The sequence below is a fragment of the Toxotes jaculatrix genome, chromosome 13, assembly GCF_017976425.1.
Source record: "Toxotes jaculatrix isolate fToxJac2 chromosome 13, fToxJac2.pri, whole genome shotgun sequence".
Lineage (NCBI taxonomy): Eukaryota > Metazoa > Chordata > Actinopteri > Toxotidae > Toxotes > Toxotes jaculatrix.
This window is the reverse complement of record NC_054406.1, coordinates 897,529-958,476: the sequence shown is the minus strand read 5'-3', so window position 1 is coordinate 958,476 and position 60,948 is coordinate 897,529. Positions and strand designations below refer to the sequence as shown.

The 60,948-nt window shown below is 44.5% G+C and overlaps 8 protein-coding genes across 12 annotated transcripts; 4 read left to right on the top strand and 4 right to left on the bottom strand.

The window, feature by feature from the left end:
- Positions 1 to 6,174: 6,174 nt before the first annotated feature.
- Positions 6,175 to 16,129, top strand: LOC121191596. 4 transcript variants are annotated; one of them, XM_041052814.1, is made up of 14 exons: positions 6,175 to 6,298; positions 6,602 to 6,709; positions 7,036 to 7,101; positions 7,236 to 7,283; positions 7,547 to 7,608; positions 7,839 to 7,896; positions 8,126 to 9,838; positions 10,510 to 10,543; positions 11,424 to 11,675; positions 14,132 to 14,401; positions 14,579 to 14,653; positions 14,959 to 15,003; positions 15,089 to 15,202; positions 15,462 to 16,129. In XM_041052814.1, the coding sequence occupies exons 8-14, from the start codon at positions 10,510 to 10,512 to the stop codon at positions 15,680 to 15,682; spliced, it is 1,011 nt and encodes a 336-aa protein (XP_040908748.1). In that variant the 5' UTR covers positions 6,175 to 6,298; positions 6,602 to 6,709; positions 7,036 to 7,101; positions 7,236 to 7,283; positions 7,547 to 7,608; positions 7,839 to 7,896; positions 8,126 to 9,838; the 3' UTR covers positions 15,683 to 16,129. The 4 variants fall into 4 exon arrangements, with proteins under 4 accessions (XP_040908748.1, XP_040908747.1, XP_040908746.1 ...); XM_041052813.1 differs by lacking the exons at positions 6,175 to 6,298; positions 6,602 to 6,709; positions 7,036 to 7,101; ... (2 more) ...; positions 7,839 to 7,896; positions 8,126 to 9,838 and having other exon boundaries at positions 10,384 to 10,543; XM_041052812.1 differs by lacking the exons at positions 6,175 to 6,298; positions 6,602 to 6,709; positions 7,036 to 7,101; ... (3 more) ...; positions 8,126 to 9,838; positions 10,510 to 10,543 and having other exon boundaries at positions 10,551 to 11,675; positions 15,465 to 16,129.
- An 11-nt stretch (positions 16,130 to 16,140) lies between these two features.
- Positions 16,141 to 22,111, bottom strand: LOC121191600. The gene is made up of 5 exons (XM_041052820.1): positions 21,966 to 22,111; positions 21,134 to 21,496; positions 20,489 to 20,611; positions 16,762 to 16,823; positions 16,141 to 16,564 (listed from the first exon to the last, which is right to left on the bottom strand). The coding sequence occupies exons 1-5, from the start codon at positions 21,997 to 21,999 to the stop codon at positions 16,418 to 16,420; spliced, it is 729 nt and encodes a 242-aa protein (XP_040908754.1). The 5' UTR covers positions 22,000 to 22,111; the 3' UTR covers positions 16,141 to 16,417.
- On the top strand, positions 16,568 to 19,782 carry LOC121191599. The gene is made up of 2 exons (XM_041052819.1): positions 16,568 to 17,605; positions 18,315 to 19,782. The coding sequence occupies exons 1-2, from the start codon at positions 17,276 to 17,278 to the stop codon at positions 18,819 to 18,821; spliced, it is 837 nt and encodes a 278-aa protein (XP_040908753.1). The 5' UTR covers positions 16,568 to 17,275; the 3' UTR covers positions 18,822 to 19,782.
- Positions 22,112 to 22,551: 440 nt separating the features above from the next.
- Positions 22,552 to 27,715, top strand: lgals17 (galectin 17). The gene is made up of 7 exons (XM_041052818.1): positions 22,552 to 22,657; positions 23,961 to 24,004; positions 24,992 to 25,357; positions 25,499 to 25,589; positions 25,803 to 25,981; positions 26,087 to 26,140; positions 26,333 to 27,715. The coding sequence occupies exons 1-7, from the start codon at positions 22,632 to 22,634 to the stop codon at positions 26,413 to 26,415; spliced, it is 843 nt and encodes a 280-aa protein (XP_040908752.1). The 5' UTR covers positions 22,552 to 22,631; the 3' UTR covers positions 26,416 to 27,715.
- A 354-nt stretch (positions 27,716 to 28,069) lies between these two features.
- On the bottom strand, positions 28,070 to 37,456 carry vps52 (VPS52 subunit of GARP complex). The gene is made up of 20 exons (XM_041052809.1): positions 37,144 to 37,456; positions 36,060 to 36,141; positions 35,794 to 35,846; positions 35,344 to 35,419; positions 35,104 to 35,171; positions 34,616 to 34,791; positions 34,376 to 34,526; positions 34,063 to 34,163; positions 33,677 to 33,809; positions 33,452 to 33,509; positions 32,409 to 32,542; positions 31,675 to 31,830; positions 31,409 to 31,527; positions 31,086 to 31,209; positions 30,841 to 30,936; positions 30,482 to 30,589; positions 30,176 to 30,241; positions 29,837 to 29,948; positions 29,064 to 29,182; positions 28,070 to 28,505 (listed from the first exon to the last, which is right to left on the bottom strand). The coding sequence occupies exons 1-20, from the start codon at positions 37,237 to 37,239 to the stop codon at positions 28,359 to 28,361; spliced, it is 2,175 nt and encodes a 724-aa protein (XP_040908743.1). The 5' UTR covers positions 37,240 to 37,456; the 3' UTR covers positions 28,070 to 28,358.
- Positions 37,457 to 37,519: 63 nt separating this feature from the next.
- On the top strand, positions 37,520 to 41,267 carry rps18 (ribosomal protein S18). The gene is made up of 6 exons (XM_041052822.1): positions 37,520 to 37,579; positions 38,390 to 38,488; positions 38,705 to 38,791; positions 39,484 to 39,585; positions 40,558 to 40,649; positions 41,146 to 41,267. Exons 1-6 carry the CDS (start codon positions 37,577 to 37,579, stop codon positions 41,219 to 41,221), a joined length of 459 nt encoding a protein of 152 aa, XP_040908756.1. The 5' UTR covers positions 37,520 to 37,576; the 3' UTR covers positions 41,222 to 41,267.
- Positions 41,268 to 42,469: 1,202 nt separating this feature from the next.
- LOC121191597 (E3 ubiquitin-protein ligase RING2-A-like) lies at positions 42,470 to 47,501 on the bottom strand. 2 transcript variants are annotated; one of them, XM_041052815.1, is made up of 7 exons: positions 47,230 to 47,501; positions 46,128 to 46,229; positions 45,597 to 45,757; positions 45,007 to 45,231; positions 44,319 to 44,639; positions 43,779 to 44,022; positions 42,470 to 43,151 (listed from the first exon to the last, which is right to left on the bottom strand). In XM_041052815.1, the coding sequence occupies exons 2-7, from the start codon at positions 46,203 to 46,205 to the stop codon at positions 42,993 to 42,995; spliced, it is 1,188 nt and encodes a 395-aa protein (XP_040908749.1). In that variant the 5' UTR covers positions 46,206 to 46,229; positions 47,230 to 47,501; the 3' UTR covers positions 42,470 to 42,992. The 2 variants fall into 2 exon arrangements, with proteins under 2 accessions (XP_040908749.1, XP_040908751.1); XM_041052817.1 differs by having other exon boundaries at positions 45,016 to 45,231.
- Positions 47,502 to 48,788: 1,287 nt separating this feature from the next.
- Positions 48,789 to 54,756, bottom strand: LOC121191593 (ice-structuring glycoprotein-like). Its single transcript, XM_041052807.1, has 3 exons — positions 54,674 to 54,756; positions 53,655 to 53,733; positions 48,789 to 53,561 (listed from the first exon to the last, which is right to left on the bottom strand). Exons 2-3 carry the CDS (start codon positions 53,692 to 53,694, stop codon positions 49,105 to 49,107), a joined length of 4,497 nt encoding a protein of 1,498 aa, XP_040908741.1. The 5' UTR covers positions 53,695 to 53,733; positions 54,674 to 54,756; the 3' UTR covers positions 48,789 to 49,104.
- Between the last annotated feature and the right edge of the window lie 6,192 nt (positions 54,757 to 60,948).

The window sequence follows — 60,948 nt, the reverse complement described above, 5'->3', positions numbered from 1 at the left end:
CAACATGTTGGGGTAAAAACATAACGGGGCAACATGATAATAACTGTGGACTGAAAATAGTTTTTCTGGCATTTTGTTTCAACTTTGAGCCAAATTTGGATAAAAACTTTACTGGTGACTTTCTTCTGTTAATGTTAACAATGCTGGAAAACACAATCTTACTCACTCTGTGTGTTTGCTGTGCACAGGAACAGGAAGACTCACTGTCTCTGAGAGGAAACGCATCACTCTGAAATGTCATCCCGACAACAGAGGATCTGACGTGTCCACATGGAGCAGAGACTTTGGAGGGAAAAGTGAGACTGTCCTCCGTCAAAAGAAGAAGGGAGAGAACCAAAAGGAGGAGTTTCGTGTTCTGATTGAGCAGAAGGCGTTGACGATAACAGATCTGCAGCTTGGCGACTCTGGACTGTACTACTGTGATGGGAAACCAGTTGTGTATCTGAATGTGACCAAAGATGAGAGATCTGACAGAGGTGAGAAAAGACACGGGAGGCAGAGGAGACGCTTCAAATCCAAAAACAGGGTCTGTAAAGGAGATAACACAAAGATAACACGTCTGCTGTGACTGGCAATTGATGGTTTTTGATGATGACTCTTTACTTCTCATCCAGACGCTCCTTCAGCTTTTCCCGACCAGTGGCCAGTGCTTCTTCGTTTCGTCATTGCTTTGCTCTTCTCAGTTGTCATCGTCAGCCTTGCTACTGGCACCTGGAGACGAAGTGAAAGACGTTCAAACTGACAACAGTTTACTGTCTCTAAATGTTATTTATATAAAATGATATGTATATAATGCTGTATATCATGTGAAAATACTGTATGTTATTTTGTCATTGTATCACGGTGTGTTTTTGTTAAAGGAATAGTTCCACATTTTCAGAATTTTTTTTCTTTAAAGATAATAAAAATGTCTGTGTCCAAATAAAGAGTTTCATGTTAAACACCTCAGTCCTGTTTGCAAATGGACGTGTGCACCAAACATCTGGACTGAGCTGAAACTGTGAAACACATTCAGGTTTTAGAGCAGTCTCTCTAAAACAAACACACACACACACACACACACGATAAGACGTGCAGTGCTGCATGAATGACCACATGGTGGCGCTGTGGCTAAAACAAATCACTTGCTCTTAGTCTGAATTTAACCAGACACGTTAAATGTAAGAAAGTGATTTTTGAAACCACGCTGAATGTTCCTCATTCTAACCAAAGCACACAGAGAGTTTACAGTTTTACATGTGCAGTAACCACACTGACAGAGCTGCCTTTGTCTGCGTCACCTGACGTCTCAGTCCACTGTCCCCTGTCTTCCTGCTCTGTTTTGTCCCCATCATCAGCTCCTCAGGGAAACATCCGGCTCTTTAGCTGCTGCCCTGTAGAGCTGAGCATTATAGTACTTAACATGCTGTGTATGGAGTTATAATCACCCTTCAGCAGTACAATTTCACAACAATACTTTTCTGACCACAATACTTTAACACTTTTACACTGTGACTGTGTGTACAGTGAAGACCTGTCCCAGGTGAGACACCTGCTCTATATTTTATCATTAACAGAGACCCAACGTTCCCTGTAAGCACAGCTCCCTCCACAATCAAAACTGTCTCAAAGCGCTTTACAGAGAGTCTGACCCCAGATCAGCACCTGCGACACTTGCACAAGCGACAGTGGCAAGAAAAAAACTCCCTTTTAACAGGAAGAGAGCGTGAGCAGAACCTGGCTCAAGGTTTTGTTTTTTAAACAAAATAAAAAATATCTGCGGGTGATGCGTGACAAGTGCAATTTGTTGTGTTTCCGTTGCATGACACACTTTTCTCGCTCTCCCCACACCAGTCACTTCACTCATTTTCACACCCTTCCCCACTTCTGCTTCGGAGCCCAGTTGATAAACAGAGTCAGGCTATTTCTGCTCAGTTGATTTTTCTTGTTCCTATTTTAAACGGCTTTGTTTCCTGGATAGAGAAGGTGCTGCATTCTGTTAGAACAGCGGTGCAAAACTATGACCTTAGAACTACGTGCAACACAAACAGCAGCTTGCACGTCACGTCCATTTTGTTAAAGCAAGCTCACATTTCTTTGTCGATTGTACTAAATTCAGGCACCGAACCTTCCTCAGTCTGAAGGTCAGAGGTTCAAACAAGGTCACACTCACAAAAAGAGCCAACTGAGGCGCTGCCACTGGATCTAAGAATAAACAGCCCGCTACTCACTACCAAACACCACAAAACCAAACCAGCATTACAGCATTTACCAAATACCTCCCCCTCCTGGGCAGGTTTCTTCAAATGTCTCCGTGAGAATCCTACAGACCTCCACACAATCCTCCGCACACAGATACACAACCAAAAACTCCAAAGGCAAAACAACAACGTGGTGAGACTCCATGAAAACAACTGAACAAACAGCAACAACCACAAACGAGCTAACAAAAGAGATGAGCACTACACTAAAACAAAGAGCATTTCCATACACACAAACACACACAAGCATCAAACACTGCGCCACTGACCCAAACCACCCAGAGAAAACATGGTGTTAAAACAACTAACTCAGGAAACAACCAGGACACTGACTCCACACTGCAACAGACACAAAGCCACAACACAACAGCAAATACACTCCCAGGCTGAGAGGCACCTGACTGAGGAGTGATGAGGCAGCACCTGGGCAGAGCTGCACCGCAGACAGGAGAGAGAACAGGACACACACACAGCTGTGACGGTTTATCACAGGATATGACCTTTAGATATTAAAGGAGGAGCCAGAGTTAGTGTAGTATGTGATGATCAATAATGTTTGGTTCACTGTGCATCATTTTAAGTTTGTTCAGCTTGTGTCCCTGCTGCTGGGTAAACAGGTCAATGTCACTTTATGAGTTTTCTTTTTGAAAATTATAAGTTACGTTCACTGAACTTGAGCAGAGGACCTCAGTAAACCGAAGGTATTAAGCTGAATCGACCGCTCAGCCACAGACACGACACGAAGGACTCACAGCTGCAGCTGCAGGAGACATTTTGTACCAGAGTCCAAACAAAGACCATCTGGCTTTGTTAAATTCAGATGTAGGAACTGAATTCAGTAATAACCTCCACTGTGGCTGCCACTGCTTTCACTCTCAGGACTCTTAGCATGCTGGTTTTGTTTCTTCAGAAACTAAGGTCAGAGAACACACCCAAATACACACACACACACACACACGCACATGCACACACACACACATTTAAAGAGTCCACAGTCCCGTTAGCGTCTCTCTGTGGTTGTATGGAGGGACAGTGGTTCCTCGAGCTTAATGTTAATGTCACCGTGCTAACATGCTCGTAGTGAGAATGCTAAGATGTTGACATGTAGCAGGTCACCGGGTCAGTTTCATGTGTTAACATGCTAACACAGCTTTCCAGCACATTTTTCACATGCAGAAAAAAAAAACTTTAAATGGAGGCTGATAAAGTGGAAGTCATCACTCACCAAGTGTGAGCGGGGGATCTTCTAATAGAATCTCTAATCTAAACTCTAATCTTCTAATCTGTTGACGCTTTTTTTTGTCTGTGTGTAGTTACCATCTGTAAAGTGAAGACAGCCGGGGCGAAGCCTCTGTGTTCAAACCATTAGTCTAGATACATAATTATAAGTACTACACGTCTGAGACGAGGCTCACACAAAATGTGGTGGTTTTGCTTATCATTATATTTAGCAGATCTGTTGTCTGGTCTCAGGCTTCAGTTTTTACCATTTGATGTGGGTTGTTGAACTTTGGTGACAGAGTTTCTCTTGAAAAACGAGGATTTAATGGGTATTTATGAAAGTTAAATTTAATTTGGTGGAGCAGAGGATGGTTTGTTGTGAGTTTGTTTCAGCTGATAACGGCACAGGACAGAGAAGACGTCTGGTGTCCTTCTGGTGTCCTTTTAACTGAATTTTCCACGGTGGTAAAACCATGAAAATTCACTGGTACCAGCTTCTTAAATGTTTTACTTTTAAACTCAACTTGTTTTTGACTGTTGGTCAGACAAAGCAATTTGCATATGTTAACCTGGGCTTTAAGGAATAATATTTTTTACTATTTTCAAATGTTTTATACACTGAACTGAATCAATGGGAGCAGTAACTCTCACAGCAGCGAGAGTTGCTGCTGATTATGAACACGTTATCGCCTCGTGCTGGTGCTGCGTGTGTTGGAACTGAAATATGATCAATACTGTTTCTTCTAACAGGAGGAAACATCAGCATCCATCAAACACAGACATGGAAATGAGCTGGTAGAACAGTCTTCGCTCATCGTTCTTCCTTGTGTGACTTTTGAATGTTTTTTTTGTTCACGGCCAGAAACAGAAAAAGTCAGTGTGGGTTATTTTAAGAGCAACACATGTAAACACCCAGACTGCTGAGTTCCTGTTCTCAGCTCAGAAAGAGACGGTGGTTTGTTCTGACACTTCAGTCTGTATCAGGATGAGGTCGAACATCTACCGCTGCCTCTTAGCCTTCGTTCTGGGCTCTAATGCCACAGCAGGTAAGGACTTTTTAATAGAATTATATATATAATCCTATAAAATCCTCCTTTTAATCTGTTCTGTAATGTTTGGAGCACATTTATCTACTGTTATAAGATTTTCACATGAAATTTGAAGTTCGAGCCTCAGGAAGTGTGCTGATGGTGTGAGTCTAGAGCAAAGTTAAAACCTTCAGGTCGAGTCATTTTTCTTTGTACCAACAAACATGTCTGTGTGTAGGGTTCATGGAAATACCCAGGTCCTAAAACTGAACTGTAAAAATGAAATACATGATTTATGATTTCCCTGGTCTGACACTGGGAGGACAAAATGGGAAAAGAACAGCTTTAAAACAATGTCAGTGGGAAATGTCATGTCAAACTGTACATACATGTGAGCTAAATCTTTTTTATACACTAATATCTTTTTACTATAATACTTTATTTTGTGGACAGACTATCTAAACAGAAAATTCATATGATTTCTTGATATGTAACTTGATATGTAACTTGATATGTAACAGGATGATGCAACCCTGATTATAATGTAAAAACACATAATAACATCATATTTGATGTGCTCTGCTTTTATTAACCCACCTTCAAGATATGATTTGCTCTATTTCTATTCAGATGGAAAAAAATGTTTGTTTTGCAGAAATAATCCGTAAAGTGTTTGAGGAGAAACAGCAGGTCACTCTGCCGTGTCCTCGGCCTGATCGTAACGTGACATGGAGCAGAAAGGTTAATGGAAGGAGACCTGACATACTTACAAATGATGGTGACAACGACAAAAGATACAACGACCCACACAAACGGTTCAGTTCATTATCTGATAAATCACTGACCTTTAGCAAAGCTAATGTCTCAGACTCTGGAACATATTTCTGTAACAGTGAAGCTGTGGAGCTGACGGTGAACCCATCAGGTAACATCAAACTTCATTAATGCTCTGATTTCTGTTTCAGAATCAAGTAGATTTAATTTTAAGTAGATTTTTCAAATATGTTTTTATTTTATCTCGTGGGTCCAGACGACAAGACATCACATTACCAACAAACCAACACATTAAGCAGCTTCACAGCTTTGTACCTGAATGTGACCAAAGGTGAGAGATCTGAGAGGAGAGAGACCAGACGTCAGTGACACAGATGTGTGAAGGGAGGAAAGGCAGAGTGCTTTATGAAAGAGCGTTAGATGTTCACTCTCATATCTGTCCGACAAATACAAACCTACATCCAGCAGCTGGGACGCTTAGCTTAGCATAAAGACTGGAAAAGGGGGGAAAGAGCTAGCTGCACAGTGCTAGCCTCGCTCTGTGAAAAAGGTAACAAGACTGAGTTCAGACAGAACCTGAAGCACATCGTGTTGGTGCTTCTTTTACATCCACAGTAAACAGACAGATGGATTTAACTCAAATTCACCAGGAGCAGCACGAACACACTGAGCGTTTACATGAGTATCCTCACATCAGGTCAAGAATTCAGGTTATGTATTCTGTATTTTGTAAACATCATACCCTGGTTTCAGGATCAACGTCAACAACAACAACAGCAACAACAACAACAACCTCAACAAATCCACCAACAACATCAGCGTCAACAACAACAACAACCTCAACAAATCCACCAACAACATCAGCGTCAACAACAACAACAACCTCAACAAATCCACCAACAACATCAGCGTCAACAACAACACCAACAACAACAACCTCAACAAATCCACCAACAACAACAACACCAACAACGTCAACAACAACGTCAATAGTTCCAACAAAAAATCCCACTACACAGACAAGTTCACACCCAGGTATGACAGAGAAACAAAGCTGAATATTGTTCAAACTTATAACAAATATAACACAAGCATCAGTTCTCAGACACAGACACAGCATCTGGTGCAGGTATTTATATTGAAATGCTGTGTTTCATGGGACAACACTCTAGAATAGAATAGAATAGAATAGAATAGAATAGAATAGAATAGAATAGAATAGAATAGAATAGCGGTGTAAGAAAACTCAGCTCTGTTTGTAAATTACATGTTATTTGTTATAGCCAAAGACATGAAAGACATTAGCTGTTATTAATTCTTACTTTTGTCTTTCATCAGCAAACAAGCAAATGCTTCCTGGTTTGGTGATTGGAACAGTCGTCGTCCTCCTCCTCCTCCTCCTCGTCTTCGTCTGCTTTCTTTGGAGACGTAGGTCTAAGAGACGAGGTGAATAAAACCTGACCTGGAAATGTCTCTGAAACCCCATCAACAGAAACAATCAAAGAGAACTGTGGATAATTCAGCTGTAGAGAGACGTGACTGTAAAAGTTTGACAGTTGAGAAATATTCAGTCGTTCTCTGGTGGCACGATGGGAATAAAATCTGTCACAGTGAAATTCACAGCTAGCTGGCGAGCTAACCCGCTAACACGCTACTCAGTCACATGAGCTCTCCCAGTTCCTTTCTTTTTGCTTTGCACTGGGTTGCTGCCTTTGTCCTGGGGTTTCATTTGGCTGCTAATATTGTGACACTTACAATCTTTTATCTTGTAGGAACTGAAGAGAAAGCACCAGTGTATGAGGAGATACAGGTCAGCTCAGTGTGTCAGCCTTCAAATGGTGAGAAACAAGGAGTTCATTTCATTTTTCTGATAGAAACGGATCTAAAATCACATTTTAGAAATTAAACTGTAGCTGTTCCTGCTTAGAGCTTAAATATCAGGTTTAGTCTTTTTTGCTTCTTCTTTGTGCAGAAAGCTCCAAAGGAATTACAAATACATACTGCATGGTGACTTTTCCAGGTAAGGACCTGTCCACCTGTGTTTTATGGCTTTAGCACCATAGATAAAGAAAAAAGTTAAATATCTCATAATTATTTCACAATGTTTCACAACAGATCTTAAATTTTCTTCTTGTAATTAACAACCATTTTGAATGTTTTGTCTGAATCAAGGCTGCAGGTTTTACGTCGCTCCTCCATAGCTTTCTAAAACGTGGTGCGAAAATATCTGAAAATCTGAGTTTGTTGTTGTTTCTAAATGCTGGTTGCTAAATGTTTTTACAGGCAGATCAAACCAGGAACACATTCAACCATCCATGAACTTCAGACAACAGCAAACAACACTGGTGAGTTTACAGTTTAACAGTCTGGACGGGTACAAGCACTTCAGTGACCAGGTTACAGTAACGTACCCGTCACCCACCTCTGTCAGAGAAGGAGCCATGCTTATGGTGTTCTGCATGTATACACAGATTTACTGTAACCTTGGTAACTACAGTGCACGTACATGCAATGACTGAAGCAGTGAGTGAGTGTGAGTATTCAGTATGTTCATTATTTAAATGTCTTTTTGCAGCCTGTTGAGTGTCCGTACTCCCTGATCGTCAGCACTTCACTTGATGGAGATAATAAAGGTAAATTAAATCATTAGCTCCTCACTGTGACAAACCTTAGTCACCTTACTGAAGAAGTCTCCACAGTGTTTCCCTGCGAGCGCGACGCCTGCCTGTACCGATCATTTCACAACAACAGAAACAGGGAAACATGTTGCAGCGTCACTCTGATATTCAGCTGTTGTGAGAGGAGGAGAGAAGCTCCAGCCTTTCACTGGGTTTTAACCAAGTCCTGTTTCTTGATCCGCAGGTTCGTCGCAGCTGACTGACAACACGTATTACTCACTGGAGTAATACGCTGGAAACAACAGCGACCAATATGTATAGTTTTACCCTCCTACACCTGTTTGACCTAAACCACCTGTGATTAGGTGAAAACTTGCTGAGTTGTCTAAAGGATTTTTACACTGATAAAAACTGACACAGATTTTTTTATGTGCCGTTTGTTATTCTTTTTTTTTTTTTTAACAAATAATTAAAGAGCTAAATGACCAAAACTTCTTATTTTAATCTATGATGCTTCATGACTCTAAATGTATTTAAGTTAGACATAAATGTGATGATAGCAGCGTCTGTCGCCAGCTGCTGAGAACAGACTCACACTGTAAGTGTTTGCAGAAATAAGCTGAGCAGTTTATGTAAATTCAAGCAGAGGAAGGACAGATGAGGACAGATGAGGACAGGCGATGACTCTACAGCCTCCTTACCTACTTCTTATAATATTAACTAATACTAATGAAATAAGAACCACATTATGAGATTATCAGAATAATGCGGTGCCACTATAGTTTGCACAGGAGCTTGTCAGTGAACACCAGACACACATTAAAGCAGTGGGCGTTTTTGTTGGCTGTGTCATTTCTCAACAGAGGTGTCACAATAAAAAGGTTTCCTGTTGCAGTTTGGTTAAGCTGAGCAGCTTTTAGAGTTTTAGAGTCACTTAGTTCCGGTTTATTTCTTATTTCTTCTGCTGAGGCAACATGCTGTTTGCGCACTTTGATCTCCACGCTATTATCGAACATGTGCTCAGATGTCGTGTTCGACATTTTGGATCATGAATCGTTTCATTGTCCGGATGACAGAGAACAGCTGCCCGTTGGCCTCCGGTCCGGGCTGTGACCTGATGATCTGTAGCTGTGAGCTACTTCATCTCACCTGCCGTTTAAATGAACAATACCGTGTTTATACTGGTGATTTTCATAATGCGCCTGCATGTTCCAGTTTGATCTACTGGTACCTGTTCCACTGTGAGTGGGAGAGTCCGACGCTCCAGCCTCTCCCTCCTCTCTTGTGTTCCCGGTGTTTCACCTCCGTAGTGTTTCTCGTGTGTCCGTTGTCTGTTTTCCTGTCCTCGTGAGTCTGGGCCTGGGCGTGGCTGACCTACTTCGGGATTCCCGCCAGTTCTCCTGCTCGCCTGTACCCGGTCCATCAGTCAACCACGCCCCTTACCTGCAGTTAACCAGCCGGATTGTCGCTAAACTCCTGTGGTAACGTGTGACTGGTTAAAGTCCTGCTCTGTCTCAGGTTCACCTGCACCTGTCTCTCAGTGCCGCTGCCCTGGTTCACCTGGATCACCTGGTTTGCTGCTCCCTTACTTCACCTCACCTGTTTCCTCTGTTGCCTTTATTTATCTGAGCTGATCATTTCAATAATCAAACTATATAAATGACTCAGCACATTTTAAACAACACCTCAAAAACACAAGGTGAATAAAAGACAATGAAACAGTTTCACTCAGGAGTTCGGTGCATTGTGGACCGGGTGCTAGTCGCCCACGCGACCTGGGCCCGGACCCAGAAAAGCGGCAGACGATGACACGACATTATCTTATGTTAAAGCACGAACATCTTCAGGTGTAAAGCTGAGTTCTGTGGTCTCACTCTCACTCTCTGAACAGGATGTGGTGGGATCTCAGCAGTCTCTGCCGAGTCACGCTCTGGATTTCTGTTGAAACCCACACAAGGTGAGAAATGAGAGAATTGCTCATCATCTCTTTATTTTAAAACCTGCCCTTTAATTATCTGATCCTCTGACCTGCAGTGACACCTGGTCTGAATCAGTCTGAGCACTTGTGTAGTTGTTTTTGTTTTTATTTTTGTTCCATGTGTGCTGGACAAACAAAATGTGCTGCTGTTTTTTTTTCCTTGTACAAGATGTTTATTTATTGTTGTGAACAAAATTTTAATTGAAGGAAACAAAGTAGTTTCCTGTGAAAACGTTGTGATAGATGTTTTTTTTTCTCCCTTCTCCGCTGTGATGGGACTCATCATAAAACACGCAGGTTTATCACATGAAGTGAAATCACGGTGATCTGAAATGGATTCAGATCAAATCTCCAGAAGTTCAGTTTCATTTCTAATCATTTCACACCATCTGAAACGTTTACAGCCATGGTGAAGCCAACATCAGTCAAACAGCGTGAACACAAATCTCCAGTTTCGGGGACAGTGACGTTTTTTTTTCTCCACAGATTTAGAGTAGAAGGAAGAGGAAGAAGGGATGGGAGGAAGGGATGAGTGGAAAACTGTCTCACACACTCGCTCAGATCAGAAGCTGCTCTGCAGTTTAGTGTTTTTCTTCATTTTTCTGAAGATGCTCAGTTTCATGATCCTCTCTAATGTTTGCTTTCTCCAGATGTTTGTGGTCTGCTGTGATCAGAGCCCCACAGGTACGAGTCTGTTTACACTTTAATGTCTGTGTTCGGTTTTAAACATGCAGTAGCATTTGCACAGGATCTTAAACATCAACTCTTAAAAACTTCATAATATTTTATTATTGTTAGTATCATTGTTGAAGTTTGTGTCAGTCACACTTTGCTTCCACTAATGCTGCATGATAAGATTATTTATTTAACACTGTGGAAGAATGGTCACATGAACATTTGGTGATTAGCGAGTCTCATTAAAACCATTTTATATTTGATGGAAACTGTTTTACTTAAATATTGATGTAGACATTAGATTTGATTTTGTGTTAATTATTTATGGTAAAATACTATTTCTTTGTGCCGTAGCTTCCTGGAAAACAAAGTGTTTTTTGTGTCTCAGACGCCAAAGAAAGGGAGGGAAAAGCACCTGAGGAGGAAATTCTGAGCCACTTCTATGTTTGAATAAATGCAGCAGTTCTAATATTAACTGAACGAGCTGAAATGTAAATACACAAACTTACACACAGGCAGTTTTCCTGGCAGTAAACATGTAAATAACTTTCAACATTAATCAAATTTCCACATGAATGTTTGCGGTTGTTGTTACTGAGTGAGACCAGATGACACTGAGCCTGTTTCCATGAGATAAAACCGCCCGTCAGCAGGATGAGTGACACGGCTCTGCATCTACAGCAGCAGCTGCTAAACATAGCAGCAACAGCCCCGACGCTGTGGGATGTGTGTGTTAAACACGCATCAGGGAACAAGACTCATAATCATGTACACACACGTTACTCTGAAACTGGAAACTTAACAGAAACCTTCAAGAGAGGAAACATTCTGAAATACACAGATGAGATCAGTGAGAACCAGGACTTAGATCTGTCATCTCTCTCCTCAGTGGTCCGGTTTTCAGTCCCAGAGGATCACCACGTCTGTCTGCAGTGTGACTCTGACACGTCTCATGTGATCTGGACTCGTCAGGACAGGCAGGTCCTGGTGACCAAACAGGGCAGCCACGAGACCAACGAGGACCGCCACCGCTACCTCCTGCTGTCTGACGGAGGCCTCTGCCTCCTGCAGCTCGAGGACTCTGATAACGGGGAGTATCGCTGTAACCAGCGGCTGGTGGCCGAGGTCCAGGTGTTGACAGGTACGCTGGAGGAGGAGCTTTGAGTGGTGCATTGTGGGAATGAGAAGACACCTGGTTCAGATTGTTGGAATGTGTCTTTTACGAAGTCTGGGGCTCCTACATTGTTCTCACAAATCCACAAGCCCTGCTAATTTGGAGTCGTCTGTCCGTCATGCACAGGGCCACACTCACACGCTCACAGGGCCACGCTCACAGGGCCACGCTCACACACTCACAGGGCCACGCTCACACACTCACAGGGCCACACTCACACGCTCACAGGGCCACGCTCACAGGGCCACGCTCACACACTCACAGGGCCACGCTCACACACTCACAGGGCCACGCTCACAGGGCCACGCTCACACACTCACAGGGCCACGCTCACAGGGCCACGCTCACACACTCACAGGGCCACACTCACAGGGCCACGCTCACAGGGCCACACTCACAGACTCACAGGGCCACGCTCACAGGGCCACGCTCACAGACTCACAGGGCCACACTCACAGGGCCACGCTCACACACTCACAGGGCCACGCTCACAGACTCACAGGGCCACGCTCACAGGGCCACGCTCACACACTCACAGGGCCACGCTCACAGGGCCACGCTCACACACTCACAGGGCCACGCTCACAGACTCACAGGGCCACGCTCACACACTCATAGGGCCACACTCACAGGGCCACGCTCACACACTCACAGGGCCACACTCACAGGGCCACGCTCACAGACTCACAGGGCCACACTCACAGACTCATAGGGCCACGCTCACAGGGCCACGCTCACAGGGCCACGCTCACAGACTCACAGGGCCACGCTCACAGACTCACAGGGCCACGCTCACACACTCATAGGGCCACGCTCACAGGGCCACGCTCACAGGGCCACGCTCACACACTCATAGGGCCACGCTCACACACTCATAGGGCCACGCTCACAGGGCCACGCTCACACACTCACAGGGCCACACTCACAGGGCCACGCTCACAGACTCACAGGGCCACGCTCACAGACTCACAGGGCCACGCTCACACACTCATAGGGCCACACTCACAGGGCCACGCTCACACACTCACAGGGCCACACTCACAGGGCCACGCTCACAGGGCCACGCTCACACACTCACAGGGCCACGCTCACACACTCACAGGGCCACGCTCACACACTCACAGGGCCACGCTCACAGGGCCACGCTCACACACTCATAGGGCCACACTCACAGGGCCACGCTCACACACTCACAGGGCCACGCTCACACACTCACAGGGCCACGCTCACAGGGCCACGCTCACAGGGCCACGCTCACACACTCACAGGGCCACGCTCACAGGGCCACGCTCACAGGGCCACGCTCACAGACTCACAGGGCCACGCTCACAGACTCACAGGGCCACACTCACAGGGCCACACTCACAGGGCCACGCTCACAGACTCACAGGGCCACGCTCACAGACTCACAGGGCCACGCTCACAGGGCCACGCTCACAGGGCCACGCTCACAGACTCACAGGGCCACGCTCACAGGGCCACGCTCACAGGGCCACGCTCACAGACTCACAGGGCCACGCTCACAGACTCACAGGGCCACGCTCACAGGGCCACGCTCACACACTCACAGGGCCACACTCACAGGGCCACGCTCACAGACTCACAGGGCCACGCTCACAGACTCACAGGGCCACGTTCACACACTCATAGGGCCACGCTCACAGGGCCACGCTCACACACTCACAGGGCCACACTCACACACTCATAGGGCCACGCTCACAGGGCCACGCTCACACACTCACAGGGCCACGCTCACACACTCACAGGGCCACGCTCACACACTCATAGGGCCACACTCACAGGGCCACGCTCAAACACTCACAGGGCCACGCTCACACGCTCACAGGGCCACGCTCACACACTCACAGGGCCACGCTCAGTGAGTTTGGAGCTGAGAACCACAGAGAAGAGAAGTGAGAAAGTTTGTCAGATTTGATGACACTAAGAAAACTACAGTAACTGTTTTGTAATTTAGAGGCTTCGTTTAGGAAAGAACCTCGTGGAGCACAGTGAAGGATGACCTGTTTTGGCATCATCGCACACTGTAACATAACTTTGACAAACATAAATCAAGGTGACTAAATAATGAGGGTAATGAATCAACTATGTGCAGAAACCTTCCTGCAAGCTGGTTCCTATCGACCCACCGCTGACTGCTGACCATCCAGAGGAAGTCTGAGCGAGGTTGTGAAATAACTTTTACATGACAAATTTCTTCTGCATTTATTTTTTGCGTGGGAAAGAGGATGTTGCTGCTTGGACACATCAGGGTGTGACTGATCTGAAAACTGATCTCCCACAGTCCATGACGAAGGGGAATCAGGAATCATGACAGAGAGGTAGCTGTGTACATGAGGAGGAAAAACCCTTCCACTGTGTGGTCTACTACTGACTGACCAGCCTCTGTCTCTCCATCTCTTCAGGTCATGACTTCCTGGTGTCTGCAGGTCGGACCCTGCTCCTTCCCTGCAGCCAGTCCTCCAAACCCAAACAGAGGTGGTTTCACCGGAGGACAGGAGGGAGGCGGGAGGCCATCTTCACCCGCTTCAGAAACGGTACGGAGAAACCAGAGAGGGAGGGGGGCCGGCTCAGCTTCAAGAACAATGCCCTGCAGATCCAGGACCTGCAGCCAGAGGACGCTGGGGAGTATCAGTGTAACGGGGAGCTGCGGGGCAGAGTCTCCGTCCTCACAGGTGTGTACGAAAAGTGCTATACGAATAAAGATTCAAGTTTTTCACTGCTTTTATTTTGTTGTTTGCATTTTACACCAGGAATTTTATTTGTTCAGACTCAGAGTTACTGATAATTGATATCCTTAGTTCCTGTGAATGTTTACTTTCAATCATTAAATACACTAAATGTTCTCTCAGTGAACCCGGAGCTGACCAGCATCCAGGCATCCAGCAGCACCAACATCTGTCCAACATCTGCTGCAGTGAGAACAGGTGAGATTTTCTGTTTGACACTACAGCTGCACAAGCACAGTCACACTGCATTTAACCTTACACTGCTCTTACATTCACATTCAGATGTGATGTGGTGAAAGCAGCTTTGTCGCTGATCCAGCCATCGGCCTTTTTGACCTTTGATTAACTTCTTTTAGCTGAAGTTGAACATTTTTTTCACTTCTACCTTTAAAATTCCATTTTTTGTACCTAAAATCTCAAACTGTGGAAAAATCTGAGGGTTTTCACACCATGTGACTCCAGTTTGAACATTTACTTTATGTTGCTCCTGTTCTGTTTGTCAGATGTGGTTGAAATAAACAAAAAGGAGAAGAAGAGAACTGAGAACGGTAGGTCAGACAGCACCTACATACGCTTCAGCTGAGGTTTTCACAGACGTGTGTGTGTGTTGATCCAGTGTCGTCTCTGTCTCAGCTCTGTTGATGGTTGCCGTCGTTGGTTTGGGGTTAGTGATCGTCCTCATGAGCGCCATCTGTGTTTTACTGACCAGCATGAAGTGCAGGAGGAAGAAGAAGAACGGATACGCAGGTTTGTGGTCTGGTCTGATCGGAAAAAGCCACAGGTGTTATTTCCTTGTTGGGTTTATTTCATCTCTGAAGGTAAATTGTAAAAGCTTCAATGACAAAAGCGTAAAAATAAACTGTAAAGAAAAAAAACCTCATCTTTGAATCCGGACCTGCAGGAACCTGAGGATTTCTGAACCTTAACTAAAATCAGTAGCAGCCTAAAATTAAATCCTGTATCGTTCAGGCTCTCTGAGTCTTTACTTCACCTGTTTTCTCTGCAGCAGCACAGAGACATGAAGACACAGAGCTGCAGCCGTGGAAGACGTCCAGCGGACCAGCAGAGTCTGAGGCGTTAGAGAGTCCGTCCCCACTGGAGGAGACGATCCACTACGCCTCTCTGGGCCGACAGAACTGGAAGGAGAGACCCTGCAGGACTCCACCGGACCAAGACCAGCACCATGTTATCTACTCTTGTGTCATCACCAGACCTGAGGAGAAATAGATTCTGAACACAGAGATTTGAATTTGCTCTAAGTCCAAACGCATCATTACTCTCAGCTGCTTTGCCTTGTTAGCTGCTTCCAACACTCTGGGTGAGGTGTTGTGTTGCTGTGGTGTTGACTTTGTTACACAAGTACAGATCCTTCATCGGCTCAAGAAAGATTTCTAATCTAATCAAACTGATCGATCCTTCTGTTATGAAACTGACTGATGATGATGTGTTTGCATACAAAAGAAAAGACTCCACATAAGGAGAACACAGTAAATATCAGTTTATTGAAAAGAAAAGCCACTGATTGGTAAATATGCAGGACAAACACAGTAACAAGTGATGCACGTCACAGGTGTGTCATCAGTGTTTGGTGAGCAGAGACAGTATTTCACTCTTCACTCATCTCAGACTATAATACTTTAAATGTATTATAGTCTGAGATGATAAATAAAATATTTCCCATTATAAATTCATGCACTTATCATCCACACTGGTTTTCACTGATCTCATTCACACTTTGGTCAGAGTGACTGTGACACAGGTGTTAAATGACACTCTGCTTGGACTGTGCCGTCACTCAAGACTCAAGGTCAGGAGTTTAAAACCTATGATGCAGAATATAAAATGGTATAATCAGAATGAGAGACTGTAATTCACTTCCTCACCAGCAGGTGGTGGTGAAACTCATCATTCACTGAAACCTCTATTAAAAAAAACATGATACCAAAACAACAAAAATCCTCTTCATCTGTGGTCACGTGATCTGTCTGGGATCTTGCGAGTGGCCACCGTTGAGTATGTAACATCCTCTTTGACCAATCCTAATCCTCTTTGGCCAGGGGGGCGGGGCTTGTCTGCATGCCTCAGACTGGAATATTGTAAAGATGAGTCCTGCAGAGACAGAGAACAGATCCTGCTGCAGTTAACAGAAATATATAAATGTTTCTGTGACTGATCTGACTCAAACACACACTGACACACTGAAGTTTAACAGCATGACTGACGAGTGAGAAATAACAGAACTGGGCTGTTTTAGTGTCTAATTCCAATCAACCAGACCAAGATCAGACATGGGACCATCTACTGACCTCTGTGATCCTCAGACTGGATTCACCTCTCCCTGAATTACAGCAGCAAACAGCTGGTTTACCTGAAGACAAAGGAAAGGGAGGTAGAGCGTGAGGACGGCTCAGGCGGGGTCAGTGGTTAAACTTTAACAGCAGGAATTCAGACAAGACGAGGAGAAGACTTTACCCACAGAAAACAACACTTTTAAATCCACACACAGCACAGCACAGGGCAAACAGCCAAAGCAGAAATCCAGCCCTCATTCCAGACCGGCTTCTGACTTCTGGTAACTGCGTCAAACTCAGCGTAAGTGAAACCATGAAAGTGAAACTATAAGAGTGAAACTAGGGCGAGTTGTTTGTGCCAGAGCAGCAGACACAGAGTGAGCTCTGCCGGTTCCTTTTCCAGCTTCTCCTCAAGAAAAATCCTCTGCAATCTCAGAGAAAACACAAAGACTGTTCTTCACATTCTTCTGTCTCTAAGGGAAGAGCAGATTTTCTTATTTCCTGCCTTCTCCCTCCTCTCAGCAGCAGCATGCCAGACACTAATCTGTGCTTGGAGGCCCTGTCGGCTCTTTCCGGCTGTAACGTGGAGCCGACCAGCGGACCCTCCCAGCTCACCCCGCAGGACTTTGTCAACATCGTGGCCCTCAAGGAGTTTTACAAGCAGGAAGGGTATAAGGAACTGGAATACCCCAGTTTAGGCACCCTGTCCCTGCAGGACATAGGCGACGAGGACCTGTACAGCTCCCCCCCAGCACTGACTGAGGGCCCCGGGCCGGAGGAGAGCCTCAGGACCACGGTGAAGATCAACCCTCAGGACTTTTTCCATCCTCAGTACGACTACGACTTCACCAACATCAAGGTGAGACACCTGAGATCATGTGACATGGCCTGAGCACAGACTGAGGTTTCTGTTTCACTAGTGGAGCTATTAACTGTTGTTAACAGCCATTGCTCTGTTGCTCTTATTGTCTTTTGTTTGGGCAAAATGTCAAATATGAGACAAAACAGGACAGTGAATATGATTAAATAAGTGAATATCATGTTGCATATCAGGCCCTTAGTGTGACTGTGATTTATTGTATTATATTTATCAATAAGTAAATGTCCAGCTGATTAAATTACACACAGTGAGTATGGAGTTTTCTGGGCTCACTGGATAATCGAAGCTTTCAGAACAGTCCCTGCTGCTCGTGATTTACGTCTGACAAAAAGATTTTCAGTACCTGTGCCAGTGTCACACCTGGGCTTCCTCTCTTCCTCTACACCTGTTCTCACTAAACTCAGTTTTATATTTCAGTGAATAAGTCAAACTTCCACAGATCAGTGTTTTGTTTAGTCTTCATTTTTAGTTCAATAACACGTGAAGAATCCACCCAGGTGCCATACTCAGGGCCCAGGGCCCTGGGCCAGTCCTGATTCCAAGCCTTGATTCCCCAGCACCGTGTGTGGGACTGGGACTGGGTCTAGGACAGGGTCTGGGACTGGGACTGGGTCTGGGTCTGGGTCTAGTCAAGAATGGTCCAATACTAGCCTATTTTGCTGACTGTTGACCCTCTGTTGACCTCCAGGACGGAAACAAGAAGTTCCTGCGTGGTAATGAGCAGTACGTCCGGCCCTGTGGGTGGAACCGCGTCGCCCTCCGAGTCATGCAGAGATACGACAGCGGGGACGACTGGCTCGGGATGGGTAAAGATGCCTGGCCCGTCTCCTACCACGGACACAACATGGACGGCTCCCTCGGCGTCATCCTGATCCACGGAGGGAGCCCTGACAACGACCAGTTTCTGGACGCCGCCGCCGCCAGTCTGGTCGCCGGTGAGACGAGGGGTAGAGGGGTGTACTCCACACCGGACATCAAGATGGCGGAGAAGTACTGCAAGAGCTTCAAGTCCAAAGTGGATGGGAAGACGTACAAAGTGGTTCTTCAGAACCGTATCAACCCCGAGAAGAGGAAGAAGTGCCAGAGAGAAGACATCTGGTTGGTCTACGTCCCCGAAGGCCGCAACGACGTCCAGGTGAGGGCCATCGTCCAGGAGTCCATCCGTCCGTACGGGCTGCTGCTGAAGCAGGCGTGAGCCGAACGCGGACGGGAACTACGCCAACAGAACGTGCTCTTGAATATCAACAAAAAAACCTCACAAAAATGACTTCAGTCTTTTCCACTGACATCAGGTGAAAGTGAATTCTAAAAGATGGGATTGATGGGAGTTCATCTGTGAACACTGAACACAGTGTGCCACAGTCTACATGTTGTGTTCAACCGTCAGACAAACGGTGCAAACAACAAAGCAACATGTTAAAGCCAATCACACTGCTCCACTGGAGCCTGACGCCCTCTGCATCTGGGAGGCTGATTTTGCTGCCATCTACTGTCATATACTGATATTTCATTTCTTCCTTGTAAACAAATAGTTCCATACAAAGCTGATGATGAATTATTCTAGTTTTTATCAATTCAGTAAAAAAAATCTGTTCTGATTTTTTACTTGATTTTTTTTCCGGTGAACTGGACTGACCATAGACACCAGGTGAACCAGGTGTGCTTTGAAAACACAAAGTGGTTTTAATATTTTAGCATTACAGATTTCCACTGAGGGTTAAGCTGAGTAAGATTTGATTAGATTTTATTATTACACCTCATTGAAAATGTTGTGTGGTGTCTGATGTCTTTCACTGTCTGACGTCTTTCACTGTCTGATGTCTTTCACTGTCTGACGTCTTTCACTGTCTGATGTCTTTCACTGTCTGACGTCTTTCACTGTCTGATGTCTTTCACTGTCTGACGTCTTTCACTGTCTGATGTCTTTCACTGTCTGACGTCTTTCACTGTCTGATGTCTTTCACTGTCTGACGTCTTTCACAGCAGCATTGCTCAGTGTTTTTCCAACATGTTTCTTTGTCTCTTGTATCTTTTCTTTTCGTAGTCCTCACATCCACTGGGACTACAGTTCAATATGTATAACATGTTTTGCACTGGGTGTAATCACCACTGCACGTTTTCTTTGTGTCTGGATGAATAATTAAACACTGTTTTCAGACTCTGGTGTGTAGAAGCTCATTGTTGTATTATTTTAGTATTTTTCGAGCTGATATACGAAACTATCCAGATGCTGCGTCACAGTTCCTGACTAATCTTCATTCTCATTGTCACAAAATCCTTTTGTGCTCAGTGAAGGTTAAAGCAGTGGAACAGACAAAACAAAAACTTCACCAATCTACAAACGTTTTCCTTGTCTTTGGTTTTCATTAACTCGTCCATTCAAAGCGTTCTCCTTTCAGAGAGCCGAGATTCTTTCACAGATGAAGGTGATCATTTTTTTTTTTTTTTTGCCTCAGTTCACTTGAATGGTTGCACAACCTGAGCTGGTCAAACTTGTTTTTGTACTTTAAAATGCATGTTTATATTTTAAGCTTGATTTTGTCAACTCTCTTCAGAATTTAAACAAATAAAATATTTCTCTCTCAAATTTACTGAGGTAAAAAGTAGAATTAAATGAAAACACTTGTACTTTCAGGTACATTCCACCACTGTGAGGTTCAGCGGCGACACTGACACACACATACAGAAGCTCAACCTCAAACACCACAAACACAGGAAACTGGACTCTCATCTTAACACTGTCGTAGCACCGAAATGTCTTCTCTTAACAAACATGTCCTCACTTTTCATAAATGTCCTCTCTCTCAGTGTCAAAACGTTTGATTCTCACAAAGAAAGAAGAAGACAACAGCAACCACACACCTGAGCACAGGTAGAGTCCAAAGCTGAAGACGGAGATGAGGACGAATAAAGGTGTGAAAATGCAGATTCCTAGACCCCAACATGGCTGCCTCATTTTGTCTCTGGCTGACTTCCCATCAGCTCCTGGGAACACAAAAAAAGCAGGACTCAGTTGGTATTTTGACCCTTTGATTGACCTGTAGGAGTCTGTACGTGTATAAATCACAGCTGCTATATTCCACAGGTTTAAACATCGTGACTGAGAGTGAGAGAAGTGAGGCAGAGATACTGTGAGGGGAGAGTGACAGATTCGCAGGGTTAGCGTGTTCACAGGAAGAGGCTTCTGAAAGCTCTGACTTCACGAGAAATGGGGGAGGCCATGGAAAATCATTTTCAGCAGATGATGAGCTGATATATTGTAATTTTAGTTGTATGGACTTTTCACACAGACGTGATCCACAGATTTTTAGATTCAGTGTGACTTACACTTCCTGAGGATATGTAAACGTCCATAAAGCTGTTTAAAAGAAAAAAGGTGCAACACTGCAGAACCTGAATTACTGAGAATCACCAAGTGATCCAGTGACAGATGTTAAACAGAAACTGCTGATATGAAATTTGGTGAAATGCAGCTGGAAAAGGAGTAAAAGTCTTTAACCATCTCACCGTTCACAGCCAGAAGACTTCCTCTGCCAACACATCCAAGCCCTGCACACAACCCTGTGCAGAAATACAGCCCCGCATCGTCCTCCTCCACCTCCATGATCTCCAGGCTGACTGCGCCTCTCTCCACATCTCCCAGGGTGTTGAAGTGACTGCTGTTTGCAGACTGAAAGTCGACAGTGTCTGTTCCTAATTTACCCGGTTTAACTGTCAGCAGAGGCAGCAACTGGTCTGAACGCAGCAGGTACCAGGTGATCTGGGCGCTGGACGTCAGGTTACAGGTCAGTGTGACGTTCTGACCCACCTGGACCACCCGGGCAGAGCGGAGGACAGGTGAGGCAGAAGACTGGCAACATCCTGTAACACCTGAGTGAGTGCACAGGTGAGGAGACAGGTGAGACTGGCATCATCAGGCTGATGCTAAGAGAGAGGTCTGTGGGATTTACTTGGTTAAATACTGGTTAAATTAAAAATTCATTTCAAAACCACAGAGACTTGGGCGTGTCCTCTGTGAACAGTCACAGGTGTTCGGCTCACGTCCTCAGACCAGCTGGTTTTCTTTCAGTTTGCTTAGTTTTGCATTCTGTGTAAATTTCACCGCAGCCGCAAGAATGATGAGCATCACGAGTGAAGTTCATAAACAAAGCAGACATCATGACTGACACAAGCCTCTGATTTAAGCCGTCTTATCTCAAAAGTCCTTGAATTTCTCCACAGCTGACCTTAAAAGACACTGAGACACGCTTGAATTCGATTTCCAAAGAGAGTGTGTGAAGCCTGGAGCCCCTGCCTGCATCTAGATGATCACATAAATATAAAATATGCATTAACTTACAAAGGAAAGTGAGGATCCATGTGAGACCTGCCATAACTGAGATAACTGAGTGAAAACACTGTCCAGGTGACCGAGCTGCAGACTGAAGAGGGAGGAAGTTTGGGACTTTATTAAAGAGTTAGAAAGCAGAACTTTCAGACCACCAGACTCAGCAACACTCAGCAACCAGTGCCCCCCCCCCCCCTCCTCCCATCCTCCTGAAACTCCGTTAGGTTTCGTTTCTGCGGAGCTCTGTCGCTTCAAAATAAAAGAACCACAAAATTCCCCGGGGTTTGAGACAACGTTGATTTCTGTTTGCAGTTTAAAAAAAAAAAGAGTGCACCAGAACTGTAAAGTTAATTAATTGCCGATATTAATTGCAATTACTTGAACTTGTGTATTTTTTTAAAGACTGAACAGAAATAGAAAACGCCTGACAGCTGAGTCCAGCAGCCTGTTGCAGGTCAGTAGCTTTATGATATTTAGATTTATATACTTCGACCTTTTTTTTATTGGTATTGTTTCACACTGTTTCTACCTGCGCTTTTATTTTGACATCTCTTGCAGGAAATCGAAACTTAAAACTCTAAATAAATTGTGCTCACAGCTGAGAGTCAACACACCCTAACGACCGCACAGAGGAGGAAAGAGAAGAGGACTGAACTAAGTGTCCGAGCAGCCCACAGCATGGGAACAATCAACAAACGACACTGGTAAGAAACATTAGGCTTTATTTTGAAAGTCAAAGCCTCCCGCGCTGTGAGTCTTTGTGATTTGATCGCACAATAATCACACACCGCTTTTATTTTTGACGTGGCAGCGGATGAGTTTACAGGCTGCAGCAGCGGAAAGATGTGCATGAAACAGCATGATTCGGTGCGGCTTTACTGACCGTCAGTGCGGCTTCACTGACCGTCAGTGCGGCTTCACTGACCGTCAGTGCGGCGGGAGTCGCTCAGCGTGCAGCACCGTGCACGCTGCAAGCCGCGGAGCGCGCACAGAGCAGAGCGCGCACAGAGCCAGAGCGCGCACAGAGCCGCAGCCTGCAGCTCTTTCGTTTCCAGCAAAATCATCGTGCGTTTCTGTTCCTGTACGGTCTGTGATCGAAACGAAACTTTGACCAACACGTCTCAGTGACTCAGTGTCAGCTCTGTTCATTGGCTCAGCCTCAGAATACATTCATTATATAGAATACATTTACTGAAGTATGAGATTTAGTTTTTTTTTTTGCTTTACTGGAGCATTTTCACATCATCCAGCTTTATATCGTACTGCTCCACATCGCAGAGGGAAATATTTTACTTTTTATAAGAAGATTTTGGAAATTAGTGCTGCAGCAAAGTTTTTTCCTTGTCTGTTAATATGATCATCGTTTTCTCAATAAATTAACCAGTTGTTCTACAACACTTCTAAACATGAAAGTGAAAAACGCCCAGAACATCTGATATAATAAAAAAAAAGAGATTAGCAGCAAATTCTCAGAGAAACCAGACATTTCATTTAAAAGTTATGAAGAATAAATTATTAGATTTTTATTTAAATCGTTTCTGATTAAATATCAAATCGTTTCACCTCTATCATAATCACTATGTTATATTGCTTTACTTGAAACTGCCAGTGAGTTCAGCCCAGTTTAAGTTTTACTTTTCCATAAAATGAGAGAATTTGGCAGAATTCTTAAATTGGCCCCCGGGGGACAAACAAAGTTCTCTCTCTCTGAATCTGAAGCCGGGCTGGAGCAGTGAAATGCAGCATGTGTTGGATATGTATTGGGATTATAGCTCTATAACATACATGTTTATGTGTCTGCTGATATGTGTTTTAATGACCTCATGGTGAATTGAGTGAATAAGTTTTAATCAGATTCTTTCCTCTGTGGCGTCCTAATTAAATTCCTTTAATACTGTGTCGGGTTATCTGTCAGCCAGGTTTGAGAAGATTACCTGTGAGCAGGTGTGTGTATCATAAAACCTCCAGTCAAACATTTATCGTTGCTTTTTCTCCCGTGTCTTCCAGGTTTTTCGTTCATCTCCAGTGTCTCCTGATTGGCAGTTTAGTTGGTGAGTATCAGCCTGTGATGAACAGGGTTACTGTGGTTTAAGGTTTCTAACAGATTTATATTAATGTCTGAAACCTCACTGCGCCTCCATCACAAGCTGTAATTTAACTGCGCCCGATGCAGCTGCTGTTCTGCAGAAGTCGCCACCAGAGGTCGTCGTACCTGAGCGTTCGCTGAGGCTAAAGGTCATAAAATGAAGCATAAGCAGCTCAGATGAAACCTGTCCTCGTGTCTGATCCTATAACTGTCCAAAATGTCCAGTTGTGTAATTTCATATAAAAGACGTCACAGCTGAATTAGTTAATTTGTGATTCCAGAGAAAATCTGGAATCATAACTGAAAGACCTGAGGTCAGTAGGTTAGCAGGTAACGCAGGCAGCTGCGACACCTGTCAGTCGCTGGTTCCACTGAGGCTGTCAGTCACACATCAAGTCTTAAATCAAATCATTTGAGACCCGTGTCCACTGCAGTTACACCGTACGGAGTCAGAGTTATTATCAGGACAAAATCTGATTTTAAACTGCTCGTGAACGTCAGCATTTAATGATCTGATCCCTGAACTGGAAAATCAGAAATCTGAAACCAGATTACTTCATTTCCGTTTGTTTGAGAATAATGAACAGGTGCACTCCTCTGCAGAGTTCTTTTGAATCACCTGTGTGTAAGTAAACCAGGTGTAAGCAGCATTTTACTGCTGTAGCTGAAGGCAAGGAGCTGCTTTATCTGCTGCTAGACACAGTTAGCTACTTTAGTCCAGTGGTTCGCAATCTATGGGTCGGGCTCCAACAAAGGGTCACAGGATAAATCTGAGGGGTCATGATGATTAATGGGCAAAGAAAGAAGAAGAACTGGATCATGTGACCTCTTTGGGCCTCAAACAGCTTTTTTTTTTTGTTTTAAATAAAAATGGGAATTTTGTGTTTTGTGTTAAAAATTGTGCTGTATTTTATAAATTTAAATATTTGGCATACCTGCTTTTTTCTCCCAGACTCCTCCTCCCTGTCCTCCGTCTCGTACTTCCAGATTGTCACCTCCACTGTGGGGAGTCAAGTGGTTCTTCCCTGCAGATGGAAGAAACACCTGGGGGAGGAGGGCCCGTCCAGCTTCCACATCCAGTGGACCTCCTTGGCAGACACCGTGTTCGAGCAGTGGGGAGTGGAGAAGTGGCAGGCGGAGGAGTTTGAGGGCCGGGTGGAGGTTCCCGAGGAGAAGCTCACGTCCGGGGATTGTTCTCTGATCATCAGCGATGTTCAGATCAGAGACACGGGGAGATATGAGAGCTTCATGGTGGTGGACGGCGTGAGATCCAAAAAAACCAGGGTCTTCATTCAGGGCGTCAAGCTGTCTGTGTTCGGTTAGTTTGGGTTTCATCGCTCTGTTCGTCTTCCTTCTTGTTTCTAATGTCGAGTTTCGTTCTTTCATTTCATCTCTGCCCTTCTCTTAGATTTTTGTCCTGCTGCCATGTTGTTTTAAGAAAGTTTTGTTTTCCTCTCAGACCACAAATCCCTGCAGTCTCAGGGTCCAGGTGAGGACTTGGTTCTGGATCTCCACACCCCTCACTCTGTGAGAGTGGTCTTCCAGGGCAGGTGAGGTGTTTTTCCAAAGGGAAAAAAAAAGATGATGGTGGAATCTTTTGTTTTCCATGTACCATGAACAGTTTCACAGTGGGTGCAGCTCTGAGACGTGTCCTGTAATTACCGTTCATCAGACTGTTTGTCTCAGAGCTCTGAGTCATTAACAGAGTCAGACACTTTATTATGCTGCATCACGAGGATTTCTGACAGATGTGTGCTCCACAGGAACAGCTCCGAGTGGTCGGACCTGTGGGTGAGGGAGGGTGAGAACAGTCGGCGTCTGGAGAAACATCCACTGAAAGAGCAGCTGACGATGAAGAACCTGCAGAGCTCAGATGAAGGAACGTACAAAGTTCTGGATGAGCAGGGCCTCGCTGTGAGCACCGTGCAGCTCTCTGTGGAAAGTGAGCAGCTTTCTTTGCCTCCTGGTGAAAGACTGACAAGTTTCATACATAGTTTTGGTCCCGATTCTTTAAAGATGAAACTGATGTAACTCGTCTGTTCCACAGAAAGCTCCACAGCTCTCAGATTCCGCCAGGTTTCAGAAGATGACATGATTACAGGTGAGAAAATAATATCAACATTTTAATAATAATAATAATATTTAGATTCTGGCAAATGAATAGAATATACTTTATTAATCCCTTTGGGAGGTCCCTTGGGGAAATTTGGGTAAATGAAGCAGAGCTAAAGAAGATTCCCATAAAGGGAAAAGTCTGACCTGGAATAACCCTCTGTCTTCCTGCGCTCTCCAGGTGACGCTGCCAGAAGCAGCTGCTCAGCTCAGCTCGTCCTCTCGGTTCTCGTCCTGAGTTTCCAGATTCCTCATCTGCTCTGAGAGGATCTCTGCTCAGGAGCAGCCCTGTGTGATTCAATGTCCTCATTTACTGTCATTGGGTTTCTGAACTGTAAATTAAGCCTGAATGATGTTTCAGATGAGCCAGGACACTGTGTGTTCGAGTGAAGAGGACGAAGACGGTGATGAGGACTTTGTGTTTTAGTCTACAACTGTGAGTCAAAAGTTTAAGACCACTCGATTTTATCAGGAGACACTGAAGCATGAGTCTTTTTTTCTAACAACAGAATGAGAACTTAACATTTTCATACATTTACAGCCTTGTTCTCTCTACATGTTCTGTGACACAGCTGTCAGCACATAGCACACAGACAGAATCTATAAGGTAATCACTGGTTCTGCAGTTGTAAATGTTAATTATCAGTTTATAGTTGTTTTTTTTTTTAGCTTGAAGGCGTCCTGCAGCCCTTTTCCAAAAGACATGACTGTCCACTATTTGTTGACCAGGCAAAATGCAAACCAGCAACTCTAAAGACGGAGAAGTCGACATTTTCTCAGTTTGACATCGAAGCTTAAAAACATTTAGTGTTTGGTGAATCTGACGATAACTAGTGTCAAACTGACGTGTATTTATTTTGTAGTTGTAGGTCTTTGTGAACGATGATGCACTAACACTGTGAATTAAGTGAACATCAATAATAATTATTCTAATTATCCATCAAAGTCAACTTTCGGTTTTCTTTTCTGTCACTTGACGTTAGTGTCGTGTGGTAATCGTAGCTTTGAGCAGCTCTCTCTGCTGTCGTGTGCTTTCCTCATGTTTAATCAACCAAAATATTGTTTGATTTAGAAAATGATCTTCAGATTAATCCACAAGTAAACGAACGTAAACAACTAGAAAGTAAAAACACAGGAAGTCCTGCATCCAAGTCAAAAGTACAAGGTAATGAGACTTTTTCATTATTTGTCTGGACAAATAAATAAATAATCAGTTCATTAGGAAAATGATCTTCAGATTCATTAACACGTTAGTTGGAGTCCTGGTTTATAAAATCTTTTCAGATTTTGCACATAAGCAGCCTGAGTCTGAAGAAAATGAGTCTAAACATTGATGGAGATTATCATCATCATTATTATTATTAATATTATTGTGAACATGTAAAATGTGTTTTGTAGCTTTTGTTGTGATTTGTTTTGCTGTGTGTGTGTGTGTGTGTGTCACAGTATTTATATCACTCATGTTCTTTCAGCAGCTTCAGAGTTTAAAGTGATTTTTTTCAGTTGCTCTTTAATCTGTTTCAGTTCATTCAGACGAAAATAAATGAAAATAAAACAGCAAACACAGCTGCGTTGTGTTTCAGTGACTGTTCACTGCGCCACGATTCACACACAGACTCACACGAGTGAAAGCAACAAATGAGCAAAGGCACACAACAGGCCTGATCACAGCCGGGTGTATGTGGTCCCTCTGAGACACAGAGCTCCGTCTAAAACACATCAGTGATCCACACTGTTACACTGGGTCACGTCTTCCTTCATCACCTTCATCACCTTCATCACCCTCATCACACACACACGCACGCTCGCACACACACGCACACACACACACGCACACACACACACACACACACACACACACACACACACACACACACACACACACACACACACACACACACACACACACACACACACACACACACACACACACACACCGTCCCACTGCCCCAAAAACTCGCTACAGCACCAACTGTCTTCTTCATCTGGAGGGAAAATGGAGACAGAGTCTGGTCTTGTTTTGTTAATGCTTTCCAAAATTTACAGTATGACTCAAGTTCTTCAGAATAAGCAGGAGAAAACTGGAGGGAACCCACTCCTCCTCCAGACTCCGGATGTTTCTACGTATCATGCTCATGTTTCTGGTTTGTTTATGAAGCAGATTCTTTACCGGGGGACTTTCCAGCACACTAACACATCCCGCCCTGTCAGAAGTTGGGTTTGTGCTTCTTGACCTCCACCATGAGGTGGTGCAGGTTGATAAGCTCGGAGCGGACCGCCAGGCTGCGGAACGTCGGCTGGTTCAGGACCTTGTGGAAACCGTGGTAGTACTGGATCAGCTGGGTCAGAGCGCCCTGCAGCAGGAAGAAGAAGTGCTGCTTTATCTCTTATTACAAAACTCATTTCATCTCACACAAACACCATATCTGTGAAATCCAGGTCACTGTGGGTCGTCACTGATGATTTGAGCGAATCCTTTATGCAACTCATTCACCAAAAACTCCAAACGTACAAGTTTCAGCTTCTAAAATGTCCTGAAAGTTGCCTCTGGCTGCTGTAAATGCACCACCGGGGAAAAGTGGAAAACCTGCGAACAGCTGTGTGACTACATGGAAACACAACTGCTTTGATTTTATTTTTCATTTATACAAAGAGGAAAAAAAAACAGAACAGATGTGAAACAGGCCTGAGAGGAGAGGTTAGAAAGGAGCAGGCTCATGATGGATCATCGATCTGCAGAAGGTTTTCATAGAAATAAATCGTGTGGCTGCCTGAAGGGAAGGAAATCAGTCTGAACACAATAACAGGAAAAATGGACGCGCAGCTTTCCAGGCCCGTAGGTCACTGTGGAGCTTCACTGGTGTAATAACTGGTAAGTTAACTGGTTTGAAAAGTGCTGACTGTTGTCTCACCTGTATGATGCTGGTTCCATTTTTGAAGTTGGTGAAAGACCTCATGACGTCCTGACTCATGGACTCCACCGACTGTTTCCACGTACTGGAAAACCCCCGAACCAGCTGAGTGATCCGAGCTGCAGGAGAGACACCGAGGGGGACAAACAGTTCGCTAAAGCTAAAGCTAACCTGATGAAAACAATTCAGGTGTGTTAAATTTACACTGTGATGATGACTGACTGACACCGTGTGGCTGGTAACATGTCTGTCTCTCCCTCATGTGAGAGTTTGGTTTGTTGCCTGAGTAGTTCTACGTCGGTGACACAATACAGAGTTAAAAAAAGAAGTTGCACAGGCATGTGGTGAGTGTGAGTGGAAACAGAGTGTAGAGAAAAAGGATGTGGGGAGACGTGTCTCTGCAGCCTCACAGGCACGAGGAGAAACAAAACCGAGAGCTCGGCTGAGCGCTCGCCAACAAACGCTACTGTGGAAAACAAAACTGAAGCATCAGCACAAAGAATCCAGCTGAACCTGCAGTTCATGAGTCAGGATGGAGATGAAGTGTGTGAATGATTGCAGATCTCAGTAAATCTGCAGTATGGCTCTGATGAGGAGGGCCTCATCTCCTGCACATTAAGACAGGAAACCCAACAGAGGTTAATCCTGCCACGTATCCCAGAAGTCCCTGTAATGACTCGCTATTATAAATCTGTTTAATGATATTTAACACTTCAAACTGTCCCAGAAAATAAAACGTAAAAGAAAATTCAAGTCATCTCTCTTCCTCTCACCTTCCTCATTCTTCAGTCGGTCCAGCTGCCCTTTCTCCATCAACGCCTCGGCCTCCTTCACAAAAGCAATCATCCCTCCGAAGGGGGGAGATAAAATCTCCTCGATAAACTCCTGGAGGGGGGAGGAGGAACAAACAAACGCGACAGCAGCAACACACTGTGAGTAAACATGGAGTTTTTCTAAAGGTTGTGTCTCCGTTTACTGTTTCACCAGGTTTTAGCCACTTTCTGTTTCATAGCTTCAATTAACAACATGCGATTTAGCTGCACGTGTGTCAAAATAAAAGCCCGTAGCACAGAGAGAACACAGGTTTCAAATAACACCTCTGTGATCATTACCTGTGTTCTGGCCAGGAGCAGCTGCTGAAAACCCTCCACCTCTTTACTGTCATCTGCTGCCCTCTCCTGGACAAACAAGGAACAAAGTGCATTACAGAGCAACAGATTAGAATCTGAATTTCCCACAGGGAAGAGGACAGGGACGAGAGGAAAGCCCAGACAGGTTCGAAGAGACATGTCAATTCAGTTTCCACATTCGAACAGGAGTAAAAGAAAGGTGAGTGAGACGTTTGGTTGTAGTTTCTGTCTTAACTAAGCTTGTTAAGGACAAACACAGGACACGGGCAGGCAGGGTTTGAAGCTCACCATCAGGACACCGAGCATCATGTCGTAGTTGTTGATGAGGAAGATCAGCTGATCTCTTCTGGAGGGAAACTCCGCTGCCATCTTCAGCACAAAGTTTTCCACCTCAACCTGGAAAATCAGTGGCCATATTTGTTTCATAGCATTGACAACAAAGCCAGTTTGTGAGAGAGGAACACGGTCGGGACAGTGTTTGTCCGATGTCAGACAAACAACAGATACAACAAACAAACAGTGAGGAGAAGAACACAGTAAAGAGGAGGGCTCATTTTGCTATCTTTGTGAGGACCACTCCAGTTTTAAACCAGTGTATTAAGAGCAGGTCTGTATTGTGTGTGTGAGTGTGTGTGTGTGTGTGTTACCTGCAGCTGTCCCAGCAGAGTGTTGGTTCTCTCATTGGGAAATGTCTGATTGATGCTGACGATGGCTGACGAGAACTCTGCGTATCGACGAGTGATCTGAAATCAACAACACACACTGCTGCGTGATGACGTCTGTGTGTGTCTGTGTGTGTTTGTGTGTGTCTGCGTGTGTCTGTGTGTGTCTGTGCGTGTCTGTGTGTGTGTGTTTGTCCTCCCTGTATCTAAATGTGAGTGTGTAGACCTACGTAGTGTGGTCTGGTGTCCAGCACTCCCAGTTTCTGAGGGTCTGTGTTTCTGATGCTGTGGATGTTCATCTCCAGGATCAGCTCAAACCTCGGCCACAGCAGCTCCAACACCGCCTCCCAGTACCTGACACACAGGTGAGGACACGTGGCTTAAACAACATCCTCAACATTTCAACGTTGTCCTAATGCAGATCATTAAAAACTGTGAGCAGAGACTGTCTGAGACTGGCGTCTTCACTGCCAGAAGGTGAACATGTACTGAGTACGTTTCAAGACTAAAACAGATTTTCTCCCATCAACAGGGTGATGACTGGGACACCGACTTGTCGAGAGCGGGGATGTTCCTCTTGGCGGTGATGGCTCTGAACCTGAGGATGATGTGGATGCACAGGAAGATGGCGATGCTGTCGTAGCAGTCGGACACATACGTGGACATACTTTTCTGCGGGAACAGACAGAGACAGGACTCAATAAGACAATACCACTGAATATTTAACGGCCACAGCTTAGTTATAGTGAACCATCCTGACAGAGGTGTACCAAAGCGTGGCATCTGTATCGTGCTGAGGAGGTGATTCTTTGTTCGTACCAGGAACATGCTGAGAGTTTTTCCCATGATGCTGTTGAAGAGGTCGAGGGCAGAGTTTCCTGCCACCATAAAGAAGTCTGACAGGAAGAGGTATTCTCTGCAGCCGTTGTCCAGCAGAGCGTAGTGCTGACTGCGGAACAGCGTCTCATAGGGATACTGAAGGAGAAATAACAGAGAGAAAAATAATAACTGATGGTGTTAATGTTGCTGTCTGCAAAATCACGCACTGACGAGTTTATTGGCTCACAGTGTGAAAATGCTTCAGTTTAGGTTTCCTCATAATATGTGACACATTACCACAAGATGTCAGTGTTTCCTCGGCACACGGCGGGAAAAGGGAGCAGATCACACGATGGGTGAAGCTTCTCAGCAACCTACAGCTCCTGCACGCTGTTTTTCTGCCGCTCACTTAACACTGAACTTTACATTTACTGCAGGGCACTGGCTATAAAGCCCTACACGCACCTTTTTAGATTGTAAATACTTGAATTGAATGCGCACTTCTTGTTTCTCAACCAAAGCTCAGGTGTGAGAGCTCCCTGAGCCCCCTGGGCCCCGCGGTGATTTTAATCCTGTCCAGAGCTTTGGTGTAAAATTTCCAGAGAAAGTGATTTTTTTTTTGTTTTTTGAAACTATAACAACTTATCAATCAAAGGACGATGACGTAAGTTGAGCCTAAATGTTCATTTCTCAGCCTGTTTACGTTGCATCTGTGGATGTTTGGGACGTCTCACCCTGCTGTCTCCTCTCTGAGCTGTGTGTGGAACCAGGATGGGCCCCTCCAGCTCAGCCGGACTCAGTATGGCCCCCCTCTGGCCCAGAGTGAAGATGGTGTTCCTGCTCTTCAGAGACGGTTTGGAGAAGAAACCTGCAGCAGGGAGTCAAGGATCCTCACGTGTCGTCTAACTAAATTAACTGTTAACACACTTTGCATTCCAGTGTGTGTGAGCGAGGCATTGGCAGGTCTCATGACCTACTTACTGATGACCCAAAATCTGATTGATCTGTGTGTTCTTATGTTTGGTATGTGTGTCACACACGCCCACTCATGTAACGCTCACACATTTGAACTAGATAGGTACGTACATTAAACTTCGACACACACACACACACACACACACACACACACACACACACACACACACACACACACCTCACATGCCTGTGCCTCAGACCTGAGGTGTGTCTTCTCACATCATTTTTAACATTTACTTTAATTGCCCTGTTGTTAATTGCCTTGCTTTGTGGTCAGCTCTGCGTCAGTGTTGTTTGGAGAGGAGCCAGACCTGATTTACTGTGGATGTTCTGGCACTTCGCCTGCTCAACACCTCATTTCCATATTTCAAAACCCTTTACACAAACCATCAATTACCTGCGCTGATTGAGTTCTCAAGGGAGTTAACCAGAGTGACAGGCTTAACAAAGGAGAGCAAATAAGGCTTCATCTTAAACATGTTTTCATCTCAAAGACGATGTCTAAGTCACTGGTATCCAACCTGTGGGGTGGGACCCTCACAAAGGATCACAGAGTTTATTACTGTTTGCATAAAACAGCTGTCTCATGTTTACCACTGAATTTCTGTTTAATATTTTTATTTATAATGTTCGTATCATGTACCAGACTTTCATGATTCTTTCACTTTTTTTGTGCAAATGTACATTAAACTGCGTGTTTTCATTTTCTTTTGATGGACACAGCTTGTGTGTGTTGGTGTGTACATTAGTCTCTTAAATGCAGGCACAGAAAACACACACACACACACACACTAAAGGATATCTTTCTTGGCTGTGTCCTCTACCCCCATCAGGTCGTCTTTGTCTGCCACCTCCTCGTACTGCAGACAGGACAGACACATTCAATCACATGTAAAGAACCTGTTCCTTTGAATGCTGACACACACACACACACACTGATACGAGCGACACAGCTGAAATGACAGTGACAGTGACAGACTCAGCTCAGAGATCACGAGCTTGTTGTTTCCTGTGCTGACACACTGACCTGCACTTTGAGCAGCCTGCCGCTGTACGACTTGAAGTAGCTGTAGTAGATTTTGCTCATCGTGTCCACGTACTCGTCACGTATCTCTTTTGCGACCGTCCTCTCGTTGGCCAAAAGGAACTGGTAGAAAAATCTACAGCAAGACGAACAAACTTTTTCAGTCACGGAGCGGACGTTTAAACATTCAGCGTACAAACATTTACAGTTTTTCTTAGTGATATTACAACTCTAACTCCCCACTTTATACTACAAAGGGTTTTGATAATAGCAGACACTCAAAAAAACATGATAATTTGTGTGGACACATTTAAAGTATGTCCCTCAAAGGCAATTCATTTTCAGAGCCTCGAAGATCTGGCACAGCCGGCAGGTACAGCTGTGCTCACCTGTATTTCAGCAGAGTGTTCTGTGGTATCTGGTAGTTGGTCATTGGCTTCCTGAAGGAGTAGATCTTCTGAAGAATGAACTCCCGGATCTTCGATACTGCCTGAGGAGAGGAAAACGTGTTATTAGAGGTAAATACCCGCAAAGTCCAATCTGAAAGGCATGAAACCCAACTCGTTCCATGATTTGAATGGATGTGGAGGAGACACAGAATAACAGCGTGACGCTTAAAGAAGAGACACAAAGAGAATCTGCAGCTAATTACGCCACAGATCAAACGTCCTCTGACTCCTCCCCAGTCTCCGTGTGTCTCACCTTGAGTTTGAGGCGGTCGACAATGTCCTGTATGTCGGAGCAGGCCAGCGTCTCTCTGAAGCTCAGCTCTTTGGCAAAGTTGATCTTGTTGTTGAGTTCGTGGAGCTGCTCCAGAAACTCCTGCTCCGTCACAGGACTGTCCAGGATGGTGCTGGGACAACACGAGACAATGTCACATCAACACTGTACTCTTTCACATTTAACTGCATTAAGAGCCACGATTCTCTCCATCACTCTTACGAGATCATGGTTCCCGGCACCACCAACTCGTCCACCAGCTGGCTGAGGTGGCTGCGTACGGCCTGCCTGTTCTTCAGCCGGACGTTCATGCTGACTGACTGCTGCTGCAGAGTCTGGATCTCGCTGCTGATGGAGGACAGGTCGCTCTGGAAGCCGCTCAGCATTCCCTCCATACGCTGAAAAGATAAATGAGGGGACACAAATCAACTGTCGGGGTAAAATAACTTTCCTTCCCTGAATAAAGTTCAACCTTGTCTCATCTTATGTTAAAAAATGTATTATTGTTCTGAAAACCACAAAGTGAAGACTGATAAAGTGGGAAAAGCATAAGACGACGGTGGAGAACAGCAGAAAGAAACAAAAAACTGCAGACAAAAGCAGCTCTTTGTTTTTAATCTGGAGACTGAAAAATCCTGGTGGCTCTTCTAGAATTTGTTTCTGAAAAAACGGAGGGTGTGCTGGATCACGATGAAGACGTGTCGTCTTACCTCTAGTATGGAGTCACAGGCGGTGATCTGGTTGTGAAGAAGAGCGATGTTCTGACTCTCCTTGATGTCTGACAGTTGATGGGTCAGCAAAATAAAAGTGACTGAGTTTTGAGCCATTCCCTCCAAACAGGAAGTAAAACTTCCGCCAAACCTTCATGTGAACAGTAGTACATTACTCTGTTTGCTCTTCATTATATACGTATAGCATCATGACGTTCAGGCTGTAAGCAGGAAGGATACAGTCTTTGATGGAGGCCTGTTCGATCCTCTGCAGCTCTGCCTCCACCTGTTTGGAGTACTGCCTGAGGTCTACGCCCTGAAAGCAGACAGGAGGCAAGAACATCGTCATCCCTTCTACTATTCAGTCGCAGTGGAATTAAAAAAGGTGAGAAAAACATCATTGGTACTGTCATAAAGTGGAGACACAGCAGTTCTGTCTTCATCCATTATTTAATTTATTTTCAAAAATCCAGGAGATCGGAATGTTTCCTCTTCTTTCTAAAAACTAGTTCTTAAAAATAATCTGTCCCCCTGAAAAAGAGGTTAGAAAACACCTCATACAATCACAGTATTAGTTTTACCACTTCACCCTCTGGTGATTTGTGTTAAGAAAAATGCCTCCTCCTCTCAGACGTCCTGTTAAATTCTGTGTAACAAACTGCTTCGTCAAACTTTAGTGTTGAGTCTCACCGTTTTGAGCGCCTCTTTAACAAGGTCATCCTCCAGGTTGGCCTGGATGTGAACTGCAGGCGACAGAGAGACAAACAGTGTTCTTGAAAAATCAAACACTCAACAGAGACGCTGGACAGATTTCCTTTACCAGGAAAAACACTCTGACTGAGGAGTTTTATTATGAGCTTCAAGATATTTTCAAGCCAAAAAGATGGCTCCATTCATCGGTGTGCTTCATATCTCAATCACAGGATGAGACATATTAATGACAAATGTTGTCTTACTGTCCACTTCGTCCAAGATGTATTCATCAGTGGTGAGGTCCAGTTCTCCCAGGTTGAGGTTGGCGATGTCTCCCTCGGTCTTCTGGAGAAACCACAGAGGATCACACACAAACAACTGTTTCAGACAACTAATGGGTCTTAGGTGGTTTGTTAAACTTTAACACATATGAATACAGGGTTGCAACTAGCAATTGTTATTACAATAATACTGTTGTTATTATAGATATGATTATGCATGCTTGTTATTATTATACAATAGTGAACTGTAACACTAAACACATTTTAACTGTAACACGAATCATTCCTATCACTGTATATTCCATAATCCTAGAGTTACTGCTGAATACCTATTATATTATACTATGTTATACCTCTCTACTCTGTTACCTTTCTCTTGCCTTTTATTTCTATTATTTGTAGTGTTTTTCCTCTACTTCCTGTTCTTTTATGTGTGAAAAGAAATTTGATTTAATTCTGCTTTAAGGATAGTTTTCCTCAGTTTTACATATATACATATATTTTTCCTATGCTGGCTCTTTCCTTTTGTGCCTACTGCACATGACCTGTTTCTTCTTACTGTCAATGTCAGCGAACAGGTTCCCAGAGCCCATACCGATGTTTTCTCTGATAAACACCGTATCAATTCATTCGATTTACACTGACATCAAATATTCACCTTTGCGAAGCTGCAACCAGAGAATGAAACACACTGTCTGTGCAGTGACTAATCGATTAACGATCGAACAGGTTTGCTTCCATGAAATCACTGAGCTTTTCAGTGTTGTGACAGGATGCTAACAGCTACATTAGCTTCAAGCAACATCATTACACCTCATCAGTATACACATACTGTGTTTCCTATCACAGGCTTTTCATTTATCGCAGCTATATACTGAAGATTAATCATCTGTTCATCTGACTAGATGCTCCACAGTTTAGTCAAACTAACGTTGCAGTTCACTGAAAAAAAAGATCTTGTTGGAAACGCCACCGGGAAGCGAAGCTGAATTATCGCTTTTAAACCGAACGTTGTAGTTTTTCACGCCAGAAACAGACATGAAAAAAATACACAAATAAATGTCACCTCGTCCTGTAAATAAGCCATGGCGATTTCTGTTGGGTTTCCAGCTGTGTTTACATCGAGACCAGCTCCAACAGCAGCTGCCGTTCCCTCCGCCATTGCGGCGAATTTACGCTAGCGTCCGAAAAAAAAATACAAGTCCCACCGCACCGTCGTCCCCGGAAAAAAGCTTCCCCGCGTTTGTGAACAGAACTGAATATTAGTACGGACATTTATTATGTGAGATACAGAAACACGAAGAACGGGAACCCAGACATTTAATATTTATCATTCAACATAAATGCATATATATTTGTTTTCAGCAAAGGGTCCCCAGCGTGTGTCACCAACTATGTAGTCCGACAGATTAGGAGTGACGGACTGACTTCCGTTCGCGCATGGCCAAACTCTCGCGAGATTGTTACGGCTTCCTCTTCGCACGGAACCTACTTCCAAGATGGTGAGTACTTTTTCTGTGAACCTGTAATAGTTTTGAAATCCGTCGTCATCCTGCCTTAATTTTCACTCGTTCATCACTTTTAGAGCTATGGCGAATGTTATATATCTTGTGTGAGTGGAGGGCTGTAGAATTGTTGGTGTGTTGGTGGCAGGATGGACGTATATTTACAGAGTTTAGTGTCAGCGCTGAGGAGCGGGCTACGGACTGATTGCAGCGAGTGATTCTGTTAAATTTCTCTTTTCTTTCCGTGGGATCAGCTCACGCATTCTCTTTTAAGTCTCGGTTTAAAGCAGGGCCGTTACCGGACATTGTTCTTTATGTTACCGGTGGTGCTTGCAAGCTTTTATCGCGCGTTTTAATGAAGGCGGTTAGCCGGGAAAGCTAACCGGCTAAGCCGTGAATGGTTCCAGCATGTTGCTCTTCCTAAGTGGCTGCTACACCAGTGTAAATGCGCGGTAACGTGGGTTCATTCAGGAGCTGGGTCGCCGTAGTTTGCATTGTATTTCACGGGGCAACAGGATCTACACACTTTTCTCAGGCCCCGATTGGTTTAAAGTAGAACGGACGCTCCTTCCTTCCTCTCTTGGCTTTTCAGTACATACAAGTGTCTGTTCCGTGGCCAAAGTGTGTTTATTGTTTTCTACATTCTTAAACCGAAGCGTGGTGCATGTGCCCACAATCGTCGTTCAGTCTAAAGGCAACTAAAGTGCCACCAGTACTGATCCAGCAGCTCCAGGCTGATACCTGACAGTGATCAACAGCAGCAGTGGACTCACTCATCCCTGATTACATGTGGGTTTTTTTTTTCAGTCTCTGGTCATCCCTGAGAAGTTCCAGCACATTCTTCGTGTTCTCAACACGAACATCGATGGTAGGAGGAAGATCGCCTTCGCCATCACTGCCATCAAGGTAAACTTGTCTCTGAAATATGATGGGATTTGTGTGATGGTTTCACTGCTTAGGTCTAAGACTGGACTTAACAGGTGTTTTCCTGGTTTTTAGTCGTAGAATCTTATTTATCTGTGGTTTTTTTTTTTAAGTTTACACATCACGTATTCACCAAGGTGTCATTCTGACTGTTGATGTGTGTAACAGTGAAGCTGATATCTCTCTCTCTTGTCGCAGGGTGTTGGCAGACGTTACGCACATGTCGTCCTGAGGAAGGCCGACATCGACCTCAACAAGAGGGCCGGAGAGCTGACTGAGGAGGAGGTGAGGAAAACCAGGAGTCCGCAGGTTTCACACCAACTACAACCCCACAGACAACTGATGTGGACGTGCACTGATTGACACGTTTCACAGATCAGAGCAAATCTAAGCAACAGCAAAGATCCACTTGGATTGACCTTAGTATCAGGAAAGTGGTGTCTATCTCACCTGGACTGGGCATCATTTGGTTTCATCTTCATTGTAAAGGTGCAGGTGCTGCTTGAGTTGCTTTTGCACGCCTGTATGAAGAGCTGTTAAACTGAACAGGGCGAACACTGTTAGTGCTCACTGCAGTAAGAGTTGCCGTCTTTTTTCCATGTGGCGTCAGAATGAACAAACCATTCTCAGCTCATATTTCTGGAGCTTAAAGCCTCCAAACTCAGCATCAGTCGCAGAGATTATTTGTCACCGCACCTGTGAAAGTCCGTCACTACAGTATGTGTTCATGTGTCGATGCTTAGGACTTCTAAGTTTTTCATACATAGCTGGTTGATTATCTTTGAGAGAACCTGACGCTGGTCTCTGCGACCTGAATGTGTGCTGATACACGAGGCGTACAAACTGGAGCGACACCGTGTGTTTCCTGTTCCTGTGGGATTTATCTGCTGTGACCAGATTGTGCTTCCAGTTTGTAATATATTCACTTTGTCTTGAAGTAACGGCTGTGTGTGTTTGTTTGTTTGTTTGTCTGTCAGGTTGAGCGGGTGGTGACCATCATGCAGAACCCTCGCCAGTACAAAATCCCTGACTGGTTCCTCAACAGGCAGAAAGACGTCAAGGATGGAAAATACAGCCAGGTAGGTGATGATCTGTCCAATGTGTCCTCTGACCCGAGGACACTTGTCTCCGGGCTTCTGTTCAGATCAGGGTCAGAATAATGTAAAATTATATCCACTAAATCTTTTTCAGGACATCAGATTAAATGTAAAGTGTTGATTTGTAATGAGCAGACTTTACTACACGTTCACTGCAGTGACTGAAGAGTACAGCACACAGGTGACTGGGCCGAGTCAGGTATCAGTCACTGCGTGTTGATCGACCTGTGGGGAAACCAAACCAAGCAATCACGAGCCATCAAAGACAATATGAACCACTGAGTCTGATGAAAAACCGCTCACACTGACGACGAAGGCTTTCACTTTGCGTTTGTGCGACAGTGTGTGCGGCAGCCACACGCCTTCTTCCTGCTGATTTTGGCAGAGAGACAGTTTTATTGTAGCTGCTTAATGAGCTTGAAGAATTTATTGTGATTATTTGTTACTCAGGCATGTTGTGTTACCGGTTAGTAAAGTGTTAAATTAACACTCAGGCTGTTAATAAGAAGCAGCAGCGCTGAGAGATGGAATGTGTTTTCCAGAGCGTGCGTGCAGATGAATGTCAGTGCTCGTAAACTGAGACAGAAAAATAAACAACACTTTATTCTTACTAATGACAGCTGCTTTCCTCCAGGTCAGTTCAACCGTCATGTTATTTTTATTAGTGTACAATAAAACATTGTGTAGTCAGTCTTAGATAAACAGCATCTTCCTGTTACATGAAGAAAATCATAGTTACACGATATTCAGCTGAAATCAGTGGATGAGCAACAATAAATGTGAGTGCAGGAAGACCAAGGTAGGTTTGCTGTGTTTTAGAAACAACGTCAGTTTGACAGAATGTGTCCAGCAGAGCACTGAGAAGTGTATTTCATGCTGTAACGTGTCCTGATTATTATGTCTAAGCACCACACAGGTGCAAACACTGCGCTGACATCGTGTTGTGTATTTCAGGTTCTCGCCAACGGCCTGGACAACAAACTGAGAGAAGATCTGGAGAGGCTGAAGAAGATCAGGGCTCACCGTGGTCTCAGGCACTTCTGGGGGTAAGAGATCTGATCCAGTCTGCAGTCAGTTTATCTGTGGAGATCTGAGAGGCAGTGAAGCTGCTCAGAGCCCTGAGCTGAGAGCCTGTCCTGGAAAAACTTGAAACAAGCAGCTTCACTTGGTTAAAGCTGGAGCCAATGACAGAAAATGATCTTTATACTATTTTAATAATCGTTTCAAGTTGTTAAACTAAGTTTACCTGTTCCATCTTCTCCTCTATCAATGTTCTCTGAAGTGAATAGTTTTTGACTGTTATTACAAAACGACGAATCTGAATCGTGATGGATGTTTTTCATCCTCTGACTTTTTAAAGTCAAAAAGAGAAATTGGCTCATAATCAAAACTAAAAATAATCACCAGTAACTTCTCAGATAATTTGAGTTGAGCTCCCAGTTTCGTGCTTGTAGCCTCTGCTGTGTGCTGGAACCAGTACATGTACATACGTGTTCATACATGTGACTCGTGTTAACTCTTTATCCCGTCTCTTCTTCACAGTCTGCGTGTCCGTGGTCAGCACACCAAGACCACCGGCCGTCGTGGTCGCACTGTCGGTGTGTCCAAGAAGAAGTAAACTCCCCTGCTTCCCTTTGTTCCAATAAAACACCACAGTTCACAAACTCTCTGTCCTGGTCTGCTGTCTCACCTGTCGGGGTTCAGGTCTGGGGTCAGGACACTGGTGCAGGGGTTGGGGTGGAGGTTTTTGCATCTTGGTTTCTTGGGCGTATTATTTTCATGCAGTTTTGTTGTTATACTGATTTAAAATGTGACATGTAGTTGGGAGGCTCTCAACAAAAGGCTGACACAGTTTATTATGACGGAGTTGGAAAAGGCTAAGTGCTGCGGTTAATAAATACTTGCTTATTACGTTTGAGTTTTTAAATGAAGTAGAAGAGAACAGTTGATAAACAGACGTCAGTCTCCGTCCCAGAGGAAGGTTTCTGGGAAAAGAGCTGTGAAATACAGATTCATGTATTTAAAACAAATCGCCCACATTCACATCAAACATCTGATCGTTACTTCAGTTTATTGCGTTGCATTGCGGACAGAAGGATACAGGTGTACAAGTATGCAACGGAGCAAAAAGGAAATATTGCGTTCTTCTTAATATACAAATATTCCATTAAAAACGAGGTAAGGTAGGAAATGATATGGCTGCAGGAAATATAAAGTGCGTAAAGACAAGAAGTGGAGCAGAAAGAGAACTCGGGTTAAACCTCAACTAAGGCTTATGGCTTTTTCACAGAATCATGCAAATTAATCAACCAAAAATATTTCACAGGAAAAAACTGGGGATGTACTAAATCTCTGGGCAGGTGAGCAACAGGAGGTACGCTGGGTGTTACAGCTACATTTTTTAAGGTGGACAGTGAGGAAACAGGAAAAGTTTTAAGGAACTTGCACACGTCTCAGTGCCTCAGCGTTAGAAAGGAAATGCAAAAGCAAAACCAGCAAAGGACCTGCATGTGTCCTCTCGGTCACCCTGTCTTCCCACAGTGCATGCTGGGATAGGTTCAGCCCTGGACAGGATGAGCAGCTAAAAAGGAACAGCTAAGGTTCATTAAACCCTGTTTCAGCTGAGTCGAACTAAACGACCCCGTCAGACAGAAAGCAGCAAAGAGCTTCAGTCACTTTCTCAGAAATTCTACACAGATTTCATAAATTCAGAATAGATTCAGTCAGACATTAAATTCAGGTTAAATCATAACTTATCACTTCACACATCTCTTCTCCCAGTATTATTATTATAATGGTCTTTACATTAAGCTCTCGTCCTCATCGGCACAAAAACTGACTGCGATGCTGCAAAAACAGTATCTGAAATTTGAGTTGGGAGAAATAATAAAACTTGTTAATTTTGAGAAAAGTAAGAAGTGGACAAAAAAAATCCCATTTAGATTCAGAACTGAAACACATTTATCTTTTTTTTGGTAAACGAGTCTGTTCGTTAATTATTCTATATTCAATAATAAGATCCAGATGATGGAAAACAGGCGAACAAGTAGCAGATGTTTCATATCAGGAGGAAAAAAGAAAAGTGGTCCCACTCATCTCCAGGTCCATCAGCCACAGTGACATCTCCTCCGTAAACCGTCAGAAAACAACCAGCCTGTTCACCAGAGCAGCCTCCGCATAAGGAAACAAAAACATTACCAGCTGTTATTTAGTGGTTTGGTTATTTTCTTCTTGGTAAATCCAGCTGCAAAAATCAGGTCTCAGGTCAGATTCAGTTTACAGATGAAATCAAATGAAGTTGATAATGTGAAAACTGGCAGCTGAACTTCCATCTTCAAAAAGAAGGTGTGGTTAAATGGAAGGAGAGAAAAGCAGCTCCCTGCCCGTCCTCACCCCTCCCTCTGTGGGGGAGGAGACTTCTGTTGGGGTTGCTGCTGTGGCTGTGGCTGCTGTTGGTCCTTGGTGGGGGCGTAGTAAAGCTCCAACGGCTTCCTGACCTTCCAGTATTTTTCATTGACCAGCTCCAGGGTCAGAGAGCCATTCAGCGTCTGAGAGGAAGAGTGAGGGATGTTTTAGTGAAGGAAGAGACGATGTCAGACTTCACTGCTACAGCTTTCTAACTCAGACACTTCGCTTATGAAACTTGTCTGCGTGCTCAGGGTTTTCCTGAGGAACATGACTAACAACACAGTGACGATTTAGCTATTTTATAAGGTGTGAAGTTTGGTGCAGATGTGAGAAACTTTGGCAGTAAACAGGTGATATATATATAGATACAGATCTCTCTCTCTCATATATATGTGTGTGTGTATGTATGAGTTTTCTTTCAGAATTAGAGTTGAGAATTATAAGCTAAAACCCTTTTGCAGGTTCAGATTCGGTCTCATTGCTCCACAGACAGAAACTGCATCGTTCAGGTTTGATTGATTAAAGGAACAGTTCATATTTTGGGAAATGTGCTTGTTCCTGCTGAGAGTTCAAAGAGGAGCTTACCACCAGTCTTGTATCTGTCTGCTAAATTTAAAGCTTCAGTGCATTTCCCAAAATGTTGCACTATTCCTTTAACCTTTGAGCAGGCCTCAGCCTGTGATTGGCTGACTGTTCTGTCTCAGTTAGCTGCTGCAGGTGTTTTAATGTTGCTCTGAGCAGGTGAACGTGTCGGTTCTGCTACTCACAGAGAACTGTCCTCCCCTGGTCATGATGTAGATGGTGTACTGTTTCTCACTGATGTTGCTCAGACTCGACCCCTCTCCGCCTCCTGCCGCTCTTCCAGCTTCTCCTCCCTCCTCTGCTCCGCCTCCCTCCTCCTTTCCTCTGGCCTCGGCCTCCCCGTTGGTCCGCCTGTCCTCCAGAGCGATGCGCAGAGCGAGGTATTTGGACAGATGGTCCACTGTAGCATTGGCTGTCGTCTTCACATATCTGTGAACAGAGAAATGCGATTAGATGAAGGAGTATTTCCTCACTCACAGATGATCCTGATTTCAGGGACAAAGTCACGTTTAGTTCTTTGTACAAATTTACTGTTCATCTTCTCTAAATTTGTTTAAATGCATGTAAAAAGCTTCTGTTTCCACTCAGTGAAGGGTTTAATGCTAAGTGCTCTCAATCAGTCAGGTCTCTGAAAAATGAAAATACAGTTTGTTCTTCGTGTCACAATGTTTAGAAAAAATACACAAAATGAAAACAAAGCACTCAAACCCGTGGTCCAGCCTCACCTGGTCTGGTTGTAGTCCTGGGCGTGGACCAGCTGTGGGTGTGGTCTGAACACCAGCTCGATCTCTGAGGCCGGCCCCTCTTTATGGCGTCTCAGCGGAGGCGTCGGGCTCCCGCTGTCCGCCTCGGGCCCCGAGCCGTCGTCTGAGACTCGAGGCCTCTTGCGGCTCGGCCCGGCCTCTGAGGGGGTCTGACTGCAGGGGTGGGGGGTGTGTGAGGGGGCAGAGTCATGGGACAGGTGCGATCGCGCATCGCCGTTGTCCTCTCCGCCGCTGAAGGTGGTGTTGTCACTTTCCTGAGTCAGCTTCTTCACCCGGTGGCTCCTGCAGGGCCGAAGCAAACACACGGGACCAGCAGTCCTGCTGTTAGTATTGTACTACACAGACTACATGGAGCTTTAGCAGAGAAGGTTTTGTTTGTCAGCATGAGATACGTTAATATACAAGTTAATTTTCCATGAAATGTCTCATCAACAACACTGAAATATTCTGGTGTTCAGATGATCAAAAACTGGAACAGTTGTTTGATTTTGATGTTTAAGTTTATTCATTTTCATAAGTCTGTAAGAGAAGGTTTCACTCTGTCAAAGTCTCAAGGTAATCATACGTGATCACATCACACACACTGGCAGAAGAGTGAGCTTATGAAACTGATCTGTACTTGACCCCGTCTCCCCATTTTGTCCCCCACCTCTCGGACCTGTAGCGGGCCTGCTGGCGGAGCCCCTCCTCGATGCTGGAGCTCAGCGCCTCCTTGTTGTGCAGCCTGTTGAGTCGGTCCAGGACCCGGCGCTGGTGGGCCTCGTACTCGTCACGGCTCGGGTAGATCTTTGAGATCAGCGCATCGAAGTTTGAGTCTCTGCGCAGCGAACGCCTGGAAACCAGCTTCTTCCTGCAGGTCGGACACTCTTTGTTCCTGAGGAGGGAGGAGTTTGAGACGGTGGTGTGTTCTGAACACGTTGTTCTGTCTAAAGCAGCTTTTTACCACCATCATGGTATCTAAGCTGTACTTTCACCACATGGTCGTGGTCTTATTAGATACCAGACGCTGAACAAGTCAATTAGCCAACAGAAAGTGACTCAGCAACTATTTTGAAAACCTAATAATAGTTTGTCGTTTTTCAAACAAAAACACCAAATGTTCTCTACATGTGACAGTGAATTGGTTGGATAAAATAAGCACTGTGAAGACGTCACCTTGGTCGTTTTACATTTTGTTGACTAACAGCTAATTCAAACAACCAACCACACGACGCTGAGTTGCTGCCGCATCGTTCTCACCCTGATCGCAGCGCGGTGACGATGCAGTCGGAGCAGAAGCGGTGCAGACACTCTTTGGTGGTCATGGTGTTCTTCAACATGTCCAGACAGATGGGACACATCAGCTCGCTGTGCAGAGAGCGAGGAGACACCGCCACCTCCGTCCCGTCCATGATCGCTTCCTGGACACACAGGTAAACAAAACATTTATATGATCATACCTGTGAGGACAGCTGTCCCTGTGCACTCTAAGTTTTATTGCAGTGTTTTATTGGTCTAATGTTCTTTTAAATCCTTTTCTCTGTCTTTTCATATTGTTGTGTTTCTCTTTTATTTCTTGTTTTCTCAGTGTCTTTTGTAAAACGCTCTGTTGCTTTGCCTTTGAACAGATTCCAGAGAAATGTTTCTCATGTTGACTATTACAGAGCTTTTACTTAAAGAACCATATTAGTTCTAAAAAGAGCATGCGCGCGCACACACACACACACGCACACACGCACACACACACACACACACACACACACACACACACACACACACACACGTGTTTACCTGAGGACTCCTGTGCAGCTCGTACAGACTCAGCTCCCAGGTCTTACTGGGAGTCTGGATGTTTACTGGAGCTGCCATGGCTGCTGTTTCCCACAATCCTCCCTGGACAGAGACAGAGAGAACAAACACCGATGTAAACTGTAAATCTCGGCCTCATCTAGACTCCACTCATGACCTCAGTGTTTTGGTGGAATCTATTTACCTCCCTTTGCTATTCTAGTGAGATAACGGTGTTGGTCCGAAACAGAGAGTGGCACGAGTTCTGAGCAGTTCGACCAAAAAGACTTCACTGATAAATAAAAACTATAAATGCCACTATTTTTTTAATAAACCCAATCCTTCCAGCATCACACACACTGCTTCCAAAATCACCTGCCTCCCCGCACACAACAGAGCCGTCACACACCTGCCTCTTTACAGCTAATGACACTGATGCATCACATATGTTTATATTTACTCATTAGACACTTTTATCCAAAGGGAATCACGAGTGAGACAACTCAGGATTCTGTGTCTTGCCCAAAGACACTTCTGCAATGCTCTTTGTGTGTTTTTGGTAATTTTACATCTATTTTATCTCTCGTACTTGTTTTATGTCTCTTTGTAATCACCTGATTGGTCATTCGGGGTTCACAGGTAATTTCTGCCTACAGATGAACCCCTGCTTTAAGGGCCAGCCAACTAAACTCAGTGCAGTTTGTCTCTAAAATGACTGTGGTGTTTCTCCACACAGGTAAAAAAAAAAAAACAGTTTAGGAAAAAGAAGTGGCACTATTCTAAAAGTAAGCAACTACACACACATCACAGCAACACAATAAGTTGGTTGGGTGATGGTAGTGGCTCTGTGAAGGGAGAATCACTGTTTACTGTGATAAAAACGCTAGATTCCAAGTTGCGTCCCGTTAACACACTGAACTGCAACGTTACAACTTCCTCCAGGAACTAAACAGTGATTCTATACCACGATTTAAACCAATAAAAGAAGTTTGTAAAGTTTCACTCACCTGAGGATTTGTCGAATAAAAAGCCTAATCGTGTTATTCCTCAATGAGGACGTGAAAGTGGAGAGTAGGAAAAGCAGGAATTCAGAGTATAAACTCACCTGACGTTTAACTGATGGACAGCTGACCGGAGGAGACACGACCCCCTCCCGGTGCACAAACACACACAACCGCCAAAAAAACTCCTCAATAAACCGCTCCAACACCGCACAGTGGCGCTTATTTCCTGCCTCAGTCTTCACACTGTCGGCGGGCCGGTTTACAGTCCAGGCCGAGGCTCATTCGAAGAGTAAAAAGACAAGAAAAGATCAAGAACGCAACATTTTCCGAGACCCACCAGCTAGCTAACGTTAGCTATGGCCATCTTTCTTTTTCTTCTTCGTCTCCCCGGAACGTATCGCTCGCTGCCTGGCTACTGCTCGGCTGCCGCAGCGCTCCCCTAGCGGCTACACTGAGTATTGCAACAGCAATGCACGCACTTACTAATGACATTTTCTACCATAGAATAGAACAGAATAGAATAGACTTCATTGTCATTACACAGTCAAGTGCAACGAAAATACGGTACAGACTAGAGTCATGGTTATAGGTCATAGTTATTCACTGGGCTGATAGCAGGGGCTGCCCATTGGGCTCATTAGCACCTGAGGGGATGACATGGTTGGTCAGTGAAACTATGGATCAGGTGAGTTGTTAGAATCACATGAGCCCAGATATGGATGGGTTAGTCGCCCGGGGAGGGATCTCAGGACTGCGTTATAGGTGGGTGACAAACGGTGTCTTAAACCACCCCCTCTGTTTCCATTCCAGACAATTTCATCCTTATTTATATATTTAAAATTATAAATATAATAGATATTTGTTTATTTCCCATGTTAATTATTTCCAGAGATTTAAAGATAGCACACAAATACAATTAACTTTAAAATCCACTTAAATCCACTGCTGCTCCACCTGCTATGAGCTAAGCTAACTGGATGTGGATATGTACACCGTTTAGCCACAGGCCACAACACAGTCAAAGTGTCTTTGGTTAGTTATTATCAAGGAATGATATCTGGAATGTACTAATTGGTTGTTATTTTAATCTAAAGTACAAGCTTTGGCTGACCAGGCACCACGCCTCACATTGTGTTACTGTTTTCATTTAACCAGCTCAGAGGAATGTGTTGGAATGAGCCAGAACAGTGTCAGAGCGCTGCTGCAAATCATTTTCATTTATCTGAAACTGTGATTTATCCACAGCTACAGAAACCAAAGATGTTTCACAGGCAGTCATTCAAAGAGTTAGCATTGTGTGCTCTCAGTTACCAGCTTAGGAACACGGAGCTAAAAACGAATGCAGTGTGTTGCACTGTATTATACTCAGTGGTGGAAGAAGCACTCGCATCATTTACTTCAGTGAAAGCAGCAAATCTACAATGTAAAAATACATGTAAAAGTCCTGCAGCCAAAGTTTATGAGCTTTTGTTATTTTTATATCAACTTTAGTAGATTATTTAAATTTTATTTTATATTTTTATTTATTTTTATCTTGTTTAAAAAGGGTTCATGTTAAAATAAATGTAACAGCCATGTAGTCGTACGTGGATAAACCTCGTTGGGTTGGACGTGGTCAGACTGAGAACAGAATGAGGCAAAATGCAGTTATAGTTCATTTATTGATTAGGTTTTCACATTCGCAATTGAAAATACAATCAATTACAGATATCATAAAATATATAATCAGTTTCCTTCAATAGTAACACACACACACACAGGATGAGTACAATAACTTGTCTTTAATCTAGAGATCACTTCCTGTTGGACATGTGATCCACAGTCTAATGGCACACAATAAATATGAGAATAAATAGAATTATTTACACATATTTAAAAGGTTAAATATTTGTTTTCATGATTTTGACATACACATAATAAATTAGAAAAGTGAGATAATAAAATGCTGAATATATCTTTACACTCTACAGCTCCAGTTAGAGAAGCACGGCTGCTGTGACAGCCACTGCCACACAAACGAGGCTCATTTTGTTGTTCACTGCAGCTGCTGTTGTTGCTTGGTTGTTTCCAACTCCGGCTCCCGCTCCGGCTCCCGCTCCGGCTTCGGCTTCAGCTCCAACTCCAGCTCCTGCTGCTGTTGTTGCTGTTGCTGCTGTTATGTTGCCAGAGGAAGTTCTTGCCACTGCTGCTTCAGCTGCTGTTGCTGCTGCTAAAGCGGACACTGCAGCCACCTGCGCTGTTGATGCTATTACTGCTTCTAATTCTGCTGCACTTTGTGCTGTTGTTGTTGATGCTGCCTCCACTGCTGCCTCCATTGCTGTAGTTGCTGCTATTCCTGTTGCTTGTGCCATCTGTGCCACTGCTTGTGCGTCTGCTATCGATGCACGCTTTGCTTCTGTTGACCCTGTGGCGTCTGATAATAGGTCCTGTAATTGCTCTGCTGCTTGTGCTGCTTGTGCAGCCACTGCTTTGGCAGCTTCTGCGGATGCTAGCACTGTTTCTGGTGTTGCTTTTGTAGATGCTGCCGTTGTTGCTGCTGTTGCTGCTTTTTGTGCTGCTTTGGCTGATTTTAATGCTGATGCTGCTATCTGTGCTGCTTGTAGTGCTTCTGATGCTGGTGATGTGGTTAACGCTGCTTGTGTTGCTGCTTTCGCCGCTGTATCTGCTGCTTCAGCTGCTTTTCTTGCTGCATCTGCTGCCGTGTCCACTGTTGTTGCCCCTGTTGCAACTAATATGGCTGCTCTCGCAGCTAGTTTTGAATATTTAGCTGCATTTTGTGCTGCGGCGGATGCTGCTGGTCCAGCAGCTGTAGCTGCTGCTGAGGCAGCGGCTGCTGCAGCTGCTGCTGCTGCAGTCGACCCTACTACTGCTGCCTTCTGGGCTTCAGCTGCTCCTGTAACAGGAGAAGAACCAGCAGCTACTGCTGTGGACGTGTTTTCCTCTGGCAATGCTGCGTTGTTGTTTGGTGCCTGACTTATGAAACTGGTGGATGTTGGGGTTAAGTTTGCTGCTGTCCCTTGAGACGCCGTTGGCAGAACAGCTTCTGCTGCGTTTGCTGCTGCAGTTGCAGCTCTTACTGCTGCTCTTACTGTTGACTTCAGTATTTCTGTGTTGCTTGCTCTTTCAGCTTCTGCCACTGCTTCTGCTGTAATTGCTGTTGCTTCCGCCATATCTGCCACTGTCTGTGCTGATGCTATTGCTGAACGTGTAACCTCTGTCAATCCTGCTGCTTCTTCTGCTGTGACCGCTGATAACGCTTCTAATGCTCCTTCTGCTGCTTCTGCCACAGTCTTTGCGACTTCTGCAGTTGCTGTAATGGCCTCTGGTGTTGCTGTGCCTGAAGCTGCCTTTGTTGCTGCTATTGCTGCTTTCCTTGCTGCCAGTGAAGCTTTTGATGATGCCTCTGCTATCTTTGCTGCTATATCTGCTGTTGATGCTGGTGCTGCTGATGCTGCTTGTATCGCTGCTAGTGCAGCTGCTTCTGCAGCTTCTGCAGCTTTGGTCGCAGCTCTTGCTGCCAGTGTTGCTGGTGCTTGTCCTTCTGCAACTAATGTGGCAGCTCTTGCTGCTACTTGTGCAGCCTTTACTGCAGTTTCTACTTCTTTAGACGTTGTTGCTCCAGCTGCTGCTGCTGTTGAGGCTGCTATTGCTGTTGCCGCTGCTGCTGCTGCTGTGGATGTCGTCACAGATGCAGTTTGTCCTTGTGTGGCTGGAGGTGGTGCTGTTGTCGGTGCATCATTAGTTGATAGCACTGTGGATGTACTGACACCTGCATTTGGGAGTGCATTTTCTGCTGCCGTTGCTGCTGCCGCTGCGCTTTTTGCTGCTGCCTGTGCTGCTGCGACCATCAGAGCTGCAGTGCCCTCTGTCGCTGTTCCAGTTGCTGCTGATGCTGTCAGTGCTGTTGCTTCTGCCATTTCTGCCACTGCTTGTGCAGCTGATAATGATAAACGTGTCGCTGCTGCCGTGTGCCCGCTGGCAGACGATAATTCTGTTTTTAATATTTCGGCAACATTTATTGCTCTTTCAGCCACTGTGTTTGCAGCTTCTTTGATGGCTGCCGTGTTACCAGAGGCTGCCATTGTTGCTGCTGTTGCTGCTTCTTCAGCAGCCTTCGCTGCTAAAGATGATGCATCAGCTAGTCGCCCAAGTGCTTCTGCTTTTGATGCTGGTGCTGCTCTTGCTTCCAGCGCTGCTGCCAATGCTGCTTCTTTGGCAGCTTCGGCAGCTTTTGTTGCTGCTGAAGCCGCCAATGTTGCTAGTTCTCCTCCTGTTGCCACTAATGTGGCAACTCTGGCTGCTTCTTTTGCAGCCTTTATTGCTTTTGCTGCAGCTGGGGAAATTGTTGCTCCAGCGGCTGTAGAAGTGGCTGCTGCTGCTGCTGCAGAGGCTGCCACCGCTGCTGCAGAGGCTGATGCTGCCTTCACTGTGATTGCTGCTGCTGTTGGTGCCAGTGTTATGGCGGGTGATGTGGTTGGTGCTGTTGTTGACTGTGTGGTTGTTGCTGTTGCTGCTGCTGCTCCTGCTGCTGCTGCTGCTGCTTCAGAGGCAGCACCTGCTGCATTTGCTGCATTTATTGCCTCTTTTGCTTTCTGTATGGATGCTGCTGCCTTTTCAGCTGCTGTCTCTCCTGATGTTGCTGCAACTGCTTCTGCAGCTGTTTCTGCCACCGTTGTAGCTCTCTTTGCGGCTTCTGCAGCCATTGCTGCCGTTGTCTGGGCTGCAACTATTGCTAATTTTATTGCGGCTGTTGTTCCCACTGGTGCTGCTTTAAGTGATGCTTTTAGAGCTTCTGCTGCTTCTTCTGCTTCTTCTGCTGCTATTTGTGCAGCTCTTGTAGCAGCTGCTGCAGTTTCTGCTGTTGTTTCTGCTGTTGCTGCTAATCTTGCTGCCGTTGCCGCTGCTTTTGCTGCTGCAGCAGCTTTTAGTGATGCCGAAAGCGTTTGCTGTGCTAGTGCCTTTGTCGCTGCCGGTGCTGCTGTTGCTGCTTCAATTGCTGCTGTAGCAGCTGCTGTAGCTGCATCTGCTGCATTTGCTGCTGCTTCTGCTGCCACTGATGGTGATGCTTTCCCCTCTGCCACTGCTGCGGCAGCAGCAGCAGCCGCTAGTGCAGCTACTGAGGCCTTTTTTGTAGCTGCAGATGTTCGTCCTGCAGTGGCTGTTGTTGTCGCTGCTGCTGCTGCTGCTACTGCTGATGCTGCAGCTGTTGCTGCTGTTGCTGCTGCCGTTGCTGCTGCCGTGGCTGTCGGTAGAGGTAGTGATGCAGATGTAGATGGTGATTTTCTTGTGGTTTCAGTTGTTGTTATTGTTGTTGTTGTTGTTGCTGTAGTTGTGGGCTGTTGAGGTGTTGCTCCAGCAAGGGCTGCTGCTGCTGCAGCTGCAGATGCTGCTGCTTTTCCTGCGGCTGCAGCTACTTTTGCTGCTGCTGTTGCTTCCTTGGCTGTTTCAGCTGCTTCTGTTGCCTTTTCAGCTGCTGTTTCTTCAGTGGTTGCTGTTGCAGCAGCAGCTGCGGCTTCAGCTGCTGCTTTTGCTTTAGCTACTTTTGCTGCAGCCGTTTCTGCTGCTGTTTGTGCTGCTAAAATTGATAATTTCATCATTGTTGTGTTTGTGTCTCCTCCAGTTGTTGGTTGTTTGGCTGCCATTAATGCCACCTGTACTGCTGCCAGAGCTCTTGCTGCAGCTGCAGCTGCCTCTGTTGCAGCTGCCGCGGCTTCCTTTGCGGTTTCTGCTGTTGCTGCAGATGCAGCCTTTGCTGCTGCCTCTGCTGCTTTATCTGCTGCAGCTGATGCGTCTGATGACGCCTCTGCTATTTTTCTTGCTATGTCTGCCGTTGACCCTGGTGCTGTTTCGGCTGCTCGTTTTGCTGCACTTGCTGCAGCTTTGGCTGCTGTGGCTGCTAACTCTGCCTGTTTGGCTGCCTCTGTTGGTGATAGTGATCCATTTAAGACTGCTGCAGAAGCTGTTGCTGCTTCCTGTGCAGCTGTGGTGGCAGCCTCTGCAGCTGCTGCCGCTGCTTCAGCTGCGGGCCCCGTAGTGCCTGCTGCTGCTGCCGCTGCTGTTGCCGCTGCCGTTGCTGCTATTGCTGCTGCCGCTGCTGTTGCTGCTGCCGTCGCGCTTGCTGTAGTTGCCGCTGGTGATGGTCCTGTTGTTGTTACTGCTATCATTGTTGATAAGGTTGTGGTTTTGGTCTGTTCTGGTGGTGTTGCTGTGGTATTTGTTGAGGCAGCTGTGGGTGATGATGGTAAAGCAGTGGTTGTTTCTGTGACCATAGGTTTTGGAGGCAGCGTGGTTGCTGTTGATTCAGCTGCAGTGGTTGTTGTTGTTGATTTGCTTGTTGTTGATCCTTGGGCACCTGCAGTGGTTGGAGCCGTTGCGCTCAGTCTCCGGGGGCACCTCAGTTTCAGGCTTCCCTCAGCCGGCTGACTGTTGGATGCTGGTTCCATTTCAGAGTTTGATCAGAATTCATTCATATATTTCAGATATAGTTCAGCTTTTCAATTAAAAACATATTGTATTTATTACTTACCAGTCAGGATAAGGACAAAGATGCAAGTCTTGAAAATCATTGTGACTGATTCTTCTCCAAAACTACATCTGATTGTCTCCTGAAAGAAAATGAAAAATAGTAGAAAGGCAAATGTTAGTGTCTACATGAATATAATTAATAATATAATTAATAAAATGCTTCCATGCTTTACACTGTTTGTGGATATACAGTGAAAATACAGGAGGGAACGAAGAGAGAAGTTGTGGTTTTGGTTCTCTGTTTTGTTCCCTGTGTAAAGTATTCAGCCGCGGTTCATGTGATGAAAAGAAACCTGATAATGTTTCCTCCCTTTTTCCTCTTGTACTAAATTGGCCCAAAGATTTACTCAGCGTAATAAAAAACTTGTAGAGCACATTTCATAATGTGTGAGCAGTTAAGAATTGATATCTTCTTGTTGCGGTGAGCAGCTGTGGTTTCTGTGGCGTAATCGTTCAAACTTTAAAACTACTCCTGCACAAAAGAGACGATACGGTCAGATACAGAATCCCACCGCTCTGCAGAGGCAGCTGTCGTTACAGGCCAGAGGAAGAGGAATTCATTTCTGAATTCATTCTATTCAACCGAATGTGTAACACGAACAGTTTAGGTTTATATAAAATGTGTAAAACCTCAGGAATGACAGTAAAGAAAAGCCATCTGCTTTTCACTGGCAGTCAAAGAATCCAAAGGTATTACATTTAGGAAATGAAATGAAGAACAGCAGTAAATCCTCACATCAGAGAACCACAAACAAAAATTGATTTTCTTAACAATTAATTTACAGTTAATCAAAAAGAGCAAATTTAAAGGAAAATCAAAGATTTGTGTGTTTCCTGCCTGGGAAATGAAACCTTTTACAAATTTACAAACTGGTTCATAAATAACACAAACACGACCTACTTCCACCAAGATGCACAAATTACAAAATAAACATTTAGAATGAGATTAAATCAAATTGTAAAATCATTTAAAAACATTTAACTCTAACTTTAATTATAAAAATTCAGAGAAATTCTCACTTGGATGATGCGGTGAATTCAGTGAAGCGATGATGTCTCTCCTCTTCTTTGACTTTGTCTTTGCTCGCTGTCTCCTGGTCTCCTTATATACGAAGATGCTGCGTCAGACGGAACAAACCTATTGACTAATAACACTGATCGTGGTGATAAACCTGACTTTTCCCACCCAGGTTAAGGTGTTGGCCACAGTGTTTCCTCCTCTGTTCACAGCAAACTAGTAGGATGCTGAATAGATGGATGATTAGTCTGTGTGATTAATAGAAATGTGAAACTTGTCGAGTGACATTTTGACCGTGCAACTAGTTATTAAGACATGAAGTGTTTACGTTAAGTTGGTAGCATTTTAGTTTCTAAGGAGCCCGTGTTAAAGTTTAGAACAGGATGTTTACATGACCTGAGTGTCCTCAGGTGAGAACATCCACCACCCAGATGTTTTCTGATCCTGTTCCAGGAGACGTAAAGACCCACCGTGCAAAAACCACCTAATGTACAAAATCCTCCCTGAAAGATCGCCTTAATGCAGCCAGTTAAGAAAATAAGTAAATAAAGTAAAAGAACTTTACTACAATGTATTAATAAGTAAAAAAAATAGTTGTACTTAAGTAAAAGTAAAAGTATTTGAAAACAAAGATGTTTCAGTCTCTTTTCTCTTCGTGTAATATGAAAGTGATATTGCAGCAGGAAAAGAAAATGTTGTCACACCAGCTGATTTCTGTGGAAAGATAAGAGATGAATGAGTTCATGTGAAAAACATCTTTTCAGTCACATCGCATCCTTTCAGAGGATGCTGCCACGTGAGCAGCAGTTTGTTTGTTTGCTTGCTTGTTTGTTTGTTTGTGTTTTTGTTTGTCCGTCCGTCCACTGGTGTTCCTGGAAATATGTTTCAGTGTGCTGTGTATAACTGTGCAGCCGCACCTCTGACAGACCCACATCTACCCGATCTGTCACAAAGGCAAAACCACATTGCTGAACCGTATCCAAGTCTCTCCAGGCTCCATGTGCGTTGCTGGGGTGAGTGTCACATAATTAAACACTTATCATATCAGTCATCGCTCATGTTCTAGGTGTGCGATACACACCTTCAACATGCAGTGAGGTGTGACAAGTGTAAACCTCCCTGTCTCTGCCCTTCCTAAGAACAGGGGCCAGATAAGAAGCATCAAGTTCTTACAATACAAACACTGCAAAATACTGAGATTTACTGCAGACGCCGTGCATCAACAGGAACCAAAACACTGTGCTGAGCACAAACGAAGCCAGGTCTGTGAAACACCGCGCTCATGAATCATGAAAAACATTTTTTCTGCAAGTTTATTTAAATGGAGAAGTTCTTCTGATGTAACTTAGACCTTAGAACTTCAGTTCTCTCCGGAGAACCTCAGACAAAGTCAGTGTACGATAAATGTAAATAAATTAAAAACGTGGCAAAGGTCGACCAGTAGCTGCTCCTCGTGTGCAGGGTGGTCACGTCCACCTGTCCCAGAAAGAATGCAGACAGTCAGGTGTAGCTGTGGACATGTGCTTCCACCCATTTTCACTTGTGTTTTGTGTCTTTTCTCTTTTGTCTTAAAACCCAATTTAAATGTGTCACTGATTCACAGGAAGCCGTTACCATCACTTGGAATGCTTTGATGTTTGCCTGTCCTGATTTCTACTCATTTTGAAACACAGGAAACCTCATCAGCCACCTGTGTGTGTCGGCATCGGAAAACCCGCCAAAGTGGCTCCTTTGCCCCCAAGACCCCAGAAACCCCAGGTTCACGGTCACTGTAAGTTGTTTTGTTCTGTTTGTGTTTGTTTATAACAGATTATTGATCAGCTCTCCTCACCTTCCATCTGGACGTTGACTGAGGGTCTGAGGACGCTGTTCAGACAGAATCCTAAAAATGAGGGTGATAAAATCAGCACTTTTTAAAGTGTGAGGGACGTATTGAGTCCCTGCTGTACGTCATCCTGAAATGAAGAAAGAGGTCCTGAGTTCCCCGACACATCCTGACCATAAACCAAACAGAAATCCTCTGATTCTTTATTGAATGAGCTCAGTTGTTGTGTTTATTTTATTTACATGTTCTGAATGAAGTTTCAGACCCTGCTCGTCACTGACAGGAAGGAAAACCTGGAGGCTAAGAGCTGATGCCTTCATTTAATTCATGTTCACTGTTAACCTGAACGTTGACTCAGTTTTTAAATTGTAAAACATAAAAAGACTGAAAAACCCATCACCTCATTTTGTTTGATCCTGTGTCAAAAGACCTAAACAAAAACAAACGAGTGGTTTAATGTGGCTCATCTCGATCAGAAAAAGGTTTCAGACAAAAATCATCTTGTTTCCTTTTTTTCAAAATTCTTTTGTATTTTTTAATTCTACGTCTCTCGTGATATTTTTTCCTTAAAATGTACCTGATGTGTGTTTGTGTAATCTGGGATGAACCAGGTCTTGGAGTCTGGATGATCTGGATGGCATGTCTCTGGCCTTCCTACAGCGCCACCTGGTGACCACATAAACTTATCACACATCCAGATGCATCACTGAACTCCAGTGATGTAGTTTTCGCAGCTGACACTAGATGTCACTAAAAGCCATGTTTTACTGAATGCACCTTTAATTGCAGACAGGTGAGCAGGTGAGCCGGAGGACTGTAAAACTGTTCAGATGTGGACTTTGCAAAAATGTTTTTTCTGAACAAAATGTGAAAAGTTCATTTCTAGGTTGAGAGGAAATTAAATACAACAGTATATTTTTATTTACAAAGTGGTATTCCTCATCAGTGTCAGTCAGTCCTTTATTTATTTAGATAAACACGTCAGCTGATGCCGTCAGCAGCACAGTCACTCCATGAACATCCACCTGTGTGCTGCAGGTTGAAGATGAAGTTCACAGGTCAGTTCTGCTCCAGTTAATAACACATGGTGTCTGACTTCTCCCTCAGTTACAGCAGAGTCACCCATTTACCCATGAACAGACGTGTTTGGGTCGTTGGTTGGGGGTCAGGCCTGCTTCGTATCTCATGATTGTCTGTGCAATGTGTGTTTTATGAAATTTGCTCTTTTTTTCCCTGTCATTTAAATGATAAATGGAAATGAGAATCTGCGGAGGAGGAACGATCCCTCTGAGCCATGTTCTGAACGGCTGAGTGGATCCTCTGCTCTTTTAATAACAGTAAAAGGAAGAAGTGAACCGACGCTGCTGAAAAACAACCTAAACACCAGCTGAGACTCGTTCAGATCCAGCGTGTTGGTATGAACCGAGGTTATTATTACACTCATGAAGTCAGCTGATCAGCCGGTGTAGATCTGTGATGTAACTGGATGATAAAGAAACAGCAAATCTCTGTCGGCAGATTCCCGCCGTTTTTCATTAATATGGTTTTATTCTGCTCTGACAACGTGTACACAACGTGTACATGAAGCACAGGAGAAAAACATACATGTGTTTCAGACTTTTTAGCTAAAGGTGACGTGGTTACCTGTAAATTTAAATCCACCTCAGACCTCAGACATTGACACTGTGTGATTTTGAGGCTGAAACTTGTTGAAAAACACGGTGAAATCTGCGATCAGAGCTGCAGTCAGAGCTCAGACGATGGAAACATGGAAATCATGATGGAAGTCTGAGAGTTCTGTTAGTTTCATGTGTTAGTGTGAGGAAGGTTCCGGTCTCCTCATCTGCTGCTTGATAATGGCTTTTAATGAACTGTTCGTTGTTTAGTTTAGTTGATCAACCAGAAAAAGTTGTCAGCAACTTTGGTAGTTCAGGTGAAAACAGATCACAGTGACGCGTGTGATTCATCCTGTGTGATGTGGACAGTGTGAAGGCGAAAAGGAAGAAATGTAGTCATGTTGCATTCACCTGATCATTATCAGTATATTTATATGAAGATGGGAAGTACCATGACCCACGCCTTCACTATCCTGTGGCTAGAAACAGACAACAAGCCTGCATTCACTGCTCATTTATATTTCTGTGTACTGGGTGTGTACAGGTGTGTTCTGGTCCCTGTGCATCATCGTTCAGTGATAGACCGCGGTGTCAGTCGTCATGTCAGGTATTTTTACCACCACAGCCAAAGAAAAAGAAAAGAAACACGTATGTTTCAGGATGTTTGATGTTTCTGTTCATGGACGGACAGCAGGTCTTTATCTGATCACTGAAGCAGCTGCTGCCGTCACAGCTGCTGACACAATAAAACAAACACACAATCTCGTCTTTGTGTAATATTTGGAGGTATTGAAACATTTCCCTGTAAAAACTGTTTTACCAGCACTGAACCCACAAAACCCCGTTCCTAACTTTGACTCAACGGGCGTCTGGGTTTTTTTTGTAATTCACCAAAGTATCTACAAGTTTCTCTACAAGTTCCGAGACCGTCGCATTTTTAAAGGTGTGGCACAAAAATGTGTGCGTTTTGTGGTGTTTCACAGGAAACACTACAACAGCAGCGCGTTCAGTTACTGCAGAGGACGCCAGTGGAACCCGCTCAGTGACGAGGACATCTGAAGTATGAATAGGTTGTCAGGTAACTGATGTGAAACTGAGCTTAGAAACATTATCATATGAGTTATTATGATTTGAAATGTGTTAATGAGTTTCTCATCTAACTGAATTCATTTATAAGTGATTCACCATAACTCAGTGCCTGTGTATTAATTGCATGAATATTTTTCTGATGCCTTTATTTTCATCTGTTTTCCATCTGCCACAGAGACAGAAAGGTTCGACAGGTGATGGGAATCACGTGATAACGACTTTGATGTGCTCCAGTTTTACAGACAGTAGCTGACTTAGCTACGTGGAAAACAGAATATTACAGACACACAGACATGAACGTGTGTCAGTGGCAGAACCTGCAAAGCAAAAGAAGATTTATGAGCCTCGGGAGTCCTGAGCCACCTCGTCACAAAGGCCCCAAACACGACAATTACAGTGTGACTGCTCCGAGCAGAGTCAGAATCTTCAGGCCATAGTTATGTTCATGTTCGCCTCCTGTTTGTCATTCACAGCTGGAAATATTAGAAATTTCTAGCATCTTTCAAATCCCCCACCTGGTGAAAAGAGCTACGTGAGCGAGCGTCAAAAAACTGGTTTCACAGGCAACATCACTGAGTGTAAAATCCAGTAACTGATCCACCGAGTTTCACTTAACACTGTTTGTTTTTACTGTATTTGGTTTCACTTGTTAACAAACTGATCAAAATGTGTAACAAGATCAAAATAAGATATTTGGAAGAGTCAGAGCGGGAAACTTTTTCCTGCTCTTTCCATTCGGCCGACGTTGTGTGAACGCTGGCTAACTAGTTCTCTGAAAACCCACTGTTACTGTTTAATCTGGGAGAGCTACAGTCGTTAACTCCAGCTAGCAGAGAGTGAGTGAAACACAGATGTGCAGTTGGACTGAAGTCATAAGAAAATTTGTTTGGCAAAAACAAAACGGACAGAAGACAACAGAGAACACTGTGTCTGTGTCCTGTCTGTGTTTGTCTGTGTACAGACTCAGAGTCAACAACAGGCTCTGTCCCAGCATCCACCACACCCAAACCTATTTCATATGAAGAGTCACATGTGAACCCCCCCACCACCTCCACCCCCCCCCCCACCACCAAAAAAAAAAAAGAAAAGAAAGAAACAACAGGAAAACACACAAACTCCAAATCCAGGTAATAGATCATGTTTGATTTATTTAACTTCCATGCCTGTTTCAGGTTACACAATCACTGAAGTCACCGATGGTGTCATTAACATAGGACACAAGACAGGAGTTCCCACACAGACCCAACCCCAGCTGACTCAGGATGAGCACGACAGCATGACAGACACACTTGCTGGTTTGGGAGGAACCCGTTACCAGAATGCCATCCAGCCCGTCAGCTGCATCCTTCACAGCTGCTTCCGAACAATGATTTACAGAAAACGTGCACCACAATTAAAGCTACAGGGACGGGCAGTCCCTAATTACTTCTGCATCAGTTAATAACTTACGCACTGATGCAGAAATAATTAGTGTCACCAAATACGACTTTAAACATAAGGCTCCTGCAACGAGGGTGAGTCAAAAGGTGCCAAATGAAAACATGACTCCTCGTCCTCTGGGCGCTCTGTGCGGCTCCTGTTCACTGTCACCAACACGTCGTGAAAGACAAAGAATTCAGACTTTCCAGTCTTTGTGTTGAGACGTTATGAGGCGTCTCAGATGCTGCAGCAGTTATCTGCTTGTTTGTGAATCAAAAAACCTGAGAAATAGAAACCAGAAAGCAGAAACGTGAAAAAACTTCAAATA

Coding starts and splice junctions, on each gene's coding strand:
- LOC121191596 (XM_041052810.1), top strand. CDS start 11,189: ATGAGTGACACGGCTCTGCATCTACAGCAGCAGCTGCTAAACATAGCA. Junction 14,654..14,958: donor ATCTGCTGCAGTGAGAACAG/GTGAGATTTTCT, acceptor TCTGTTTGTCAG/ATGTGGTTGAAATAAACAAA. Junction 15,203..15,461: donor GAAGAAGAACGGATACGCAG/GTTTGTGGTCTG, acceptor TTTTCTCTGCAG/CAGCACAGAGACATGAAGAC.
- LOC121191599 (XM_041052819.1), top strand. CDS start 17,276: ATGCCAGACACTAATCTGTGCTTGGAGGCCCTGTCGGCTCTTTCCGGC. Junction 17,606..18,314: donor ACGACTTCACCAACATCAAG/GTGAGACACCTG, acceptor GTTGACCTCCAG/GACGGAAACAAGAAGTTCCT.
- LOC121191600 (XM_041052820.1), bottom strand. CDS start 21,999: ATGGCAGGTCTCACATGGATCCTCACTTTCCTTT. Junction 21,497..21,965: donor ATGGATCCTCACTTTCCTTT/GTAAGTTAATGC, acceptor GCACTCACTCAG/GTGTTACAGGATGTTGCCAG. Junction 16,824..20,488: donor TGGACTCTACCTGTGCTCAG/GTGTGTGGTTGC, acceptor CTTTGTCTTCAG/GTAAACCAGCTGTTTGCTGC.
- lgals17 (XM_041052818.1), top strand. CDS start 22,632: ATGGGAACAATCAACAAACGACACTG. Junction 22,658..23,960: donor ACAATCAACAAACGACACTG/GTAAGAAACATT, acceptor CGTGTCTTCCAG/GTTTTTCGTTCATCTCCAGT. Junction 25,982..26,086: donor CGTGCAGCTCTCTGTGGAAA/GTGAGCAGCTTT, acceptor TCTGTTCCACAG/AAAGCTCCACAGCTCTCAGA.
- vps52 (XM_041052809.1), bottom strand. CDS start 37,239: ATGGCGGAGGGAACGGCAGCTGCTGTTGGAGCTGGTCTCGATGTAAAC. Junction 36,142..37,143: donor TGGCTTATTTACAGGACGAG/GTGACATTTATT, acceptor TGGTTTCTCCAG/AAGACCGAGGGAGACATCGC. Junction 28,506..29,063: donor ATGGAACCAGCATCATACAG/GTGAGACAACAG, acceptor TTCCTGCTGCAG/GGCGCTCTGACCCAGCTGAT.
- rps18 (XM_041052822.1), top strand. Junction 38,489..38,704: donor TCGCCATCACTGCCATCAAG/GTAAACTTGTCT, acceptor CTCTTGTCGCAG/GGTGTTGGCAGACGTTACGC. Junction 38,792..39,483: donor GAGAGCTGACTGAGGAGGAG/GTGAGGAAAACC, acceptor TTTGTCTGTCAG/GTTGAGCGGGTGGTGACCAT.
- LOC121191597 (XM_041052815.1), bottom strand. CDS start 46,205: ATGGCAGCTCCAGTAAACATCCAGACTCCCAGTAAGACCTGGGAGCTG. Junction 45,232..45,596: donor GTCACCGCGCTGCGATCAGG/GTGAGAACGATG, acceptor CTCCCTCCTCAG/GAACAAAGAGTGTCCGACCT. Junction 44,640..45,006: donor GCCCGCTACAGGTCCGAGAG/GTGGGGGACAAA, acceptor TCGGCCCTGCAG/GAGCCACCGGGTGAAGAAGC.
- LOC121191593 (XM_041052807.1), bottom strand. CDS start 53,694: ATGATTTTCAAGACTTGCATCTTTGTCCTTATCCTGACTG. Junction 53,562..53,654: donor CTTTGTCCTTATCCTGACTG/GTAAGTAATAAA, acceptor AAATGGAACCAG/CATCCAACAGTCAGCCGGCT.